This window comes from Melanotaenia boesemani, chromosome 21 (genome assembly GCF_017639745.1).
Source record: "Melanotaenia boesemani isolate fMelBoe1 chromosome 21, fMelBoe1.pri, whole genome shotgun sequence".
Classification (NCBI taxonomy): domain Eukaryota; kingdom Metazoa; phylum Chordata; class Actinopteri; order Atheriniformes; family Melanotaeniidae; genus Melanotaenia; species Melanotaenia boesemani.
The window spans coordinates 520,001-576,933 of NC_055702.1; the positions used below are offsets into that span (position 1 = coordinate 520,001).

Genomic DNA, 56,933 nt, shown 5'->3' on the forward strand with positions numbered 1-56,933 from the left:
CTCAATTTTCCTTTTTTTTATTACTGAGTACCAGATTTCCAGGGTGACTTAAGTAACTCTTTGGATTGTCTTTAAACACTTTCTTAATGACAATTATTGTCTTTATATGGCCTCGCTGTAAATTTTGCTCTATTTTCTTGCCTTCTGTGAAATAAGCAGTATTCCACCAAATAATCAAAGCTTTTAGTTGTGCAGCATAGTAGTGGTTTCTCCTTTATCTCAGGCATTTTATTCCTTGGTTTCCTCCCATTCCAGACAAATCTCGACTTTTTTTATCCCATTCTGCAAACTGCGGGTTGTGTATTGACACCGGTAAAGACTGGAAGGTGTGTGTTCATCTTCATTAAACCACTTCTTCCCATCTCTCCATATCTTTATGTTCTGATGAGGCTATAATTTATCTAACAGAGATACATTTATTTTTTTTACAATTTTTTCTACATAGAGACAATAGCTTCAACTTGTCCTCCTCTTCGTCATCCTCAGTGTGTATGTGTGTGCGTGTGTGTATTCCAGCTATGTCTCTGGGCTCCTCTTTGTCTGCTCTGATAAACTGACTCTGGATCAGTTCCAGCTCTGTCCAGCTCTATGTTCTTTGTTCTTCATCTGGACTCAGACTGATCCTGGTCCCTCGGCTCTCCGGTCTTCCAGGACTCTCCAGGATCTTTCCGGACCTGTTTGATGTCTCTTCAAGGTGAAGCTGCTGCTGCAGGAAGTGTAGCCAGGAACCGACCCTGGACCCGGACCCAGAGAATGTTTGCTGCTGATGCTGCCTTATCTTCATGTGTCACCGTGGAAACAGATTTACATGTGGAGGCTCTCATGGGACGTCTAACCAAGACATCATGTGGGCCTGACAGGCTGGAAATGTGGTGTTTCCTCTAGGATGCAGCTGTGTCTCCATGTGTCACCAAGTCAAACGACCTTCCTCCTCCTCGTCCTCCTCGTCCTGATCTGGGGCTGCATCCACGATGTTTTTTTCTTTCTCATGATTTATTTCCAGCTTCTGCTTCCCTTTGTTTTCAGGTGAGAAAACCAGTTTAGAGTTGACTGGATGATGTAGCGGACTGCAGGACGATCTGTAACTGGAGCAGCTGATGAGTTTATTAGTGGAACCACAGCTCCACCTGCAGGACGAGCAGGGAACTGCTGGTGGAGCGATGCTGACCCATGACAAGGAAGACACACACACTACTACACAATTACTGCTACACACTCACTGCTACACACTCACTGCTACACACTTACTGCTACACACTTACTACTACACACTTACTGCTACACACTCACTGCTACACATTCACTGCTACACACTTACTGCTACACACTTACTGCTACACACTCACTGCTACACACTCACTACTACACACTCACTGCTACACACTCACTGCTACACATTTACTGCTACAAACTCACTGCTACACACTCACTGCTACACACACACTGCTACACACTCACTGCTACACACTCACTGCTACACACTTACTACTACACACTTACTACTACACACACACTGCTACACACTTACTGCTACACACTTACTGCTACACACTTACTTCTACACACTTACTACTACACATTTACTGCTACACACACACTACTACACACTTACTGCTACACACTCACTGCTAAATGGATGGATGGATGGATGATGGATGGATGGATAGATGGATGGATGGATGGATGGATGGATGGATGGATGGATGGATGGATGATAGGTGGATGGATGATGGATGGATGATGGATGATGGATGATGGACGATGAATGGATGGATGATGGATGGATGACGGATGATGGATGATGGATGGATGGATGGATGATGGATGATGGATGGTTGGATGGATGATGGATGGGTGGATGGATGGATGATGGATGATGGATGATGGATGGATGATGGATGGATGGATGGATGGATGGATGGATGGATGGATGGATGGATGATGGATGGATGATGGATGATGGATGATGGACAATGAATGGATGGATGATGGATGGATGGATGGATGGATGATGGATGATGGATGGAGGGATGATGGATGATGGATTATGGATGGATGGATGGATGGATGATGGATGGATGGATGGATGGATGGATGGATGATGGATGGATGGATGGATGATGGATGATGGATGGATGGATGGATGGATGGATGGATGGATGGATGATGGATGATGGATGGATGACGGATGGATGGATGGATGGATGGATGGATGGATGATGATGATGGATGATGGATGGATGGATGATGGATGATGGATGATGGATGGACGGATGGATGATGGATGGATGGATGGATGATGGATGATGGATGGATGGATGGATGGATGGATGATGGATGGATGGATGGATGGATGGATGGATGATGGATGATGGATGGATGGATGGATGATGGATGATGGATGATGGATGGATGATGGATGGATGGATGGATGGATGGATGGATGATGGATGGATGGATGGATGATGGATGGATGGATGGATGGATGGATGATGGATGGATGATGGATGGATGACGGATGGATGGATGATGGATGATGGATGGATGATGGATGGATGGATGGATGGATGGATGGATGGATGGATGATGGATGATGGATGGATGGATGGCTGGATGATGGATGATGGATGATGGATGATGGATGGATGATGGATGATGGATGGATGGATGGATGGATGGATGGATGGATGATGGATGGATGATGGATGGATGGATGGATGGATGGATGATGGATGGATGATGGATGGATGGATGGATGGATGATGGATGGATGATGGATGATGGATGGATGACGGATGGATGGATGGATGGATGGATGATGATGATGGACGATGGATGATGGATGATGGATGATAGATGATGGATGGATGGATGGATGGATGATGGATGATGGATGATGGAAGATTGATGATGGATGGATGATGGATGGATGGATGGATGGATGGATGATGGATGGATGGATGGATGATGATGGATGGATGGATGGATGGATGGATGGATGGATGGATGGATGGATGGATGATGGATGACGGATGACGGATGACGGATGGATGGATGGCTGGATGATGGATGATGGATGATGGATGGATGATGGATGATGGATGGATGGATGGATGGATGGATGGATGGATGGATGATGATGGATGATGGATGGATGGATGGATGGATGGATGGATGATGGATGGCTGGATGGATGATGGATGATGGATGATGGATGGATGATGGATGGATGGATGGATGGATGGATGGATGGATGGATGACTGGATGATGGATGATGGATGATGGATGGATGATGGATGATGGATGGATGATGGATGGATGGATGGATGGATGGATGGATGGATGATGGATGGATGATGGATGATGGATGATGGATGGATGATGGATGATGGATGGATGGATGGATGGATGGATGGATGGATGGATGATGGATGGATGGATGGATGGATGGATGAATGATGGATGGATGATGGATGGATGGATGGATGGATAGATGGATGGATGATGGATGGATGGATGGATGGATGATGGATGATGGATGGATGATGGATAATGGATAATGGATGGATGACGGATGGATGGATGGATGGATGGATGAATGATGATGATGGACGATGGATGGATGGATGGATGATGGATGATGGATGGATGGATGGATGATGGATGATGGATGATGGATGATGGATGATGGATGGATGATGGATGGATGGATGGATGGATGGATGGATGGATGGATGATGGATGGATGGATGGATGGATGGATGGATGGATGGATGATGGATGATGGATGGATGGATGGATGGATGGATGATGGATGATGGATGGCTGGATGGATGGATGGATGGATGGATGATGGATGGATGGATGATGGATGGATGATGGATGGATGGATGATGGATGATGGATGATGGATATATGGATGGCTGGATGATGGATGATGGATGATGGATGGATGATGGATGATGGATGGATGATGGATGGATGGATGGATGGATGGATGATGGATGATGGATGGATGATGAATGATGGATGATGGATGGATGATGGATGGATGGATGGATGGATGGATGGATGATGGATGGTGGATGGATGGATGATGGATGGATGGATGGATGGATGGATGGATGGATGATGGATGATGGATGGATGGATGGATGGATGGATGGATGGATGATGGATGGATGGATGGCTGGATGGATGATGGATGATGGATGGATGGATGGATGGATGATGGATGATGGATGGATGATGGATGGATGATGGATGGATGGCGGATGGATGGATGATGGATGATGGATGGATGATGGATGGATGGATGATGGATGGATGGATGGCTGGATGGATGATGGATGGATGGATGGATGATGGATGATGGATGATGGATGATGGATGGATGATGGATGGATGGATGGATGATGGATGATGGATGGATGATGGATGGATGAATGGATGGATGATGGATGATGGATGATGGATGGATGGATGGATGGATGATGGATGGATGGATGATGGATGATGGATGATGGATGGATGATGGATGGATGGATGGATGATGGATGGATGATGGATGGATGATGGATGGATGGATGGATGATGGATGGATGGCTGGATGGATGGATGATGGATGATGGATGATGGATGATGGATGGATAATGGATGGATGATGGATGATGGATGATGGATGATGGATGGATGATGGATGGATGATGGATGGATGGATGGATGGATGATGGATGATGGATGATGGATGGATGATGGATGATGGATGATGGATGGATGATGGATGGATGATGGATGGATGGATGGATGATCGATGATGGATGGATGATGGATGGATGATGGATGGATGGATGGATGATGGATGATGGATGGATGATGGATGATGGATGGATGATGGATGGATGGATGGATGGATGGATCCATTGTTTATGTCATCAGTTACATTTCCTTGTTCCATCATTTCCATCATTGTTGCAGCTCATTCAGCATCTCAGTCAGGATGAGGTCTGGACTTTGACTGGACCACACTGAGACGTCAGAGAGGGAAGGACGTCCCTCAGTCCATAAACATGTGACGCTCCTCATTAAACAACCTGCATGTACAGTAGAAAGACAAACGTAAGAACTTGTTTCTTCTTCTCTGAACTTTCATGAACGGACTGAACATCGATTTTTGTCCTGAGCTCGGTGAGCTTCATGTTGATAATCTGTTACATTCCTGAATGTTAAAACTTTGCTGAACTTGGTTTTCTACATAACCTCTGTGTATTTGCAGCTTCCTGTTTGCTGATTGGCTGTTAATGATCTGAATTAGTTTTTGGAACAGAGTGGGCGGGACTTCAGACTGTGATAGCGAAAGGCCAGCCAATCAGAGAGCTTGAAGTTAGACACAGCTGGTTCCTGCTTGTTTTTGTTTGTGGCTGTTTGTGATTGGACGCGCATGCTCTCCTCCAGGAGGTTATTGGAACATTTTGGTCTTTTTTCTCTTTGCTACAAACTGACAGAAAATCAATCCAACCTTCATCTTTCCTCCTGTTTTTCTTTTCTTCTCCTCTTCCTCCTTTTCCTCCTCTGCAGCAATGGCAAGCAGGTTGTCTTCACAACATCATTTGTTTTGTCATGACAACCAGCCAGTGCCTTGCTCAGAGGAACTTAGACAGAATACTTTGATCCTGTGTGTGTGTGTGTGTGTGTGTGTGTGTGTGTGTGTGTGTGTGTGTGTGTGTGTGTGTGTGTGTGTGCGTGTGTGTGTGTGTGTGTGTGTGTGTTTGCCACTTTGAGTGACAGGTCTGACAGCCATATGATTAATTACCTTCTATCCAATCAGAAGCTGACATGTAAACCATCTATAGTGTGTGGGGTTGCCGGCCTGGAGGGTCAGAGGTCAGCTGATCCCCCCACTGATCACACAGCTGATAGTGAAGTCCATGTTGTTCTCACTCATTAAACTCAAACACACTCTTATTAGGTTCACTTCCTCCTTTAATCCGTTCCCATGGCAACCGATCAGATGACATACTGACTTAAATGGCCTTTACATCTTTATTGATTTCTGTGTGACTGACAGCTGATAGCCTGTGTGTGAGTGTAATTGTTTGACAAAGTTTGTGAGGACAAACATCAGTTTACAGTCTCATGATGTCACTGAAATGTTTTAAGACCTGAGATTTGGTTCTGGTCGGTGAAGGACACACACCAGGTGTGTGTTATGAGGAGGAAACTGATCCTGGTTCCTTGTCAATCTAAAGGGCCGTTTCTGCTCCTTATGTCCGTAAACAGCCACCTCCGTTTCAAACGTGGTCATATGTCCTCATGCTTCCATGTTTTGCACTGCCATGGGTGTTAGGTCAGTTCCTCCACTAGGGGGCGGTGCTGAGTTCAGAATTCAAATTACGCGCGTAACCAACGCAGCAGAAGGACGAAGCTGTCCGTCCATCTGCTGCGTTGAGCACAAACGGGTCTTTATGCTGCATTCAAACTGGGGTGGTCCGGCGGAACCGGTTTTACTGGGCAGGAATTAAGACAAAGGTTCCACCTTCCTTTGGTTTGGTTTCTTCTCACGCTAAACTTTACAGTAAATGAATGTCACGCAGTTACAACATCAACTCACTAGGGAGCAATATTCCCCGAAACAATCACTGACCAGTAAGTAAGAAGAAAATCCGGCTCATTGATTGGCCAGGACTGCAGACATCTTGTTCACTCCAGTAAACAATGGAACAACTTGAAATTTCTGCAGTCTGGTTTGTGGTTTTACTTTGTTGTTCAAACCTGATCCGGTTTCTGCCAGAATGTGTCCAGTATGAGCAGCAGGAGAGGCAGCCCGACATCCACCATGGCTGTCCACGCCCTCCATGACCATGCTGACGACAACCAGATCCATATTACGTCTCACCAGGGTCCCAGACAAAGCTTCAGTTCCTTCCTTGGTCAAATCTGGATGTTCCAGAGTTTTCTTCAGATAAATAAAGATTAGTGTCCAGCTTCAGTCAGCAATGTGAAAACCAACCATCAATCCAGAAATCTGGACTCATCCACATTAAACAGGAACCAGATCCGCCTTTCACCACGTAAAGACCAAATCTACCACAAGGAGACTGATGACTCATTTAAAATGTGAAAATATCAAATGTGTTCAATAAAAATGTTGCCTCTGATATCTCGGGTTCTGGTTTAGGAGTTCCGGACCACCTCTGATATCTCGGGTTCTGGTTTAGGAGTTCCGGACCACTTCTGATATCCCAGGTTCTGGTTTAGGAGTTCCGGACCACTTCTGATATCCCAGGTTCTGGTTTAGGAGTTCCGGACCACTTCTGATATCCCAGGTTCTGGTTTAGGAGTTCCAGACCTACTCGGTTCTGCTGTGTTTTGCTGCTTCTGGCCAGTCCTCCACCTCCTGCTCCTTCCTGACCTGCTGCTGCATCTGAGCCCTCCTCCAGTTTAGATGGTTCTGGTTCTGTTGGGTTGTTGAGCAGAAATCTTAGACATGCTGATGGAAAGAGACCCTGAGTGAGGAGGAGGAAGAGAAGGAGCAGACCGGTGTCTCTGGCCTCTGGGACGAAGATTTTCCGCTCAGAATCTTCCAACATGAAGATGATGTGAAACAAGTCAGACAGAACCGCTGAGGACCGCGGGCCGATGGAGGAGGCGGAGGTGTGGGGGGGCCTGAGGGACCAGAGCCCAACACAAAACAGCATTTAGCACTCTGCTGACCTTCATCCTCCTCCTCCTCTGTTGCTTCATCTGCTCTTGTTCTTTCGCTCCGTTTACTCAGCTTCCACTCGTTTAACGGAGCCTCAGGAGAGACCTGAATCCATCCTTCCATCCATCCACCCATCCTTCCATCCATCATCCGTCCATCCATCCATCCATCCATCCATCCACCCATCTATACATCTGTCCATCCATCCGTCCATCTATCCATCCATCCATCCATCCATCCATCCATCCATCCGTCCATCCAGCCTTCCATCCATTATCCATCCATCCATCCATCCATCCATCTTCTATCCATCTGTCCATCCATCCATCCATCCATCCATCCATCCATCCGTCCATCCATCCATGAGCAGACTGTATTAGCAGGCCAGGTAGCATGAGATCCTAGAGTCCAGTAGATGTTAGCAGACAGCAGGAAGCAGCAATGCTAACATGTAGCAACACTAACATGTAGCATAGCAACATGACTAGCAGGAAGCAGCAATGCTAACATGTAGCAATGCTAACATGTAGCATAGCAACATGACTAGCAGGAAGCAGCAATGCTAACATGTAGCAACGCTAACATGTAGCATAGCAACATGACTAGCAGGAAGTAGCAATGCTAACATGTAGCAACGCTAACATGTAGCATAGCAACATGACTAGCAAGAAGCAGCAATGCTAACATGTAGCAACACTAACATGTAGCATAGCAACATGACTAGCAGGAAGCAGCAATGCTAACATGTAGCAACGCTAACATGTAGCATAGCAACATGACTAGCAAGAAGCAGCAATGCTAACATGTAGCAACGCTAACATGTAGCATAGCAACATGACTAGCAGGAAGCAGCAATGCTAACATGTAGCAACGCTAACATGTAGCATAGCAACATGACTAGCAAGAAGCAGCAATGCTAACATGTAGCAACGCTAACATGTAGCATAGCAACATGACTAGCAGCAAGCAGCAATGCTAACATGTAGCAACGCTAACATGTAGCATAGCAACATGACTAGCAAGAAGCAGCAATGCTAACATGTAGCAACGCTAACATGTAGCATAGCAACATGACGGAGAGCATTGGCATCCAGACCGAACACAGCCCAGACCCCAGCAGTTCTATGGGAATGTAGAAACCAGGAGAACATCTCTGTCCACTTTAGAGCTTCTGATCATTTCTCCACACAAACCAGGAGTCACATGACAGCAGAGACTCTGCTGGTTCCAGAGATTCTTCATCACGCTGGGAGCTAGCAGCCAGGACCAGAAACCAGGGGTGTGTCCCTAACCGCACACTTCTATACTTCGAACACTACAATTAAGTGCTTCTTTCAGTAAAAACTCAGCGCACTGAAAGTACCCGGATTTCGCGGATGTAAATGGGCTATAAGTGTTAAAAATGATTAATGCTATAGGTTCCGTATGTTTATTCATGATGGTTGAACCTCCAGATGAAGCACTGCAGGGTCTCTGGCGTAAACGAAATGGTCCTTGATCTGAAAACTGATTAGGAAACACCTCTGGTTAGAGAACCGGCCCGTTTCCATGGTAACGCTGACGAAGCCGTAGCTGATTGTACACACTTTAATAATAATAATAATGTTTGCTTTTATATAACCTGCCATTGTGTGTTCATCGTAGGTCACTGTGGCATCGAACCACCGAGCCAGCAGTGGCACTGAGGCATTTACCACCTGCAGGCTAGGACGCTGCTGTGGAGAAGAGGTGGCAAGAGAGAAATGTTTAAATAAAAAGTTTAAATAAAATGTTTTCTGCATCCCTGTTTTAGCGTCTTCATTACTGCGTTTCATATTTTAAATGATGGTTTCTAGTAAAATCGGTTTCCTGTTGCAGACGTGAATGAAAACAGATGTATAATGTAAAATACTTTAATTCAGTTAAGATATCTTTGCTTATTTAAAAGCTGTTTTTTAGTGTTTTAAATTTTAAATTATGTCTCCCCCATAACAAGTATGGGGGAGACACGCAAAGACACATGAACGTGTGCTGATGGTTTCTATTGTTATCTACTGAGATAGATTAATACAGTGGAGGCCACGGTTCTTTGTTTCACTAATGAGGCCTTTTAAAAAGGCGTTTAATAGCATAAAAGTATGATGACATGCAAACACGTATGTTAACCAGATTTTGGAAGAAAATAAAGGTATATTAACGCGGCGCTGCTAAGCTGGTACGTCACTACCGGTAAGTTCAGAACGTTAGAGCTCAATGTGGATCAGGACTTACCCACGATAGTGTTACTACAGAAGGTAGTGCTTAGTGCGCACTACACACTACCTTCCAGTGCACTCATGTAAGTGCGCGGTTTGAGACACACTCCAGGTCTTACTTTTGCTGTTTTGTGGTGAAAAGTTTGATTCCAGCTCTAAAAATACAGAGAAGGTACAAAATGCAAGTATTATCAAAGTTTAAGGAAGGACGGTGAGGATGGTGGGACGTGTTGGAAACCAGAAATATTCTGGTGTTTGTTTGGTGCAGTGATACGTAAGGACCCGTCGGAGACAGAAGGCAGACTAACAGACAGCAAGGGTCAGTCCATGCTGGTTCAACCAAGGTCCGACCAGGAATGAGCTTGGTCGTCCGGTGAGTGAACTGGAAACAGGTGTGGCTGATCGACAGTCCAGACCGGAGGCTGTGGTGCGTGGCTGGACCTGGTGCAGGTGTTTATGCCTCTGCCTGCTGCTTTCCAGACATGAAACGTGAGGATGGAAATACTGTCAATGAAAAACATGTTTGAAATAAACTTTGAAACCTTCAGTTTCCACTGAAAGGATGTAGTTTTCTTTTAGGACTCTTCGGAGTTCCAGGTGAGTTTACGCCAGTGGCGGCTGGCCAGCAGGGGGCGCTGGGGCGCCGCCCTCACCTACAAAGAGTCCATATTCCTGGTTACTACACAATTAAAAAAAAAAAAACTGTTAGGAATAATTTCGGATGAAGATATGTGTAAAATAATGTATTTTTTTTTAGCTTTTTGTGCATGTTAAGCGCATTACACAGTGTTTCTTTTTAATGATTTTTCATTGAACAACACTTCCTGGTTGCGGGGGCGCCGGTCAAATGAATCCCTATTGTCAGCCTCAAACTTTTGACTAAAACGTCACTGGAGGCTGCGTTTTGATTGGTTCGTTAAAAATCTGCTTGGGGCGCAGCTCGGTGCGCCCCGGATACGCCCACTTTTCATCGTCAGCCAATTAGAATAGTTGAATTATGTTGCTTCAGTGTGTTTGGACAATGTCATGGTCAATTATACACTCCTGTATTTTAAGCCAGTGTGACGTACATCCGTAGTAGCAGAGTGAGTTGGAGACGAGTCTGTAGTAGCGTACGATTAGAAAGATGGCATGTGAAAGTGGAACCGGAATTCCCGAGCGAATTAATTCTGTAAAATATTTACAAGAGCACCCATTTTCAAGATGTTCTCTCGAGGAGAAAAAGAGGATAAAGGAGCTCGGGGCTGACCAGCCTGATCTGCAAGCACAGCAACAAAGCGGCGACCGCGGAAGAGCTTATACCCGGGCTTTTTCCCGCTCATACTATGAAAAACGGAGTTGGCTTGCCGGTTGCGCCGTGAGTAACGCCTTTTTCTGCTTCCCTTGTCTGCTGTTTGAAAGTGTCGGCACCACCGAAACGTTGTGGACAAGGACTGGTGTAACTGACTTGAAACACCTGTCGGAGAAATGCAAACGACACGAAATCACCCGGACACATCTAGAAAACAGCATGAAGCTAAGCTTCTTCGGCAGGCTTAGCATTGCTGAGCAACTTGATGAAGGCTACAGAATTGGAATCAGAAAGCACAACGAAGAAGTGACAAAAAATCGACATATCTTGTCGAGAATTATTGACTGTGTCAAATTTTGCGGAGCTTTTGAGTTGGCTTTGCGAGGCCATGATGAGAGCGAGAACTCCCAAAACCCCGGAATATTTCGTGGGCTAGTGGATTTTATTGCCTCCCTTGATAGCATCCTTAAAGAGCATCTCGAGAATGCCACTGTCTTCAAAGGCACTTCAAAAACGGTGCAAAATGAGCTATTGGACTGCATGTTTTGCGTTGTGAGGGAACAGATAATCAAAGAGGCCCAGAGCAGAGATTTTATTGCTATCCAAGCTGACGAGACGACCGACATTGCTACACAGCGACAACTTGTGCTTGTCCTGCGCTACATCGACAACAGAAACGACATACAGGAAAGGTTTTTTGAGTTCATTCCACTCGACTCTGCGAATGCAGATTCTATTGCCACAGCACTGAAGGAACGTCTTGCCGCCATCCTACCTGATGACCAAAAAAGCAAACTAATCTGCCAGGCATATGATGGAGCTAGTGTGATGAGGGGCGCCACAGCAGGTGTTCAAAAGAAAATCAAGGATGAGTACCCTAATGCTCACTACATCCACTGTTATGCTCATCAGCTCAACCTGATAATGAAGCAAGCCACATCTAACATCTCCAGGGTTAGAATTTTTTTTTCTGACCTTACTGGATTTAGCAGCTTTTTCTCCAAGTCACCCAAGCGTACCTCTGTCCTTGACCAAGTAGTTGCCCATCGATTACCAACGTCCAGTAGCATCAGATGGAACTTTCACAGTCGTGCCATCAACACTGTCTTTGAGCATAGAGAGGATCTCATCCAGTGCTTTCAGAGAATCAGAGACTCCGGAGACTTTGACACAAGCACAGTGAGAGAGGCAGGGGGCTTTTCCATGCTACTGGAGGATCAGGAATTCAAGTTCTTTCTGAAGCTCTTCCACTACATCATGCCACATGTGGACATCCTCTATGCAAGACTTCAGAAGAAGAACATTGATTCCGTTCACATCAGCAGGTGTATCCAGCAGTTTCAGCAGGACATACAAAAAATCAGGTAGGATGAGTGATCCTGTTATTAATTATATTTATTTTTTATTTGCTCTCAGTATCTTATAACAGCAGATTTATTGTATGCAATGGCCTTTGTCATCCACAGAAACTCTCTCCATTCCATGGTTGAGGAAAGCGATGGCCTTCAGCCTGCAAAGAAACGCCGAACCGTCAGCCCTCATGAGCTTTAGAGGATTGCAGAAGAAGTAAGTGTTCTGTAGTTTGTAGGAATCAGTCAGTTACTTTGATTGTGGCAAGATAAAGGACTTTAATTGCAGAATTGCATAGTTGCATTTTTTTTTTATTTACAAATAAATAAGAATAAATATACAGATAAATTAGAACATAAAATGATGCCCCAGTCAATTTTTCTAATACTTTTTAGAATTCTAAGTCATAAAACATAGCTGTAAAAAAGTCATGTCACATTTTAAAAAGAATTAGCTCATGTTTTGGATGCTTAAAATTAACTGCTAAAGAGCAGTTTTAGCAGCAGACTTATTCAACCCTGCTGCTCTAAGGAATGGTACAGGAGATCGTTCCTACCTGCAGCAATAAGACTCCATAACTCAGTCACCTCTGCCAGAGTCATGATTACACAACTGGAATAAATCAACCATTTGCACTGTACTAATACCGCAACATATACTTAATTATGGTCGCTTTGATATTATATATCATATAATCATTCAGTATTTGTATCATCTTGCACATCCTATTTCCATAGTCATATTTACATATTCATATTTGATAGCTATACTCATTGTATGTATATTTTGCTAGTAAATATTTAGTTATCATGCATATATTGCATATATTACACCTACAACTACACTATATGTCCCATATGTGTTCATATTATCAATATTATTACTCTCATTATACACTATTGCTGCTACCATAAGCACCACATACTGTTATTATATTCTGTTGATTATTACTATATCTCTTTATTATGTACAGTTACTATCAGTGACATTACCACTATACCATCAATATTATTCCATCATCTTGCCACTGCACTTTGCTAATCCACTCTGTATTCATATTCTATTTATTTCAATTTTTATTCCACTCTGTATTTATAATTTATTTATATTTTTATTCCACTTTATTTATATTGTATATTTTACTACTATTTTCATTCCTAGTTTATGGCACTTAAGTACTGTGTGCTATTCTCTCTACTCTATTAATACTGGACTACTGTAACAACTCAATTTCCCTTCTGGGATAAATAAAGGTAACTATCTGTCTGTCTGTCTATCTTGCTCTAATTATTGTTATCTATTTTGTTTTGGTGTCATTTCTTTCTCTTTAGGTTTGTGATACCATACTAGGTCATGCTAAGGAGCGCTTTGCCTTCACAAACCATCTCCTCAGTGCCACCTTACTGCAGGGGGATATGTTTGAGCAGTACAACAAGGCATTTCCTGCAGATGCACTGGACAGCACCTTGAAGGCCTACCCAATGCTGACTGGAAGCAAGCTGAAGACTGAGCTCAGCCTCATCTACAGCCAGGATGAGTTCAGGTGTTGCCGTGGTGCCGTGGATCTGTTCCATTTGTTTGTGGAGAACAATCTGGAGAAGGTATTTTCAGAGACTGTAACACTCCTTAAGATCCTCATCACCACACCCATGACCACAGCAGAAGCTGAACGGTGCTTCTCGACATTGAAAAGAGTCAAAACCTTCCTGAGAAACACCATGACTCAGGAGAGACTGAATGCACTGGCCATGCTGTCAATGGAGAAGAGAGTGGTTAGTGAAATGCCTGACTTTAACCAAAAAGTAATCGAGAGATTTGCAGGACAGAAGGATAGAAGGGCCAAATTTATGTTTAAGTAGTGCCGTACTGCCAAAAACTTTGTGTGTGTATGTGTAACAGGACAACAAGTGAGTGTGCTGTGTAGATACACTGGTTACCAGACAGTGAGCTCCATGCATAGCTCCAGTACTTCCTTAACTTCAGACAGCTCCTTTGTTTTCTGTCTTTCATTCCTGTATGAACTGATTAATCCAGGTGTGTCTGGCCATTTTCTGAGGTCAGACTGTCTGAGGTTCAGAACGTACTGGAGCTATGCATATAGCCCATTGGATTTCCCTAAGGGGACAAACAAATGTTCCTTTTTTTCCCCCCATGTGTATCTAGTTCTATATTCAATGTGTTTTTGTTGGAAAGACTAATATACTGAACAATGTACATGTGCATGTGGCAGACATACCATTTATTCAAAAATAAAACAGGTGACAAACTTTGATCATACACAGACTTCGTTTTTCTTTTCATCCTAACTCTGTAACTGTATTGAAATTAAAGTGGCTAAGTTTTAAGTGTCAACTTTCCAAGAAAATTTGCGCCCCCCCCCAAAAAAATTGTCATCAGCCGCCACTGGTTTACGCTGACACTCAGACAGGTACCAGGGGTCTCATTTCTTCAACACTGCATAGGATCTAAACTAAAAGTGTACGTACGTCTAAAAGCTGAACATGGCGTACGCTAAAAACCCAGACGTATAAAACCGTGCACACACACACCTGCTGCATCTCACCTTCATATGTGCGCACCTGAACCGTACACATCTTTCAGGCCTCGTTTAGTGTGAACGCCACAGTTAGAAATGAGTTCAAGCGAGATTTAAATAACTGCATCTGATTTTCTTCCATTAGAAGAGCATTCTTCATATTTATTAGGAGGAGGATTTTAAAAATGTCGTTGTTCAGTTCTTGGCTGAGAAGAGGAATTCTGGGATGTAATCTGCTGGAGAGCTTTCACCACAGCACTGGAGTCCTGATGGACTCAGATTTTATCTCCTATTCCGTCTCTGTCATCCGCGGAGCTCTGCTGCCCCCTGCTGGTCACACTGACTTCCTGCAGCAGCAAACTGACATTTTCTTCGTCGTCTGTTTTTTTGTTTTGTGTTTTTATTTTTATTTTTTTCCTTTATATTTTAATTGATCAGATGTCCTTTTCTCTGACAGGAAGTGGTGAGGTTCTTCTAAGAATAAATACATTTTATTTTAAAAAAAAAAGATTGAAGTTAAACACCTCTGAAACGCGCAGAGAGTTCTACGGCTCTGATTGGCTCGCTTCCTTTACCACGTCACGATGTTTGAAATGAAGGCCGGAGGGAAAAAGTGTAGTGCGTGAGTCAGAACACCACTTCCGATGCAGAGGAACATGCTTCAAAATAAAAGACTTTTCATTGATCTATCTATCTATCTATCTATCTATCTATCTATCTATCTATCTATCTATCTAATAGTTTAGATTTATAGAAAAAAATACGTTATTTTTACATATTTACGAGCAGCCTAATTCTAGCCATATTCTGGGACTTTTTTAGCAGGGGATTTATGACTAATTCAATTTAATACTTTATTTCAGACACCATTTACAACCCATATAAACAGCACACACACACACACACACACACACAAACACACACAGAGAGAGAGAGAGAGAGAGAAGACATTTAATATGTTAATATCAGTTACTTTCTTATTAAAATGAGTTATTGAACTTCCATTAGCCAGTCACCAGATTTAGTAAGATCAGAATATTCTGGAAATCTGGACGAAGCGGCTTCAGCTTTATCACGTCGTTTTATTGTGAAGGAGAAGCTTCGGCTCGTACCGGAAGTGCTAATCTTGTTGTCGTAAACTTGAAGTTGCCGGTCAACAGAAGGTCGGCAAAAACCAGCAGCGGGGCGGTAGTTAGCAGCTAGTTAGTAGCTGGTTAAACGGTGACCTGACCAGTTAAACGGATACTTTATTCTTTGCAGGTGGCAAAAGGGTAGCTTCCGGTCCCCGTGTGAAGCTAGCAAGCTAACAGACTGAAGAGTTGTTAGCTGCGTTAGCTGTTAGCATGCAGGGGGGTAACCTGCTGAAGAGGAGGAGCCTGGAGGCACAGGTGGAGGTGTGGAGCTGCAGACCGGTGAGTTACCTGAGGAGGAGGAGGAGGAGGGGGTGTTTATAACGGAGGATTTATGGTTGTTGACTGAGCAGTTAATCAGGAACCAACCTCAAACTGGACTTTAGACCAACCTGAGGTTTTCTTCCTCCCACGAAACCCAGTCAAGTTTTTATAAATCCAGATCCAGATGAGTTCTGAGTTAAGTCGGATTTATACTCGCGCGGCGTCTGCGTAGGTAGGGTCTGCCAGAAGCCGTGTCCTCAGCGGAAGTCCTGCAGGTGCAGAGGGACCAGGTGGACAAGGAGCTGCAGGAGATCAGATCTGGAGGGAAACTTTGTGGAGAAATAAAAACTCCTCTACGTTGCATCACTTCTAGACCGCCAGCCTCCAGTCTGGTCCTGCTCTGCTGGGTCTAGAATGAAGGACCGGAGCTGCTTTCCACCTGTTCTTTTACTGGCTGCTGCATGCTGGGACGACCCGTTCAGAGTCTGCAGACACCAGAACGTGGAGCGGGTCCGGTACTTCCATTCACCGCCTGAAACCACGTTCCCAACAACGGATACGGAGCAGATCCTGCAGCCTCAGTTACTGGACCCAGGCCGATGAGCCACATGTTGGACCACACATGATCTGGATGATTAGAGAAAGAAAATACTGTGAATGACAGCAGGTTTCATGCTCCAACTAGCAGCTCCCGTCTGGGATTATTTCCTCTCTCCTGGTTCTTCCTGCAGCTTTAGAGCATCACCAGCAGCAATTCCATCGGGGAAAGGTTGCTGCAAACTGCATCGTTGTTTCCTGTTCTCCTCCGAGAGGAAAGTTCACGTTGGGATGAATCAGTGATGCCGTCTAACACCGCTGAAGGTCGGTTGTGAGATCCCCGATCTGGCAGCCGGGTCCTCTGCCGGTGGCCAGAAAACCCAGTTTGCACATGCAGAGGGACTGGTACGGCCTGGTTCCTCCCGGCACGGTCTGGTTCCTTCCAGCACGGCTTGGTTCTTCCCGGCACGGCCTGGTTCTTCCTGGTACGGTCTGGTTATTCCTGGCACAGCCTGGTTCTTCCCAGCATTGTCTGGTTCCTTCCGGCATGGCTTGGTTCTTCCTGGCACGGCCTGGTTCTTCCTGGCACGGTCTGTATCCTCCCAGCACAGTCTGGTTCCTCCCGGCATGGCCTGGTTCCGCCTGACACGGCCTGGTTCTTCCTGGCATGGTCTGGTTCCTCCCAGCACAGTCTGGTTCTTCCCAGCATGGTCTGGTTCCTTCTCGCATGGCTTGATTCTTCCTGGCACGGCCTGGTTCTTCCTGGCACGGTCTGGTTCCTCCCAGCACAGTCTGGTTCCTCCCGGCACGGCCTGGTAACTCCTGGTGGTCTCCGGAACGCCAGTCCCGACCATTACGGTCTTGCTGGTCTCTGAAAAGCTAGTCCCTCCGGAATCCAGCAGAGCCAGATTTTGCATGAAGACGTGAACTAGCAGATGATGAAGATGGTAAAGATGATGGTGATGATGATGATGATGGTGGTGATGGTGGTGGTGATGATGATGATGGTGGTGATGATGGTGATGGTGGTGATGGTGATGATGGTGATGATGATGATGGTGGTGATGATGGTGATGATGATGATGGTGGTGATGGTGGTGATGATGATGATGGTGGTGATGATGGTGATGGTGGTGATGGTAAAGATGATGGTGATGATGATGGTGGTGATGATGATGATGGTGGTGATGGTGGTGATGATGGTGATGATGATGATGATGGTGGTGATGATGGTGATGATGATGATGGTGGTGATGATGGTGATGATGATGGTGATGGTGATGATGATGATGGTGGTGATGGTGATGATGATGATGGTGGTGATGGTGATGATGATGATGATGATGGTGGTGATGATGGTGATGATGGTGGTGATGATGGCGGTGATGATGGTGGTGATGATGATGATGATGGTGGTGAAGATGATGATGGTGGTGATGGTAATGATGATGATGATGGTGGTGATGATGGTGATGATTATGATGGTGATGATGATGATGATGATGATGGTGGTGATGGTGATGATGGTGGTGATGGTAGTGATGATGGTGGTGATGATGGCGGTGATGATGGTGGTGATGATGATGATGATGGTGGTGAAGATGATGATGGTGGTGATGGTGATGATAATGATGATGGTGATGGTGGTGATGATGGTGATGATGATGATGATGGTGGTGATGATGGTGATGGTGATGATGATGATGGTGGTGATGGTGATGATGATGATGGTGGTGATGGTGATGATGATGATGATGATGGTGGTGATGATGGTGATGATGGTGATGATGATGATGGTGATGATGGCGGTGATGATGGTGGTGATGATGATGATGGTGGTGATGGTGATGATAATGATGATGATGATGGTGGTGATGATGGTGATGATTATGATGGTGATGATGATGATGATGATGATGGTGGTGATGGTAGTGATGATGGTGGTGATGATGGCGGTGATGATGGTGGTGATGATGATGATGATGGTGGTGAAGATGATGATGGTGGTGATGGTGATGATAATGATGGTGATGATGGTGGTGATGGTGATGATGATGATGGTGGTGATGGTGATGATAATGATGATGATGATGGTGATGATGATGATGATGGTGGTGATGGTGATGATAATGATGATGATGGTGGTGATGGTGATGATGGCGGTGATCATGATGATGATGGTGGTGATGATGATGATGATAATGATGGTGGTGATGATGATGATAATGATGATGGTGATGATCATGATGATGGTGGTGATGGTGATGTGATGATGAGTATGATGATGATGGTGATGATGAGGATGATGATGATGATGATGTTTGATTTCAGAAGCGGCTGTGTTTGGAGGCGGAGCTCCATGTGTCTGAGTGTCCAATGGAAACCTCTTATGGTGTCACTGTGACCAATCATCAGCAGAAGCAGCAGGTCAGTGCAGGTTGCTATGGCAACAGGCTGTAACTTTGGGGTCAGAGAGCCAGAACTCTGAGATCGCAGAGGAATCTCAGAGTTCTGGCTCTGTCCCATCAGAACCTTCCAGTCCAGTTCATATGGAAGCTGCCCACACCATAGTTACTAATGCAGCCCCATCCCATCAGAGATGCAGCTTTTCACCTGTCCACTGATAACAAGCTGGATGCTCCCTCTCCTCTTTAGTCTGCAGGACACGCCGTCCATGCTTTCCACAAACTCGTTCACATCTTCATCCAGGTTTCCACTTTGATGGAATGCCACACGAGTATAAATCCTGCTTTGAACCGGTCCAAACAGCTGGTGTTGGGACAAAAAGGGTACGTCCATGCAGTGGTTTCCAGTAGAGAATCACGTCTGCTGTTAATGCAGAAGATCACCAGCATCCAGCCTTGTCCCAGCACACAGAGATTCCTCCTGATTCTCTGAATCTGATGATATTCTACACTGTAGATGGAGGATCTTCAGAGTCTGAGGAACATTTTTCTGAAATTGTTCCAGTTTTAGATCCAGTTTGTCTCAGATTGGTGAAGCTCTGTCCATCTGAGAGACTCTGCCTCTCTGAAATGCTCCTTTTATACCAGTCATGTGACTGAGTTAACCTGGTTAGCTATTAAATGCTCCTCCAGGTGTTTCTGGGTTGTTGTATCTGATGTGTTGTTTACGTTGCTATGGAAACAGCTGTTCTCTGTGCAGGTGGGTTCGGTTCAGCCCAGACCTCCTCTGCTGTGCTGCCCCCGGTGTCTTGGAGGAGAACCGGTAATTCTGCTCTCTGATGTTTTATTGGTGAAATGCACTCTGGGAGTTCTTGTTGGTTTTAATCATTTATTCGGTTTCATGATTTCAGGGTCACATCAGCCACATCATGGGACACTGAGACTCCGCCCCCAGATATGACTCCACCTCCAGGCACTGATGCCTTTTTGGCTCCTCCCCCAAACCCTGACTCCACCTCTTGTCCCAACCCCCCCCCACCCCCCCCCAGATTTTGGCCAGATTTTTGTCTTTCCAGCTACAGCTGATCGTTCCACCTTCCTCTCAACCAAACATCATGGTCTTCCTCAGTCTGTTGTCATGGTGATGACTTAAACAAGACCTCTGATAGAACAGCTTCCTTCAGTTGACGTTGTTCACCTGTTTTGATGCGTTCAGGGACACTCAGTTCTGTCACTTGAAATGATCTCATACAGAATTGAACATCTGGGTTAGTGTACCTGAACGCACCGTCAGCTGATGGTCAGAGAGAATGTCCCTCTGATGATGCACTGTTAGCCACGCCCCCATTCTCCTCATCACTTAACTGGTTCACCTGTTCTGAACAGATGTTTTACATCAGCTGATTAGTAGTCAGTAACTCAGCTGTGGTCTGACCTCTGAACTCCTCGAGAGGTGTTCACTGTCTCTGTCAGCAGACATTAAAGGGCTAAAACAGAGTTGAAGATCTGGGCATTTTAAACCCTGACTCTGTTCTCTCAGGATCATTCAACCTTCCAGCAAAAAGTTTAGGCTAAAGTTCTTCTTCTGTGGTATTAAACAGATGCTTGAAGGTTTTAAAGGGACGTCTGTCAACGGATTAATGAGGCATTAAAATAATTTAGATTTAATCCAGAATAGATTAAAATGTTTCTAAAATGTCTTCCTGTTTGTATATTTCTATTTTTTTTAAACAGAATTTATATTTTTACTTTGAATCTGACTGAATGTAAAACAGCTGTTTTTTTTATGACATCCTTTTCAGCTCCAGGGCTGACCAATCAGAGGTCAGTACTTGTACTGTACACCACTTAAAAAATAAACTGAAAACTGATCCGAGATTTAATTTTGATTCTTCTGCCGCTGGAGTAACAATGTGCTGCATTCACTTGCACCAGGACATCTGAGTGTTTGACATGAAGCAAACAGGAAGTGACTCTTTACACCGTTTATTAAACCAGAAATAATGACTGCAAAAACAAAAGATATAAAACAAAATCTGCTGTCAAGCACTTGGTCAGGTGGGTTTGGCTTTCTTGGCTGCAGGAGCTGCACCTGCAAGATGAACACAGAGGGTGGAGTTTAGTCTCAGCTGCTCTCTGATTGGCTGGTTGATGTCTGAGTGGAAGTAGGAAGAAACTCACCGTCATCCTGCTGGTTCTTCACGGTGTGCACAACGCCACAGGCTGTCTTCCTGGTTTCTGCAAACACACACAGCAGTAAACACTCTGCACACAGCCGGATCTGCAGCAGAACTGGGTCCGGACTCGTCTGCATGCGGCAGAACCGGGTCTGGACTCACCTGCGTGCAGCAGAACCGGGTCAGGACTCACCTGCGTGCAGCAGAACCGCTCTGCAGGTGGAGGAAACGGCTTCTTTGGAGTCAGAGTCGGCCAAACCGAACAGCAAGCCTCTGAGGACCGACGTCAGGAACACAACACACATTCTGAGTACTACAGGGTCCCCTTCGCCAGAGCCCAGGGGCCCCCCAGACAGAGACGTATTGATCAGTGATTAAAGGATACAGGTTGGTGACATCATACGGTCCTCGGAGCTCCAGAGCCTGAAACATAAACATGGTGTCAGAGATCTACGGTGGCCCCACAGGACCCGCACTCATTTAGCCTCAAACGAAGGCTGCTGGTGCTTCCTTCACGGCCTCTTTTCTCCCAGAATTCATTGCGCACAAGATAGTGGCGAATCAGCAACCACGTTCAGAAGAGTCGTATTAAGTTTAAATAAAGTTTTATTTAAAAAAGTATGCTTTTTTTTTATCTACTACGTATAAACGTTACAAAAGCAAGTACATTTAAAGCATGTTTGTTAAATGGTGACATTAAAATTCGGTGATATTTTAGGGGTTAATGAAGCGTGCACCGGAAAACAACAGCTATGGGAAATTCTTGTTGGCTAGGTAGGCCGTCCCACTTCACCAACGTTAAGCACACTTCGAAGTGTGTAGCCTACGTAGCCTGCACACTTCGAGGTGTGCACACCCTGAATTGGGACACACAACCTGGCCGAGTCGTTATTGATCAGGAAAAGAAGAGGAAAGAGCTGGAATGTCGAGGAAAACATGAACAAAGTTCCTGATCAGCAGGAATATGGATGAGTGATGGATCACTGACCTTCTCCGCTGCGCTGCTCAGGATGACGTTCTGGAAGAGACAGACATGTTTCAGTGAAGTGACATCATCACTGTGGGCCAATCACGGGTGAGGATGCATGCAGACCTTCCCTTTGCAGCTCTCCATCAGACTCACGGCGTTGGTGATGGTGTAGCGTCTCATGGTGGCGTCTCTGATGGCGGCCGAGTACGACACCTCGAAGACCACGCCTCTGTCCACGGCCTGGACACACACACACACACAGGTCTGCTTGGAATGCCTTGTCTCTATCGTCATGGAAACTATAGATCTATAATCTATAGATCAGGACTCTAGATCAGGACTCTGGATCAGGACTATGGATCAGGACTGGATCATGACCCTAGATCAGGACTGGATCAGGACTCTAGATCAGGACTCTGGATCAGGACTGGATCAGGACTTTGGATCAGGACTATGGATCAGGACTGGATCATGACCCTAGATCAGGACTGGATCAGGACTCTAGATCAGGACTCTGGATCAGGACTCTAGATCAGGACTCTGGATCAGGACTATGGATCAGGACTGGATCAGGCCTGTGGATCAGGGCTGTGGATCAGGACTGTGGATCAGGACTCTAGATCAGGACTCTGGATCAGGACTGGATCAGAACTGGATCAGGCCTGTGGATCAGGACTGTGGATCAGAAATATGGATCAGGACTGGATCAGGACTATGGATCAGGACTCTAGATCAGGACTATGGATCAGGACTATGGATAAGGACTATGGATAAGGACTGGATCAGGACTATGGATCAGGACTGGATCAGGACTCTGGATCAAGACTGGATCAGGACTATGGATCAGGACTGTATCAGGACTGGGTCAGGACAATGGATCAGGACAATGGATCAGGACTAGATAAGGACTATGGATCAGGACTGTATCAGGACTGGGTCAGGACTATGGATCAGGACTAGATAAGGACTATGGATCAGGACTGGGTCAGGACTATGGATCAGGACTGTGGATCAGGACTGTATCAGGACTGGGTCAGGACTATGGATCAGGACTGGATCAGGACTGGATCAGGACTATGGATCAAGACTATGGATCAGGACTATGGATAAGGACTGGATCAAGACTATGGATAAGGACTGGATCAGGACTGGATCAGGACTATGGATCAAGACTGGATCAGGACCATGGATCAGGACTGGATCAGGACTATGGATCAGGACTGGATCAGGACTATGGATAAGGACTGGATCAGGACTATGGATCAAGACTGGATCAGGACCATGGATCAGGACTGTATCAGGACTGGATCAGGACTATGGATCAGGACTGGATCAGGACTATGGATCAGGACTATGGATCAGGACTGGATCAGGAATATGGATCAAGACTATGGATCAGGACTTTGGATCAGGACTGGATCGGGACTGCAACAGGACTATGGATCAGGACTGTATCAGGACTGGATCAGGACTATGGATCAGGAATATGGATCAGGACTGCATCACGACACTGGATCAGGACTATGGATAAGGACTGGATCAGGACTATGGATCAGGACTGGATCAGGACTATGGATAAGGACTGGATCAGGACTATGGATCAAGACTATGGATCAGGACTATGGATCAGGACTGGATCAAGACTATGGATCAGGACTATGGATCAAGACTATGGATCAGGACTGGATCAGGAATATGGATCAAGACTATGGATCAGGACTTTGGATCAGGACTGGATCGGGACTGCAACAGGACTATGGATCAGGACTGGATCAGGACTATGGATCAGGAATATGGATCAGGACTGCATCACGACACTGGATCAAGACTATGGATAAGGACTGGATCAGGACTATGGATCAGGACTGGATCAGGACTATGGATAAGGACTGGATCAGGACTATGGATCAAGACTATGGATCAGGACTGGATCAGGACTATGGATCAAGACTATGGATCAGGACTATGGATCAGGACTGGATCAGGACTATGGATCAGGACTGGATCAGGACTGTGGATCAGGACCTCGGATCAGGACTGGATCAGGACTATGGATCAGGACTATGGATCAGGACTAGATCAGGACTGGATCAGGACTGGATCAGGACCTTGGATCAGGACTATGGATCAGGACTGGATCAGGACTGGATCAGGACTATGGATCAGGACCTTGGATCAGGACTGGATCAGGACTATGGATCAGGACTGGATCAGGACTATGGAGCAGGACTATGGATCAGGACTGGATCAGGAACTTGGATCAGGACTGGATCAAGACTGGATCAGGACTATGGAGCAGGACTGGATCAGGAATATGGATCAAGACTATGGATCAGGACTTTGGATCAGGACTGGATCGGGACTGCAACAGGACTATGGATCAGGACTGTATCAGGACTGGATCAGGACTATGGATCAGGAATATGGATCAGGACTGCATCACGACACTGGATCAGGACTATGGATAAGGACTGGATCAGGACTATGGATCAGGACTGGATCAGGACTATGGATCAGGACTGGATCAGGACTGGATCAGGACTATGGATCAAGACTGGATCAGGACCATGGATCAGGACTGTATCAGGACTGGATCAGGACTGGAGCAGGACTATGGAGCAGGACTATGGATCAGGACTGGATCAGGACCTTGGATCAGGACTGGATCAAGACTGGATCAGGACTATGGAGCAGGACTGGATCAGGACTCTGGATCAGGACTATGGAGCAGGACTGGATCAGGACTATGGAGCAGGACTGGATCAGGACTATGGAGCAGGACTGGATCAGGACTGGATCAGGACTATGGATCAGGACTGGATCAGGACTATGGATCAGGACTATGGGTCAGGACTGGATCAGGACTGGATCAGGACTATGGAGCAGGACTGGATCAGGACTATGGATCAGGACTGGATCAGGACTATGGATCAGGACTATGGGTCAGGACTGGATCAGGACTGGATCAGGACTATGGATCAGGACTGGATCAGGACTGGATCAGGACTTTGGAGCAGGACTGGATCAGGACTGGATCAGGACTTACCCCGTTGACCGGCGCTCTTTTGAAGAAGAAAGGAAGTTTCTCCGTCACCGAGATGCAGATGATGTCGATGTCGTACAGCAAGCAGGCCGCCTGAACACACCACACACACACACACACACACAGGGTGGGATCAACGATGCATTCAGGTGCACAGGTACAGTGCCCTGTGGGACAAAGAACTGAACCACAGAGTTCATGAATCCATCGTTTCTCTTCAGAAACTCCAGCAGTCAGTGAAGGCATCACCCTGCTGTACAGCTGGAATGAACAGAGTGTCAGTGAAGCTCACGTGGAAGAGTTTCTCTGTGGTCGGCTGCACGGCGAGGAGGTCGAAGCGACGATACTCCGGAGCATTCGGCCTCTGACAGAGCGCACACACGCGCGCGCGCACACACACACACACACACAGGGGGTTTAGAGCCGATGACGTCTGATGATGCGACTTCCTGTCCTGCAGCTGATCAATACTCACAAAGTGACTGGAATCTGACATCACCACCGTCAGCCTGTTCAGCACTCTGATTGGTCGAGAGCGACCCTGCACCACCGGCAGCTGATCAATCAGCTCACTGATCGGTGTCGGAGTGGGAACTTCCTGCAGAGAGATTGATCACTGATAAGCCAACAATCCGATCAATGATCAGAAATCATCAATAATCTGCTGTTTCCTGCTGTTCCTGAACGCATCGCAGCAGGTGACCTCACCTGTTTCTTCCTGGTCGTCGGTTCAAACATGTAGTTGATGGCGATGGCGGAGAAACCCACTGCAGGAAACACACACACGTTACACACAGAACAACCTGCTGTGAAGCCCCGCCTACTCTCTGACATCAGCTGGTCACATGACCATTTGATCTTCAGGGCCGCTTGTTCAAACGTCATCAATCGGATTCCGGTTATCGGACTGGATCTTTTAAATGGGTGGTTCAAAAGGATCACGTAGTCCAGTCCTGGTTGGTACCCGGATAAAAGTTTGGGTTCAGAACTTCTGAGTTGGATCCGGATGACTTTGATCCGGTTCAACCTAACAGCTGATCAGATAAAAGACCTTTTTATTGGCTCACGTTGCTCCGGTTCAGCCTGCCAGCGTCGTACAGCAGGAATAAAACGTTCCCACGAAGTAAACCCCAAACAATCCAGGAACACAAAAGAATCCGTCTCTGTCTTCGCTGCATGGGTTCATCCCTCTACACGGCCCGTCCCTCATTCTGACACAAAGCCAGAGGTTGGGCCTCCACACGGTCGTCACCAACATGGCCGCCATGTTATGCAGAACAATAAGTGCACGTGTGATGGTACACGTTCCCGGCTCTTCCACCTGCCGTCCTTCACGTGGCCGGAAGCCCGCGTTGGTCTACGAGCTGGAAATCCGAATCTGGTGAATCTGAAAACCAGGAATCTGGATCAGGGTGATCCGGTCCTATTTTGCTTTGAATAACCGGGTAAAAATGAGCGGGATTACGTGATCCACCATCCCAAAACATGGGATTCCCAAATCCGGATAGCTTTTATCTGGATTAATTTTTTTGAGCAACTGGCCCAGGTTCCCAGAAGCAGGTCGCCATGGTAACGGAAGCTGAGCTCACACATCTGCTCCAGATAAAATGTCAGAGTTAAAACCCGACCAAAGATACGCAATCTGACATCCCGAATGTTCCCAAACATTCCCAGTGCTCCTAAATGTTCCCACCCCCAGCACAGAGCGCCCTGCCCACCCCTCTCCTTTACAGCCCAGGTGAGGAAGGAGCTGAGGAGGACCAAGGAGGACCAGACTCATCAGCTCCAGTCCTGGAGTCCTGCACAGATGATGTGTGTGGAGTTATGGAGCAGGTCTTCAACCTGAGCCTCAAGGTGAAGGTGGTACCAGAACTCTGGAAGACCTCCTGACCTGCAGCGTAGGTGTCCCCCAGGGGACGGTGTTGGTCCCGTTTCTCTTCAGCCTCTATGCTGCAGATTTCAGACACACAGCGGCGTTCTGCAGAAGTTCTCAGAGGACTCTGCGATTGTCGGACTGAACACTGAGGACCACGACGTGGACTGGGCCATGAGTCCCCCCCCCCCCCCCACCCACCCCACCCCTGTCTGGTCTGGAGAGCAGCTTCTGGAACAGACTGGTCCATCCTTGCAGTGGGACTGCAGGTCTTCCCTCTGGTCTGGTTCCTCAGATCATCTGAGCATCTTTCTGATTCTGCTGTCACGTGTTCTTGTTACAGCGAAACAAACAACAACCTAAAAACCGTAACTGGTCTGTATTATATCACACACACACACATCTACACACACTGATGGTGGAAGCGCGTGCAAGGCGCTAACCACGGCCCATCAGGAGCAACCTGGGATCGGGCGTCTTGACTCCTCCCACTGAGCCACGCCGCTCCAGTAATATTGATTAACACGTCACTGACTGACGTAACGTTTGATCAGAGTTGGACTCGGAGTAAAAACTGATCGATCACCCAGCTGATTGATCAGCTGTGTGAATTCACATCCGGTCCCGCAGACCCACCGCTTCGCCCCTTCCCGGCTCTACCGGGCCGGTGGACGTGCTGGTTGAAGGCGCGCGGACTCACAGTGAGCGGCGGTCTCCACGAGCTCCTGCAGTCCGGTTCTGTCCGGTGAGAACATCACGTTCAGGTCCATGAACACCGACATGTTGCTGATATCCTCCGGGACCACGAGGGGACAGCCGAAAGGCCTGATGGGAGATGGAGTGTTGGAGCCAGAGTGTTGCATTGACTGTACCTCGGAAAGAAGAGCCGCGGCTTGCAGTGCTGTCAGTTTAATCTCCAACCTCCGGTTAATTTTTCTCCTCAAAGGGCGGAACTTGATTCTGCTGCTGGTTCTGTTGGACTCATACCGAACTGGCGAGAGTTTACCAATAAAAACAATCATTCCTGTTGGTTCCGACAGGGGGCGGAGTCACGCACACTGCGGAGGAAAGAAGAAGAAGAAGAAGAAAAAGAAGAAGAAGAAGACGTACGCAGAGCCCCACGTGAAGCCTGGCAGTAGCTGCTGGTATGTGACACGCGCGCACCCACACACCGGGTCTCTTCTGTATCAGAACCGGTTCTGGTCCAGCTGGGTCCTGCCGTTTGCCGGTGGGGGGTCGATGAGGCCTCGTGATTACCCAGACTCTGCTGGGGTCACAGAGCTGCTCCACCGCGACCCCTGCTGGATCCTGAACGACATTACAACCTGAAACACAGATTCAGTGACTTCGTACATGTAAAGTTATAAAAGTCATCGTGTTTATGTTGTATTATTTGTTTCTTAATCGAAGTTTAACATATCTCTGCTTTTATGCTTATTAAATAATGTGATTTCTCATAACATAAAAACCAAAGTGAAAGTTCTGTGAATGTGACGGCGCTGATGTTGTATTTGAGGCAGGGACGTTTTTAATATAAAGATTTATTGAGGTGATGACGTTTGATGGAAGTTCCTCCACCCGTCACGTGGTGCTGGAGAGGCAGGTGAGCATCAAGCCTGCAGGGACGCTGGTGGAGGTCTGGGCTGGTGGTCTGCCTGCTGCAGGTCATCCGAGAACAAAGTGGGATTTTAGTTCCAGTCGTGGTCAAAAATGAGTCGATGCAACATTTAAAATGAAGAACGTTCTGCAGCGGGTGGACGTGCAGAAGAAGAGCTACTTCGACGTGTTCTACCGAGGTTTGTGCTTTTCATTCATGCCGTCATGGACACAGTTCTTTATGGAAAACGTTTGGTTTGGTCTTCATGTATTTACTTTTGTGTCGTGTCGGCCATCGAGGCGCGAGATTAGAAGAGAAGAAGAACCAGCAGCAGTTCTCTCCAAACCCGTCCCGCGACCTGGAGGCCACGGATCCTTCCCAAGCAAGTTCCTGTACTTTTGGAGCAACAGGGAATGTTTTATATTTATAACCTCGTTTCGTTCGCCCAGGTTTTCTTTGGAAAAGTGTAGAAGTCCCGTTTCTTCGAGCTGATAAGGAGGTGCCGTGAGGAGGTGCTGGACGCTCGAGGAGGCGCTCGAACTGCTGTTTCCTGTCATTTAACCCAAACCTGGAACTCAGGAACCCAGTTAAGTCTTTCCAGTGTCATCAAGGACCTGCATACCAGACCGTACCCGGATCCAGCCGGCCCCTGGAAAACAAAGACTTCTTTAACACATGAGGAGTTCCAGGTTAGTTGTGCTTCGTTTTCAGGGTAGTAAGACCTGACGATGAGAAGCTGAACGTTGGTCAGAATCTAATTCCATAAAAACCTGGGAAGGGATCCGACCCAGAAGCTGTTTTCATTCTTCTGGAAAGATCTGGGCTCATTTTCATCCCAGCTCTGGAACGGTTGCTTCCACTCCTCCGTCCTCACACGCTTCCTTTCCGGGCGTCTGGTTTTCCACATACAGTGAAAATGATCCTGGTTTGTAGCTTTAACGGCGAGTCTCGGGAAGAGCAGGGAATACGGTGGGAAGATGATCGGAAGAGAAATTCCATTTTTGTGAGAAAAACAGAAAAATCTTGCTGTGACCTCATAGTTCAACTTCTTCGTCCTCCTCCTCCAGTAACTTTGTGTCGTTGGTGATGTAAAGCCGACATGTTTCCCTTCGGATTTAACTGGAATGTTGGGAATAACGGAGATGAAGCATGTTGCTAATAATTCCCATTTTTAAGCTTCAGCTTCAGACCCGAGGCCTTGGAATAAAAGCCTGAAGGATTCCTGGTCAGGAACACGGCCGCATCGTCGGCTGTTTGCCTGAAATATTCCTTTTCCCAAAATCTACATTTATCCTACGGACTGAAAATCCGGCTGCAGCGATGAAAGGGAAAGAGACGGGATGTGCTAGCGAAATTCCACCGCTCGCATCTTTGTGAAGAGTTCAGATTAAATTTAGAAATTTGGGCCCAAACCAAATAATTTAAACATGAACTCAAAGGATGAAGTTCGTCTTCAGTTACCGTCTAGCAGGTCCAGGACGGAGATGCCCTGAGCCGGGATTCATCACCAGGGATGCCGGCCTTAAGGCCTCAACCGCTCCGGAGTCCTTCCGGGCATCGGGATGAGCCTGGCTTCGTGGTGGTCGGGAGAGTATCACGTTCCTGTAACACAGGAACTTAGATCGTTCCGGTGTTTTTGGAATTGTTTGTAAAGTGAAGTCAGACCGTCTGAACCTGGAGATTTATCCAAGGATCAACGTCTCTCTGCTTCTTCCCTTCTTCTGCTTCCCAGAGGTCCCTGAACGCATCGTCCACTTTGGGAAGCAGATGTTGAACGTGGTTGGAGGACAGCGGAACGTTTCTACAGAAAGATGCTGAACTTCTTTCTCTCCAGAACTGAGGAGGACCGTCGGTGATTCCGACGGGTCGGGCTGGTTCACCTCGGAGGTTGTTCTAGCAGCGCTGACCACGTGTTCCTCGCTGTGAAGGATCCGATTCTTCTTCCGGAGCGTTCTGCTGCAGGACTAACGACTTATCGCCCGTTTCCATGGGAACGGCTTTCTGGAAGAAGAAAACGTCGAGGAAGGAAGATTTCCTCTTACAGACGAAAACTTCAAGTACGAAGCTGAAGAAGCAGGTTTCAAAAAGCCCTCAAAGGTTCAGTCATGAGAGGGTTCAGCTGACGGTCAAACATTAAAACAGTCAGTCAAACAGTCAAACATTAAAACAGTCAGTCAAACAGTAAAACATTAAAACAGTCAAACATTAAAACAGTCAGTCAAACAGTTAAACATTAAATATTAAAACAGTCAAACACTAAAACAGTCAAACATTAAAACAGTCAAACAGCCTCTTTCCGTCTTTTCTTTGTAAGCAGTGTAAACGGTAGAAATTGGATTTTTACCGACACAGCTGACGTTCAGGTGTGAAACGTGGATTTAAGGCAGTTCCTCACATTTGAGTTGAAGACGTGAATCTGGTTTAAACTCTGAAGTAAATAAATTAACTTTTTCTGTAGAAGAAGAACATTTTAAAATGAAGGTAACAGCAGATTAAAGGAGAATTTTCCTTCATTTCCTGCTTTTATTCCCACTGATCCAAAGCAACGCTGTTACCACGCATGAGGCCACAGACGCTCCGTCAACCGCTCCGACCGCTCCATCAGCCGCTCCAACCGCTCCGTCAGCCGCTCCAACCGCTCCGTCAGCCGCTCCGTCAACCGCTCCGTCAGCCGCTTCGTCAACCGCTCCGACCGCTCTGTCAACCGCTCCGTCAGCCGCTCCAACCGCTCCGTCAACCGCTCCGACCACTGCATTAGCCGCTCCAACAGCCACTCCATTAGCCGCTCCAACTGCTCCGTCAGCTGCTCCGTCAACCGCTCCAACCGCTCCGTCAACCGCTCCGACCACTGCATTAGCCGCTCCATCCGCTCCAACAGCCACTCCATTAGCCGCTCCAACAGCCACTCCATTAGCCGCTCCAACTGCTCCGTCAGCCGCTCCGTCAACCGCTCCGTCAGCCGCTCCAACCGCTCCGTCAGCCGCTCCGACCGCTCCATCAGCCGCTCCAACCGCTCCGTCAGCCGCTCCAACCGCTCCGTCAACCGCTCCGTCAGCCGCTCCGACCGCTCTGTCAACCGCTCCGTCAGCCGCTCCGTCAGCCGCTCCAACCGCTCCGTCAGGCACTCCAACCGCTCCGTCAACCGCTCCGTCAACCGCTCCGTCAACCTCTCCGACCACTGCATTAGCCGCTCCAACCGCTCCAACAGCCACTCCATTAGCCGCTCCAACTGCTCCGTCAGCTGCTCCGTCAACCGCTCCGACCGCTCCATCAGCCGCGTCAGCTGCTCCGTCAGCCGCTCCAACCGTCCATCAGCCGCTCCATCAACCGCTCCGAACACTCTGACCGCTCCGTCAACCGCTCCGTCAACCGCTCCGACCACTGCATTAGCCGCTCCAACCGCTCCAACAGCCACTCCATTAGCCGCTCCAACTGCTCCGTCAGCTGCTCCGTCAACCGCTCCGACCGCTCCATCAGCCGCGTCAGCTGCTCCGTCAGCCGCTCCAACCGTCCATCAGCCGCTCCATCAACCGCTCCATCAGCTCCGTCAGCCGCTCCGACAGCCGTTCCATCAGCTGCTCCGTCAACCGCTCCGACCCCTGCATCAGCCGCTCCAACAGCCGCTCCGTCAACCGCTCCGTCAGCCACTCCATTAGCTGCTCCAACTGCTCCATCAGCTGCTCCATCAACCGCTCCGACCGCTCCATCAGCCGCGTCAGCCGCTCCGACCGCTCCGTCAGCTGCTCCGTCAACCGCTCCGACCGCTCCATCAGCCACTCCGACCGCTCCGTCAACCGCTCCGACCGCTTCATTTCCTGCTTTTATTCCCACTGATCCAAAGCAACGCTGTTACCGCGCATGAGGCCAGACGCTCCGTCAGCCGCTCCAACCGCTCCGTCAGCCGCTTCGTCAACCGCTCCGACCGCTCTGTCAACCGCTCCGTCAGCCGCTCCAACCGCTCCGTCAACCGCTCCGACCACTGCATTAGCCGCTCCAACCGCTCCAACAGCCACTCCATTAGCCGCTCCAACTGCTCCGTCAGCTGCTCCGTCAACCGCTCCGACCGCTCCATCAGCCGCGTCAGCTGCTCCGTCAGCCGCTCCAACCGTCCATCAGCCGCTCCATCAACCGCTCCGAACACTCTGACCGCTCCGTCAACCACTCCGTCAGCCGCTCCGAAAGACGTTCCATCAGCCGCTCCGTCAACCGCTCCGACCACTGCATCAGCCGCTCCAACCGCTCCAACCGCTCCAACAGCCGCTCCGTCAACCGCTCCGTCAGCCGCTCCAACTGCTCCGTCAGCTGCTCCGTCAACCGCTCCATCAGCTCCGTCAGCCGCTCCGACAGCCGTTCCATCAGCTGCTCCGTCAACCGCTCCGACCCCTGCATCAGCCGCTCCAACAGCCGCTCCGTCAACCGCTCCGTCAGCCACTCCATTAGCTGCTCCAACTGCTCCGTCAGCTGCTCCATCAACCGCTCCGACCGCTCCATCAGCCGCGTCAGCCGCTCCGACCGCTCCGTCAGCTGCTCCGTCAACCGCTCCGACCGCTCCATCAGCCGCTCCATCAGCCACTCCGACCGCTCCGTCAACCGCTCCGACCGCTCCATGAGCCGCGTCAGCCGCTCCGACCGCTCCGTCAACCGCTCCGACCGCTCCATCAGCCGCGTCAGCCGCTCCGTCAGCCGCTCCAACTTCTCCATCAGCTGCGTCAGCCGTCCTGTCAGCCGCTCCGACCGCTCCATCAGCTCCGTCAGCTCCGACAGCCGTTCCATCAGCTGCTCCGTCGACCGCTCCGACCCCTGCATCAACCGCTCCATCAGCCGCTGCGTCAGCCGCTCCATTAGCCGCTCCAACTGCTCCGTCAGCTGCTCCGTCAACCGCTCCGACCGCTCCATCAGCTGCTCCGACTGCTTCGTCAGCTGCTCCAACCGCTCCATCAGTCGCTCCGTCAACCGCTCCGTCAGCCACTCAGAACGCTCCGACCGCTCCGTCAGGTGCTCCATCAGCCGCTCCGACTGCTCCGTCAACCGCTCCCTCAGCCGCTCCGTCAGCTGCTCCGTCAGCTGCTCCGACCGCTCCGTCAGCCGTTCCATTGGCTGCTCCGTCAACCGCTCCGACCCCTGCATCAGCCGTTCCGTCAGCCGCTCCATTAGCCGCTCCAACTGCTCCGTCAGCTGCTCCGTCAACCGCTCCGACCGCTCCGTCAGCCACTCCGTCAACCGCTCCGACCGCTCTGTCAACCGCTCCTTCAGCCGCTCCAACCACTCCGTCAGCCGCTCCGTCAACCGCTCCGTCAGCCGCTCCGTCAACCGCTCCGTCAACCGCTCCGTCAGCTGCTCCGACCGCTCCATCAGCCGCTCCGTCAGGCGCTCCTGCCGCTCCTGCCGCTCCATCAGCTGTTCCGTCAGCTGCGCCGTCAGGCGCTCCGTCAGGCGTTCCTGCCACTCCATCAGCTGTGTCGGCCGCTCCGACAGCCGTTCCATCAGCCGCTCCGTCAGCTGCTCCGTCAAGTGCGTTGGTGTCAGGATGATATTTCTTGTTATAAGATAAAACGGTTTTTTATGATGATGGATGAGCGCCGTTTATAAACACCGTTTGGCGCCTCATTCTCACGCAAAGCAGCAGCTGAATCATCATATGACTTTTTCTTAAAGTGATACGTGCACAGACTCATCGGTGTTGCCGGACTCATCGCTAGTCCTCGCTGCTGAACATCCGGGTCCTGGAGTCCTGAGCTGGACGAGCTTCCTGCTGAGGAAAGCTCTGCTTGTCCAGTGAAAGGCAGTGGCGTCATTTCTTCCGTTTTCCTGCATTAAAATCTGTGTCCAGGTCTTCCTAAACCTGGTCAGGACCACCACCAGCGATGTGCAAGTTCCTGCTTGTCATGACCGAATTCAAAGTTCACTTCAGTTGTTTTAAGTTAGAAAAGAAAATGAAAAACTGAACAAGAAAGAAATGTAACTGGCCACCTAACCTGCTGCTGGGAAGTCATGCAGGCAGGGGGACCTGGTGGTTTAGGTCTGCAGGCAGGGGGACCTGGTGGTTTGGGTCTGCAGGCAGGGGGACCTGGTGGTTTTCCCTATAGAGTCGACTCTTTTCATTTACTTCGAGGATGCATAACTGATCCTGATCAATACTGATTAATGTAATCAATACTAGATTTTGTTCTATTTACTGCAGCAGCTCCCGTCCCGGATTCTCCTGACCCAGCAGTCCGGTTCAGACCGGTTCAAGATGGCGGCCCTGTTGAGACCCCTGAGGATCTTTCTCTCCACCAATCACTGCGCAGCGACCTGCCGCTGCTCAAGCTTTGTGTCCAGAATGAGGTTCACAAGATCACAGACGATTGATTCATTGATTGATTGGTTGGTTGGTTGGTTGATTGATTGATTGATTGTCTCAGGCTGGTGAACAGGCTAAAGGAGGACGATGAGTTGTGCGTTGCTGCCCTGCAGGACGGCGTCTTCTTCCTGTTCCACCGTCTGAGTCCTCTGCTGCATCGCGGCAACAACGGAACCTTCAGGCCCATCCCGCTCACTTGCTCAGGTCCAGAACCTCAGAACCAAGACCAGAACCCCTGATGCTGAAACAAAGCAGAAGACCAGAACCTGAGGTAGAAGTTCAGGATCAGGCTGGGTTCTATGTTCTAACTGGCGTGTTGGGTTCTTATTCCAGATCTGCAGTCAGTCTTGCAGAGATTTGGTTCTGATGGGTCCCTGCTGAAGGCGTCGGTTCTGATTGGCTGTTCTGAACAGAACCAGGCTCAGTTCTGCCTGGATGTCGGTAAGAACAAGTTAAACCGAGAGAAATGTTGTGTGATCAGCACCTGGATGCAAAGGGACTGAATGGACTCTGAGTTCTGATGGTTCTGGTCTCTGTTCAGGAGAACTGGATCAGGCATGTGTAGCCGAGGCGTGTCGGGGAACCTTTATGGATCTGAGGAAAGCCTTCTTCCTTCTACCAGCAGCTGAGTCGCCTCTAGTAGCCAAGGTGGGTTTCTACAGTCCATGTATGTGGTTCTGGTTCTTCATGGTTGTCCGGGACCTTGAACACTGGGCGATCTGATCTGTGTTCTGGTTTTGGTACCTGTGCATCCTGCAGGGCCAGGCACTGCTGCGCTGGCATCAGACAAATAGGTTCTGCAGCGCTACCGGCCAGCCAACTGTCCGGAACCAGGCTGGCAGCCAGAGGGTCTGCAGCAGCAACGGGTCCATCATCTACTACCCGAAGGTAAGAACCAGAAATGAACCAGGGCAGCACCTGGCTAAACTATACCTGTACCAAATCAAGCTAAAGGTGCATTCACACCAGGATAGTCCACTAGACTCAGTTCGGACCTAGTTGTTTCCTGGTTTTTTCCTACATATTTCCTGGTTGTTTCCTACATGTTTCCTACATGTTTCCTGCATGTTTCCTAGTTGTTTCCTGACTGTTTCCTGGTTGTTTCCTACATGTTTCCTGACTCTTTCCTGTTTGTTTCCTAGTTTTTCCTGCCCGTTTCCTAGTTTTTTCCTGACTGTTTCCTGGTTGTTTCCTACATGATTCCTGCCTGTTTCCTAGTTGTTTCCTGACTGTTTCCTGTTTGTTTCCTACCTGTTTCCTGGTTTTTCCTACATGTTTCCTGGTTGTTTCCTACATGTTTCCTGACTGTTTCCTATTTGTTTCCTGACTGTTTCCTGGTTGTTTCCTGCCTGTTTCCTGGTTGTTTCCTGCCTGTTTCCTGACTGTTTCCTGATTGTTTCCTGACTATTTCCTGGTTGTTTCCTACGTGTTTCCTGCCTGTTTCCTGGTTGTTTCCTACGTGTTTCCTGCCTGTTTCCTGGTTGTTTCCTACATGTTTCCTGTTTGTTTCCCACATGTTTTCTGCCAGTTTCCTAGTTGTTTCCTACATGTTTCCTGACTGTTTCCTAGTTGTTTCCTGACTGTTTCCTGGTTGTTTCCTACATGTTTCCTGTTTGTTTCCTACCTGTTTCCTGGTTTTTCCTACATGTTTCCTGACTGTTTCCTATTTGTTTCCTGTTTCCTGTTTGTTTCCTACATGTTTCCTGGCTGTTTCATGGTTGTTTCCTACATGTTTCCTGTTTGTTTCCTACATGTTTCCTGCCTGTTTCCTGCCTGTTTCCTGGTTTTTCTACATGTTTCCTGACTCTTTCCTTTTTGTTTCCTGACTGTTTCCTGGTTGTTTCCTACATGTTTCCTGACTGTTTCCTAGTTATTTCCTGGGTTTTTTTCCTACATGTTTCCTGGTTGTTTCCTACATGTTTCCTGGTTGTTTCCTGACTGTTTCCTATTTGTTTCATGTTTCCTGGTTGTTTCCTACATGTTTCCTGCCTGTTTCCTAGTTGTTTCCTACATGTTTCCTGACTGTTTCCTAGTTGTTTCCTGTTTTTTTTCCTACATGTTTCCTGGTTGTTTCCTACATATTTCCTGGTTGTTTCCTGACTGTTTCCTTTTTGTTTCCTAGTTTTTTCCTACATGTTTTCTGCCTGTTTTCTACATGTTTCCTGCCTGTTTCCTAGTTGTTTCCTGTTTTTTTTTCCTACATGTTTCCTGTTTGTTTCCTACATGTTTCCTGGTTGTTTCCTGACTGTTTCCTACATGTTTCCTGACTGTTTCCTATTTGTTTCCTGTTTCCTGTTTGTTTCCTACATGTTTCCTGGCTGTTTCATGGTTGTTTCCTACATGTTTCCTGTTTGTTTCCTACATGTTTCCTGCCTGTTTCCTGCCTGTTTCTTGGTTTTTCTACATGTTTCCTGACTCTTTCCTTTTTGTTTCCTGACTGTTTCCTATTTGTTTCATGTTTCCTGGTTGTTTCCTACATGTTTCCTGTTTGTTTCCTACATGTTTCCTGACTGTTTCCTAGTTTTTTCCTGACTGTTTCATGTTTCCTAGTTTCCTACATGTTTCTTGACTGTTTCCTAGTTGTTTCCTGTTTTTTTCCTACATGTTTCCTGGTTGTTTCCTACATATTTCCTGGTTGTTTCCTGACTGTTTCCTTTTTGTTTCCTAGTTTTTTCCTACATGTTTTCTGCCTGTTTCCTACATGTTTCCTGCCTGTTTCCTAGTTGTTTCCTGCCTGTTTCCTGGTTGTTTCCTGACTGTTTCCTGTTTGTTTCCTAGTTTTTTCCTGCCCGTTTCCTAGTTTTTTCCTGACTGTTTCCTGGTTGTTTCCTACATGTTTCCTGGTTTTTTTCCTACATATTTCCTGACTGTTTTATGTTTGTTTTTTTACCGTTTTCTAACTGTTTCCATTCTGCTTCAGATGTCTCCGGTGGTTATCGTCCTGGTGTCTGATGGGACGCGCTGCCTGTTGGGCCGTCAGGCCTCTTTTCCACCAGGCCTCTACAGCGCTCTGGCAGGTTTCTGTGACATGGGTTGGTCTCACCTTCTGCCACACCTGAGTCTCCTTTCATATTGTGAGATGTGTGTTACATCATTGCTGACTGTTTCTGTTCTAACTTCTTCTGGTCCCAGGTGAGACTCTGGAGGAGGCTCTGTGCAGGGAGGTGGCAGAGGAGGTTAGTCTGGAGGTCCAGAGCATCTCGTACAGTTCCTCGCAGCACTGGCCGTTCCCTCACAGCTCCTTCATGTTGGGCTGCCATGCCACCGTTAGCCCCGCCCACATTCAGGTGACCCACTCTGCACTGAAAACCTGAGTCTTCTAAACGCAACCAGAACGCTGTCTGTGTGGAAGCACTACCTGTACAACTCATGTGACTTTGTGTTTTCCAGCTGGACGTGGACCGCTCTGAGCTAGAGGACGCTCGCTGGTTCACTCTAGAGGAAATCACCTGCGCTCTCCAGGTGAAGACTCCACCCAGAAGAGGTGACCCCCCCACCGTCTGGCTGCCCCCCCAACAGGCCGTGGCCAATTACCTGATCACGGAGTGGTGGGACCGCCAGCGACGCAGCGAGAACTCAGCCTGACGTCTGAACACATTGGAGAGCAGATGACAGCCCCGACCCCTCTTCTGGCTCCGCTCCTCGTGCAGATATAAGATGGCCATTTCTGTTGCAGCTGTCCAGCCTAAGGGTCACATGACCTCCACACCTGATCCTCAGAAGAAAAGGCTCACTTATACCTTCATAGAAGAGGGGGTGGGGCTGAGGGCGGGGCCAGGTCCACATGTACCTTACAGGTGTTTATCAGATGTTTTCCAGGTTTTACTTTTTAATTTTTTTTACTTTTAGTTTTAATAATGCACCAGCTCCACCTGGACTCCATTGCCTTTTCTGATTGGTCCCACAGCAAAATGAGCTGAGACTCGGACAAAGTTTGCGGTGGTTCTGATTTGTTCTGACAGAGGAGCCATTCGCCTGAAGATTCTGGTCCCCGGTGGACCTCCAGAGTCCTGCGTAGATGGGGCGGACCTCACCTGAGCCACTGTTGCACTGGGATGGACCAGAGGCCTTGTGATGGACCGAGCAGTGAAGGACAGACAGGCACAGAATTTCAAAACAGGGCTTTTATTTTCACCGACAAGTATCTAAAACAGTTTAGTAATAAATGAGTAATCGGCTGTAAAAGAGGTCAGCGTAACCAAACTCCAACAGCTGGAGGCAAAAATAACGCTAACAAATGAAGCGACCCCCCCGAACATTGTGCCGGCTCCGCCCCGTGGCCACCTGCTGGTTCCCACGGCGACAACTCTGGAAAACAAAATAAAACACCACAATATACACACGGCAATTTCACAGTAAATGTGACGTTAATGATTAAATTCAAATAAATCATACATTGGTCCATAAATTAAACCATAAATCTGATTCGTTGTCGTCATGGAAACTAGCTTTGATTTATAAAAATGTTTGTTCAAACATTTTCAGTCTAAAATCTGTAACTCCAGGAAGTTTAAATAAAAACTGAATTTAAAGCTTCTTTAATGTGTTCACATCAGACTAAAAAAAACTTTATTGATCATCTGAGTCTGCTGGTGTTTCTGATCAGCTGATGGTGGGTTTGTTTTATTTAAACAGTCATTGTTGACAAAAACAATCTGACTACATCCTGATAGAAATATGACTTTGAAAAGAAAATGAACTAAAAATCTGATGTTATATTAAACAGCCTGTTGGAACGAATAATTTTAACAATGTTAATAAATAGAATAAAAGATTATGATTAATAAAACATTTTAAAGCATCTCTGACGGAAGCGGAACCTTCTTCCACCGGAAGTTGTGAATCCGGCCGGAGCTGTACTTGCAGACGCTTCCTGTGCTCGTGTTCTGCGGTGCGTCCGTGTCACTGAGCTCCTCTCTGGGGGAGTTTTTGTCTTTAACGGGGCCTCCGGCCGCAGCTGCAGCTCCCGGAGATCCGCTGATGCTCCGCGGGGCAGCGGGAGCTTTAGCCGGTTACCGACAGCCGGGAGTCCGGAGGCCGCTCTGCCCGAAGGATGAGTTCCTCCGCGGCTCTGCACACGCAGCTGGCCGCGGTCATGGAGTCTCTGGTCCACGCTGCGGTGGCGGAGCTGCAGAAGCTGGTGGAGGACAGCTGGGCCTTCAGGACCGGAGACTCCGGAAATCAGACGCCTCAACCGGCCACGAGGCAGGCGGAGAGCCGGAAGAAGATGGTGAGCAGCGGGGATCCCGGAGGTGACCCGGTGTTTCCGGATGTAGATTTTTCATCTGTTTGAGTTTCCGGTTCTGTCATAGTCAGGTGTTTACAACACATCAAACATGAAGGTGTGACACAGGTAACTGCTGGTCACGTGGTGCAGGTGTGACGTCAGCATGTTGACCCAGCTCTGCAGGATGTAAACGGACTGGACACCTACACTGGCTTGTTATTTGGAACACCTGTGAGACCTCTACCTTTCCCCTCACAGGTGCAGTTTGCTGTCGTCATGGAGACACTGGGGAACGAGGCTCTGGGGAAGATCCTGAACATTGTGGATGAGACCCGGCTGCAGGTGGAGAGGAGCAGCAGGAAGTCACAGACCAGAGTCCTGAACATCCTCAACAACAGGCATGTAGGTACGTAGCAGGCCCCGCCCCCAACGGCCGCTCACACCAATCAGGAGGACTGAGATGATGATGTCACTAACTGATGTGTTCCTGGCAGAGCTGGAACATTCCTACGGAGTCCCACATCAGAGCTCCCACCCGGACCAAGCGTGTCAGGTGAGACCTCTGTGCATATATGTGCGTGTGTGTGTGTGTCCGTGGTGCGTTCACTGACTCCTGCTCTGTCGCTGCAGACCAAAGCGGAGGCGGAGGAGACGGCGGAGGTCCCGTTTGTCCAGGCAGTCACCATTAAAGATGAATATGGAAACGTGGACCTGGGCGCCATCGCGGAGCGTGAGATGTTCTGTTTCATGTCAGAAAGGGGCGGGGTCGCGGTTAGGGAGCTTTGGCCAGTACTAGCATCGGAAGTACCTGCCGATCCCGCCAAAAGCAAGGGGATCGGTATGGGCGAGTATTTGTTTCTAAACCGTTACTATGGAAACGGAATCATAATTCTGTGTTTGCTGCCCATCACCAGCACACACACAGGACGGTGGGCAGTTCTGCGTGACGCTGTGAGCTGGCGGGCGGAGAAGTAGCCGCACGAGTCACTGCTGTGCTAATGTTTAGCATTAGCGGCGTGAACGCTGGCCAGGGTTCCTGCAGGTCTAAAAAGTCTTAAAAGTCTGCCCTTAAAGCAGGGGTCTCCAGCTCCGGTCCTCGTGAGCTGCCGTCCTGCAGGTTTTGGATTGATGCAGCACACCTGACTCAGATCACTGGGTCATTAACCGGCTTGTGTAGAGGTGTGTTGTAGTAGGAGACATCTAAAACCTGCAGGACAGTAGCTCACGAGGACCGGAGTCTTAAATGTCCTTAAATTAGACCGTTTTGTCCTTAAATTTTATACGGTAGGTCTGAAATGACGTGGACCTGAAGTTGTACGCTGTGTTGTGTTAAAATGTGTCGGGAAACGTCCGAACTGCACAGTGATGTAAGTGAGGTCATTTCCTCCCGTTCCAACCCGACCGTTATATTGAAGTAGGAACCAAGTATCGCTGACTTTCAGGAAGAACATTTAGCCCAGCACACGGCTCCAGGCTGCGACCAAACGGTGGCATTTTGAGACTAAAGTGTGAGACAGAGCGAATGAATTTTTTATCTAAAACGGCGACGATACATTCAGTCTTTTTCTTGTAGGAGTTCTAACTGAATTTATTTAGTTCTAACAAACTTCTGCTCCCTCTTCAGCCCAGTAGCTCACAGTAAAAACAAGTTAGCTGCTGGTTTGTCGACTCAAACTAACTTCATTACGAGAAAAGGAGACAAACACCAACAAAGAAGACGACAGCCAATGTGTGTGTGAGCAGGGACGAACGAGCACTGTTATTGGCTGATGTGTGGAAAGAGGCGGGTCTTGGGGGAATTTATTACCAGCGTAGCGACTTTGTGGTTGTATTTAGCGAGTTTTCAGACCCTCTAGCGAGTTTTTCTGGTTATTGGAGACTTTTGGAGACGGAGGTGAATGAAGGGAGTTTATCTTCCCAACGAGGAGCGGTGCTGTGCAGACCCTCTCATACGAGGCTTGGTCTTCTAGCAGCAGCAGCTGCATTCAGACGACGTTCAGCTCTGTTTCATGACCAGGCTGGAAATGAAACGTAGAAGCTGCTGCTGGAGGATCCTGCTGGTTTACCGTCACAGTAACGTCTGTTAATGAAGAGTGTGGAGGAAATGTTTAAACATGCTCCAGACTCTTAATTAAAAAACAAATACAATAAAAAAAAAGAAAATATTGACAGAATTATTATTTCATTGATTTATTTTTGCTGTTCTAAACATTTTAGGTTGTCTTTTTATCAATGTTTGCCTTTCATCCCTCTTTATAACAGCATCCATAACTACATGTACCAGGCTGATGATGCTAATTAGCGACTTGTAGGACAGCCAATAGCTGCTGTTCTTACTGAGGAGTGGGAACAGCAGCTGGAGGAGCATCAGTCCCTGAAGCTGTATGAAGTATTTATCACTAATACAGAGAAAATGAGAGGAAATGTGAATATTTGCTTTGTAAGGTGATTTCAGCGTCGCCCCTAAATTAGCTGCTTGCGTTCCGGATAGAAGAAGTTATTCTGGAGCCCTGCAGCACACACAGAGCTTCGTTTTCGTGTGGAAGAAATCTAGCTGACAGTAACCTGAGAATTTAGTGAATTCGGTGAGTAAACGGGGAAAGTGTAAATGTAAAATTACACGGCTGGACAAAGGCTCGTTCTCGGCCTGGTTGACACTGGTGGAGAACCCTTTTGAAACTCGGTGTAGAACATCAAACTGAGAACGATGAGGAACGAGGTTTTGGAGGCACATGAGCAACCAGCGAACATGTCGACCTCCCCCAGTGTTTGTCTGAGCCGTCGAGTTTATGTACCTCACAGACACACTGAGACAAGCTCAGCAGCAACATGGACGGAAGTCGACCTCCAAACGGCGTTTGGCTGCTGCCCGATCCTGAGAGCCGCAGGGCTACGGACGCGTTACCAAACACTAGCCGCGGGGCTACGGACGCGTTACAAAACACGAGACGGACACGTTACCAAACACGAGCCGCGGGGCTACGGACGCGTTACCAAACACGAGACGGACACGTTACCAAACACGAGCCGCAGGGCTACGGACGCGTTACAAAACACGAGACGGACACGTTACCAAACACGAGCCGCAGGGCTACGGACGCGTTACAAAACACGAGACGGACACGTTACCAAACACGAGCCGCGGGGCTACGGACGCGTTACCAAACACGAGACGGACACGTTACCAAACACGAGCCGCAGGGCTACGGACGCGTTACAAAACACGAGACGGACACGTTACCAAACACGAGCCGCAGGGCTACGGACACGTTACAAAACACGAGACGGACGCGTTACCAAACACGAGCCGCGGGGCTACGGACGCGTTACAAAACAGGAGACGGACGCGTTACCAAACATGAGCCGCGGGGCTACGGACGCGTTACCAAACACGAGCCGCGGGGCTACGGACGCGTTACAAAACACGAGCCGCGGGGCTACGGACGCGTTACAAAACAGGAGACGGACGCGTTACCAAACATGAGCCGCGGGGCTACGGACGCGTTACCAAACACGAGCCGCGGGGCTACGGACGCGTTACCAAACACGAGCCGCGGGGCTACGGACGCGTTACAAAACAGGAGACGGACGCGTTACCAAACATGAGCCGCGGGGCTACGGACGCGTTACCAAACACGAGCCGCGGGGCTACGGACGCGTTACAAAACACGAGCCGCGGGGCTACGGACGCGTTACAAAACAGGAGACGGACGCGTTACCAAACATGAGCCGCGGGGCTACGGACGCGTTACCAAACACGAGCCGCGGGGCTACGGACGCGTTACCAAACACGAGCCGCGGGGCTACGGACGCGTTACAAAACAGGAGACGGACGCGTTACCAAACACGAGCCGCGGGGCTACGGACGCGTTACCAAACACGAGCCGCGGGGCTACGGACGCATTACCAAACACGAGCCGCGGGGCTACGGACACGTTACAAAACACCAGAGATTCTGGCCCAGATATGTGTTCTGACCCATTGATTCTCCTTTGGTTTTCTCATCAGAACTTTCCCGTTTTTCCAGGAGCTCGTGTTGAAGCCGCTCCGCCGCCATCGGACCTGCAGCAGATCCCGTCTGGAGCATCTGGACCACCTGGTTCCGACCTGCAGAACGCCTCCTGGAAGTTCTTCTCCTGCTCGGTCTGCGGGAAGTTTTTCTCGTCTCAGAGCAACCTGAACTCCCACCACCTCGTCCACACCGGCGAGAAGCCGTTCTCCTGCAGCGTGTGCGGCCGAGCCTTCCGCCAGCGGCAGAGCGTGCACAGCCACATGCGCACACACACCGGCGAGCGTCCGTTTGAGTGTGCGCAGTGTGGGAAGCGCTTCTCCACGCAGGCGCAGCTGAAGACGCACTCGGTGGTCCACACCGGGGAGAAGCCGTTCGGCTGCGACGTGTGCGGCCGCCGCTTCAACCTGCTGCAGAACCTGCACCGCCACGCCGTCACGCACACCGGCGACAAGATGTTCGTCTGCTCTGTCTGCGGGAAGGGCTTCACCCGGGCTGTCACGCTCCGGACACACCAGCTCATCCACACCGGACAGAAGCCCTTCAAGTGTACGGAGTGCCCCAAAACCTTCCGCCAGGCGGTGAACCTGAAGATCCACCGCCGCATCCACACCGGTGAGCGGCCCTTCAGCTGCGGCGAGTGCGGGAAGACGTTCAGCCAGCAGAGCAGCCTGATCTCGCACGGCCGCACGCACTCCGCCGACAAGCCATTCCAATGCGCCTCCTGCGACAAGAAGTTCAACAACGCCAACAGCCTCAAGCTGCACATGCGTGTGCACACGGGGGAGAAGCCGTACGCCTGCGACGTCTGCGGGAAGACCTTCAGCCAGGGCAGCCAGCTGAGGACGCACAAGCGGCATGTGCACGCGGGCGGGAAGCAGTTCATCTGCGACCGGTGCGGGAAGCGCTACGCCGACCAGCGCAACCTCAAGCTGCACAAGTGTGGCTACGCGTGACAGTAGGAAGCCCCTCCCACCTAATGATGGAGGAGAGACAGGAAGTGCATCTGCTGACTAATCAGAGCTCATATCCAGGAAGGGCGGGGCCTCTGCTTCAGGTGTTTAATCTTTGACTCTGTTTACACACTACAGTTCTTCTGAGTCCAGCGTCCATTGCCATGGAGACGGCTCCAGTGACAGTTGTGACATCAGACTTTCTGATTGGTTGAAGCCACAAATTTAAGTTATTAAGAAGCTTCCTGTAAATGTTTCTAATTTTCTACATGATGATAATTTTCATGTTTGGGAATAAAATGTCTCATCAGCAGTAACGTACATGTACTTTTTACTCAGATCGAAGTACATGTACTAAGGTTTTACTCCGAAGTACGGGTACTAAGGTTTTACTCCGAAGTACGGGTACTAAGATTTTACTCAGAAGTACGGGTACTATGGTTTTACTCAGAAGTACGGGTACTAAAGTTTTACTCAGAAGTACGGGTACTAAAGTTTTACTCAGAAGTACGGGTACTAAGGTTTTACTCAGAAGTACGGGTACTAAAGTTTTACTCAGAAGTACGGGTACTAAGGTTTTACTCAGAAGTACGGGTACTAAGGTTTTACTCAGAAGTACGGGTACTAAGGTTTTACTCAGAAGTACGGGTACTAAGGTTTTACTCAGAATTACGGGTACTAAAGTTTTACTCAGAAGTACGAGTACTAAGGTTTTACTCAGAAGTACGGGTACTAAGGTTTTACTCAGAAGTACGGGTACTAAAGTTTTACTCCGAAGTACGGGTACTAAGGTTTTACTCAGAAGTACGGGTACTATGGTTTTACTCAGAAGTACGGGTACTAAAGTTTTACTCAGAAGTACGGATACTAAAGTTTTACTCAGAAGTTCGGGTACTAAGGTTTTACTCAGAAGTACGGGTACTAAAGTTTTACTCAGAAGTACGGGTACTAAGGTTTTACTCAGAAGTACGGGTACTAAAGTTTTACTCAGAAGTACGGGTACTAAAGTTTTACTCAGAAGTACGGGTACTAAAGTTTTACTCAGAAGTACGGGTACTAAGGTTTTACTCAGAAGTACGGGTACTAAAGTTTTACTCAAAAGTACGGGTACTAAAGTTTTACTCAGAAGTACGGGTACTAAGGTTTTACTCAGAAGTACGGGTACTAAAGTTTTACTCAGAAGTACGGGTACTATGGTTTTACTCAGAAGTACGGGTACTAAAGTTTTACTCAGAAGTACGGGTACTAAAGTTTTACTCAGAAGTACGGGTACTATGGTTTTACTCAGAAGTACGGGTACTATGGTTTTACTCAGAAGTACGGGTACTAACACCAGATGGAATGACGACTCCGATCATCAGTTTTTATCATTTAAAGTATAAAACACATTTACAGTCCAAATAAAATCTGACCTGAAACCAGAACAAGACCAGAACTGAGGGTCCTAAAATTAAAGTCCTACTCCAGAGTCCCGATCCAGAGTCCCGATCCAGAGTCCCGGTCCAGAGTCTCGGTCCAGAGTCCTGATCCAGAGTCCTGGTCCAGAGTCCATCTGATTGATTTGTTTCTGTTTTGGTCAATAATCGATTTAATTTTGACTCTTCGTGTTTCTGGTTCAGTTTTTTTTCTGACTTCCTGCCTTCTGGGATGTTTTCTGGGATGTTTGTATGTATTATTGTAAAAACTGCAGTATTTAGATTTTTTTATCTGGTTTTCTCCCCATCAGGTACAGTTTTTCCTTCCAGGGACTCCTTTTCCTCCACGAGGAAGTTAAACCTGTTAAAGCGGCGCTGCTGTCCTCCCGCCGCACGGGGGCGCTCTTGTCTCTACACACATCCGGATTTATGAGTAGTTTTTCCGGTCTCGCAGTGAACCCGGCTCCGTGGACACCACGCGTGTTTCTCTCCACCAAAACACACGGTCACGCACTTCTCCACGCGCGCCTTGGAGGAGACTTAAAGCTCGGCTCCGACCCGCAGATTCTTCCGGACACTCCCGCCGCCATGGCTCCGGTAAGCTCCGGTTCTCTGCTAGGATGCGACGGTTTCCGGTCCGGAGACCTGGTCTGATCCGAGCTAAACCGAAGTTTTTTCCTGGTCCTGTCCCACATGGTCCCATCAGACCAGATCCAGTCTCCATCCGAAGAAAACCGCCAGGTTTCTGTAAATCCTGGGTCAGGTTCAGACCTGGTTTCTGGTCTAAAGCCTGAGTTTAACGTAGCCTCGCTAAAGCTGGACATCAGGTCTAAAGGGGTCTAGTTCCTCTGGTTTTTACAGCTGCTTCATTAGAAAGTTTCACCTGAAAACAGCCGTTCAGATGTTTCCTGAAACACTTTAATATTTGTGTTTTTAACTTTTTCAGGATTTCTTCGTTAAAGAAAGAAGTCAGACGGATGAATTTAAAGCTTTGAAGCTCAGGTTGGAAATCAGCCGTCAGGTGTGTTTACCTGCTGGAAGGGACGGAAAGCTGGATTTTAATCTCAGACCTGGATCTCTAGAGACCCAAGCTGTCCCTCAAGGATCCGTCTTGGCTCCCGATTAGTTTTCTTTATAAAAGACATTGAAGTAAAACTACGTATATGCTGATGATACAGTGGTTTCCACCCGAGCTTCCACCGCTGCAGCAGCAAATACGTTGAGTCTGAAACTAGTTTTAAACACACAGAAAAGAAAGTTTCTGGTCTTCTTAAAAACTCGACCACAGCGACTTTTCTGGGACAGATTCTGGTGACATATCGTCATGTTGATTCAGGTTTATAAAGCTGTAGCTCCGTAAGCTCCTCTGTTTGCTCTAAAACCAAATAAATCTAAAACTAATCAGTTCCGCTCCTGAAGGTGGTCTCTTCTTAATGTTCCTTGGGAAGAAGTGGGATCTCTTTTCCAGCAGCTTGTGGATGGAATAATCTCCAACTAGAACCACATGTCCATGAGTCTAAACGTCCATAAAGACGGTGGTGATGAGACGTGTGCTTGTTTATTTGTTTTTCTGACTGTTTGTTGTCTTATAATGAAAATGTAAATGGTTTTAATATGTTTGTACTCGGTGGTTTGGCTGCTACCTGGGCCGTCTCACCGGGACCTCCTGGTTAAATAAGGTTAAATAAAAAATAAAAACCTAGGATGGAGGACCTGATCAATGATCCGATCACCAGGATCAAAGTTATTTCACTAATTATTACTTATAATTAAGCATTTAAACGCAGTAATAATGAGTCGTTTCCGTGACACCTGTTCAGGGGACCCCCCCGTCATGAATCATGTTGCCATGGCGACAGTTCTTTCACCAGTGTTCTCAGGTTCTCCCTCCAGCCTCGCTCCAAGAAGCGGCGCCCGACGTTCCGCCGCCTGCTGAAGACCAGCGGCGTGAAGCTGGAGAACAAGACGAGGAACCGTCAGATGAAGCAGCAGAACGTCGCCAAGAAGCAGCGCAAGGAGCAGAAGAGGCTGCGGCAGGCCATGAAGGGCGCCGCCCTGCAGACGCCCCGCCCCCTGGAGACGTACAGGAAGAGACCAGGTGAGAGCTGTCCGTCAATCGGTTTTATCTACAGAGCGTCGTCATGCAGCACAGACGGCTTCACAGAACCAAAGCTCAAACACCACGTTCAACACACCTGAGAATATAAAGCACATTAAACACACCTCAGAGTAGTTCCCATCACCACAGGAACCACCCAGGTCAGGACAGGCCGGGGTCCACGCCACAGCCACAGGGCTGCAGCGCAGGACCCCCAGACCAGGGCCGTCACCGTGGCAACAACCTGCAGAAAGAGCAGGCAGAGCTACCGTGTGGAAGACCGCCAGCAGGAAACAGTAAAAACAAGAATAAAAACAAGAATAAACACACGAATAAACAATAAGAATAAACACACGAATAAACACGAATAAACACACGAATAAAAACAAGAATAAACACACGAATAAACAATAAGAATAAACACACGAATAAAAACAAGAATAAACACACGAATAAACACACGAATAAACACAAGAATAAACACACGAATAAACACAAGAATAAACACACGAATAAACACAAGAATAAACACACAAATAAACACAAGAATAAACACACGAATAAACACAAGAATAAACACATGAATAAACACAAGAATAAACACACGAATAAACACAAGAATAAACACACAAATAAACACAAGAATAAACACACGAATAAACACAAGAATAAACACACGAATAAACACAAGAATAAACACACAAATAAACACACGAATAAACACAAGAATAAACACATGAATAAACACAAGAATAAAAACAAGAATAAACACACGAATAAACAGTAAGAAGAGCCACAAAGATAAAGAGAGAGATGAAGGAGTTCAGGACAAATATGAAAAATAATAAAACAGAGATACAAACAGGCCGAATTTAAAAATGAGATCATTTATTTTTACATAATAAGCAGAAAATCTAAACTAAATAAAACTAACACCATCAGTCACATGACCGATGACGTCACCGGTGACATCATCAGTCACGTGATCAGTTACGTCATCGGTCACGTGATCTGAAACCCGCTCCTTGTTGGACAGAGGACGAGGAGGAGGAGGAGTTCCTGGAGAATCTGCCCACCGACATGATGGAGGAAGACCCCATGCAACAGATGACGGCCATGGCCCGACAGTCCTTCATCACCAGAGACCTGTCGTCATGGTAACGCAGACACAGAACATGCGTGTGAGGTGACACCAGCTGTGTTTCAGTTAGTTTTTTACAGAATAAAAGCCATGTTTGTATTTTTTGACGTGTAGTTGTGATTCAGACTCGGCGCCGTTGTTCTCATTAGATCTCGTCCTGCTTGTCAAACCAGCGTTTGGCTGTTTCTATCGATTTTTCTTTATTTGTGAAAAGCTTTTTGTCTCCTGCGTCGGCTCATACCGCGCCATCTTTACGTGAAATGAACTGGTCACGTGACCCCTACGTCACGTTTTATAACTTTTATTTCAGCGTAAAACCTTGTAGCCATATTTTTCTAGGTTTGCTAAACATAGTCGTTTCCATCAGCAGCGTTTTACTGTGATGTTTAGGTGTTGGTTCTAGAGGTTCTACAGGTTCTACAGGTTCTAGAGGTTCTACAGGTTCTACAGGTTCTAGAGGTTCTACAGGTTCTAGAGGTTCTAGAGGTTCTACAGCTTCTAGAGGTTCTACAGGTTCTAGAGGTTCTAGAGGTTCTACAGGTTCTAGACGTGATGGAAGCGCAGCTTCTGACTGAGGTGTGTTTGTTTGGTGTGGCGGCGCATCCCAGCGGGCCGGTGCTCGGCGGGAGGAAGAGGATCAACGACGTGGTTCGCAGCTACGAAAAGGTTCCAAGAAAGATGGCGAGGACGGAGGAGACGGAGGTCGTCCACCTGCTGCCCATCAAAGACAAGAGAGGGGTGATCCCACAGAGCATCCAGAGAGGTACCAGCCGACCCGTCAGCCGACCCGTCACCTGACCCGTCGGCCGACCCGTCACCTGACCCCTTCGGCCGACCCGTCACCTGACCCGTCACCTGACCCGTCGGCCGACCCGTCACCTGACCCGTCACCTGACCCGTCGGCCGACCCGTCACCTGACCCGTCGGCCGACCCGTCAGCCGACCCGTCACCTGACCCGTCGGCCGACCCGTCACCTGACCCGTCACCTGACCCGTCACCTGACCCGTCAGCCGACTCGTCACCTGACCCGTCACCTGACCCGTCAGCCGACTCGTCACCTGACCCGTCAGCTGATCCACAGTAAAGACATCATGTCCATTTGTTTCCAGCTGTTCCGAGCCAGGAGGAAGAGGAGGAGGAGGAGGAAGACCCTGCAGACGAGACAGACCAGGAGGAAGACGGTACGAACCAGAACTTCTGCTTCTTCCCGGCTTGTTTGTTGTGATGTTTTTTTTTTCCTACAGCTCATCCTCTTCCTCACGTTTACATCTGTGAAGCTTTTCCAGGACCTGGTCCGGGTGTCGGGTGAAAACTTTACATTCCGGCCAGAGTGGCAGTTTTTGAGGACCAGTTTTAAACTCACTGCAGGGAAAGAAGAGTCATGTTTTCATCTTCCTAAGTCAGAGTGGATGATGAGAATGGTTGCCGTGGCGATGGGTTGCAGCTGAATGTGTAGTGTCTCCTCTTGGCCAGACGGGGCGGCCTGGTCCTGGATCAGACTCCGTTTGACGCTGCAGTGCATGTGACCTGATGTGTGTGTGGCAGATGAAGCGTGTGAAGGAGCTGCGTGGGATGCTGATGGAGGCTGACCCCAGCGTGGCGGTGTCGGTCCGGAAGCTGGTGATGGTTTCTCTCATGGAGATCTTCAAAGATATCGCCCCCACCTACAGAATCCGACCTCTGACCCCTGCGGAGAAGACCGCCAAGGTACCTGCAGCCCACGCCGTCCTGGCCGAGTGTGTCAGCTCAGAAACTGACGGTGTGTTTGGGTCGCTCATGTTTTTCAGGTGAAGAAGGAGACTCAGCAGCTCAGAGAGTTCGAGGAAGGTTTGGTGAGTCAGTACAAGTTCTACCTGGAGGATCTGGAGCAGACCATCAACGGTAGGCCGCCACACCACACGGCACCTGCGCTGCAGCACACACACGCTCACGTTCCGCCTCCGTCCTCAGACTGGAAGCAGAAGAAGAGGAAGCGAAGTCAGGCGGTGGGTTTCCAGTCATACCGCGGCCTGGCCGAGGTCGCCGTGCGCTGCCTCTGTGAGCTGATGGTCGCTCTGCCTCACTTCAACTTCCACAACAACGTCATCGTCACGCTCGTACCGCTGATGAACAGCACCTGCAAAAAGGTGAGACATCCTGGGTCAGGCCAGGTAGAACAGGACAGGACAGGTAGGACAGGTCAGGTAGGACCGGTCAGGTAGGACAGGTCAGGTAGGACAGGACAGGTCAGGAAGGACAGCTCAGGTCAGGAAGGACAGCTCAGGTAGGACAGGTCAGGAAGGACAGCTCAGGTAGGACAGGACAGGTCAGATAGGACCGGTCAGGTAGGACAGGTCAGATAGGACCGGTCAGGTAGGACAGGTCAGGTAGGACCGGTCAGGTAGGACAGGTCAGGTCAGGAAGGACAGCTCAGGCCAGGTAGGACAGCTCAGGTCAGGTAGGACAGCTCAGGTAGCACAGGTCAGGCCAGGAAGTACAGCTCAGGCCAGGTAGGACAGCTCAGGTCAGGTAGGACAGCTCAGGAAGGACAGCTCAGGTAGGACAGGTCAAGAAGGACAGGACAGGTCAGGAAGGACAGCTCAGGTAGGACAGGTCAGGAAGGACAGCTCAGGTAGGACAGGACCGGTCAGGTAGGACAGCTCAGGTAGGACAGGTCAGGTCAGGAAGGACAGCTCAGGCCAGGTAGGACAGCTCAGGTCAGGTAGGACAGCTCAGGTAGCACAGGTCAGGTCAGGAATGACAGCTCAGGCCAGGTAGGACAGCTCAGGTCAGGTAGGACAGCTCAGGAAGGACAGCTCAGGTAGGACAGGTCAAGAAGGACAGGACAGGTCTGGAAGGACAGCTCAGGTAGGACAGGTCAGGAAGGACAGGTCAGGAAGAACAGCTCAGGTAGGACAGGACAGGTCAGGAAGGACAGCTCAGGTAGGACCGGTCAGGTAGGACAGGTCAGGAAGGACAGCTCAGGTAGGACAGGACAGGCCAGGTAGGACCGGTCAGGTAGGACAGGTCAGGCCAGGTAGGACAGGTCAGGTAGGTCAGCTCAGGAAGGACAGGTCAGGTAGGACAGGACAGGTCAGGTAGGACAGCTCAGGCCAGGTAGGACAGCTCAGGTAGCACAGGTCAGGTCAGGAAAGACAGCTCAGGTCAGGAAAGACAGCTCAGGCCAGGTAGGACAGCTCAGGTCAGGTAGGACAACTCAGGAAGGACAGCTCAGGTAGGACAGGTCAAGAAGGACAGGACAGGTCAGGAAGGACAGCTCAGGTAGGACAGGTCAGGAAGGACAGCTCAGGTCAGGTAGGACCGGCCAGGTAGGACAGGTCAGGTAGGACAGCTCAGATCAGGAAGAACAGCTCAGGCCAGGTAGGACAGCTCAGGTCAGGTAGGACAGCTCAGGTAGCACAGGTCAGGTCAGGAAGGACAGCTCAGGCCAGGTAGGACAGCTCAGGTCAGGTAGGACAGGTCAGGAAGGACAGGTCAAGAAGGACAGGACAGGTCAGGAACGACAGCTCAGGTAGGACAGGTCAGGAAGGACAGCTCAGGTAGGACAGGACAGGTCAGGAAGGACAGCTCAGGTAGGACAGGTCAGGAAGGACAGCTCAGGTAGGACAGGACAGCTCAGGTAGGACAGGTCAGGTCAGGTAGGTCAGCTCAGGAAGGACAGGTCAGGTAGGTCAGGTCAGGTCAGGAGGGACAGCTCAGGTCAGGTAGGACAGGTCAGGAGGGACAGGACAGGTAAGTGTTGAGAGCCTGGTTTGTGCTGTGATGCGTTCGGGTGTCTGTTGCAGGTGTCCAGTTTGTGCTGTGATGCGTTCGGGTGTCTGTTGCAGGTGTCCAGTTTGTGCTGTGATGCGTTTAGGACGCTCTTCCAGCAGGACAAAGTGGGAGGGGCCTCACTGGCCACAGTGCGTGTCATCTCTGGACTTGTGAAGAGTCTGAACTACAACGTTAGACCTGAGGTAACTTATAAAACTCATCTGGACCTGGACCTGGACCTGGTTCTAGTCCTGTGTGTTTTACTCTCTTGGACACCTTCCTCTACCCTCCTCTTCCTCAGCTGCTGAAAACGCTGCTCAGCCTGAGGATCAAGGAGGTGGAGATGAAGAAGGACCTGGAGGCCACAGCACCAAAGAAGAAGTTCATGACCAACAAAGAGAAGAAGAAGAATCTGTCCAGGATGCAGAGAAAGGTAAACGAGCAGGTCCCAGTCAGACCAGGTGGAGGGAAACACCTCCACCCATAACCTGTGTAAGCCCACGATCTGAGGGGGGGTCTGCAGTGGTGGGGGCGGAGCGTGGTGGAGGGGTGGAGGCGGAGCGGGGTGGAGGTGGAGCCGGAGGGGTGGAGGCGGAGCGTGGTGGAGGCGAAGCATGGTGGAGGGATGGAGGCGTAGTGGAGGGGAGGAGGCGGAGCGTGGTGGAGGGGAGGAGGCGGAGCGTAGAGGAGGGGAGGAGGCGGAGCGTGGTGGAGGGATGGAGGCGTAGTGGAGGGGTGGAGGCGTAGTGGAGGGGTGGAGGCGGAGCGTATTGGAGGGGTGGAGGCGGAGCGTGGAGGAGGGGAGGAGGCGGAGCGTGGTGGAGGGGTGGAGGCGTAGTGGAGGGGTGGAGGCGTAGTGGAGGGGAGGAGGCGGAGCGTGGTGGAGGGGAGGAGGCGGAGCGTAGAGGAGGGGAGGAGGCGGAGCGTGGTGGAGGGATGGAGGCGTAGTGGAGGGGTGGAGGCGGAGCGTATTGGAGGGGTGGAGGCGGAGCGTGGAGGAGGGGAGGAGGCGGAGCGTGGTGGAGGGGTGGAGGCGTAGTGGAGGGGTGGAGGCGGAGGGTATTGGAGGGGTGGAGGCGGAGCGTGGTGGAGGGGAGGAGGCGGAGCGTGGAGGAGGGGAGGAGGCGGAGCGTGGAGGCGGAGCGTGGTGGAGGGGTGGAGGCGGAGCGTGGTGGAGGGGAGGAGGCGGAGCATGGTGGTGGGATGGAGGCGGAGCGTAGTGGAGGGATGGAGACGTAGTGGAGGGGTGGGGTGGAGGGATGGAGGCGGAGCGTATTGGAGGGGTGGAGGCGGAGCGTGGTGGAGGTCTACCCTGGCGGACCTGATCTACCGTGGCGGACCTGATCTATCCTGGCGGACCTGGTCTACCCTGATGGACCTGGTCTACCGTGGTGGACCTGGTCTACCCTGGTGGACCTGGCCTACCCTGGCGGACCTGGCCTGCCCTGGCGGACCTGGTCTACCCTGGCGGACCTGGTTCATGGCAGCGTGTGTGTGCAGTGGAAGAAGGCCCAGGAGAAGCTGGAGAAGGAGCTGCTGGAGGCCGAAGCTTCGGAGAGCAAAGAGACGAAGACCAAGCTGGTCCATCCATCATCCATTCATTCGTCCATCTATCCATCCATCCATCCATCCATCCATCATCCATTCATTCGTCCATCTATCCATCCATCCATCCATCCATCCATCATCCATTCATTCGTCCATCTATCCATCCATCCATCCATCCATCTGTCTGTCATCCATCGGTCCATCATCCATCCATCCATCCATCCATCTATCCATCCATCCATCATCCATTCATTCGTCCATCCATCCATCCATCCATCCATCCATCCATCATCCATCCATCCATCCATCATCCATTCATTCGTCCATCTATCCATCCATCCATCCATCCATCCATCCGTCTGTCATCCATCGGTCCATCATCCATCCATCCATCCATCCATCCATCCATCATCCATTCATTCGTCCATCTATCCATCCATCCATCCATCCTTCCATCCATCCATCTGTCTGTCATCCATCTGTCCATCCATCCATCCTTCCATCCTTCTATCCATCCATCCATCCATGAGCAGACTGTATTAGCAGGCCAGGATGAGATCCTAGAGTCCAGCAGATGTTACGACTAGCAGGAAGCAGCAATGCTAACATGTAGCATAGCAACATGAATAGCAGGAAGCAGCAATGCTAACATGTAGCATAGCAACATGACTAGCACGAAGCACTAATGCTAACATGTAGCATAGCAACATGAATAGCAGGAAGCAGCAATGCTAACATGTAGCATAGCAACATGACTAGCACGAAGCAGTAATGCTAACATGTAGCATAGCAACATGAATACCAGGAAGCAGCAATGCTAACATGTAGCATAGCAACACGACTAGCAGGAAGCAGCAATGCTAACATGTAGCATAGCAACATCACTAGCACGAAGCAGTAATGCTAACATGTAGCATAGCAACATGAAAAGCAGGAAGCAGCAATGCTAACATGTAGCATAGCAACATCACTAGCAGGAAGCAGCAATGCTAACATGTAGCATAGCAACATCACTAGCAGGAAGCAGCAATGCTAACATGTAGCATAGCAACATCACTAGCAGGAAGCAGCAATGCTAACATGTAGCATAGCAACATGACTAGCACGAAGCAGTAATGCTAACATGTAGCATAGCAACATGACTAGCAGGAAGCAGCAATGCTAACATGTAGCATAGCAACATGACTAGCACGAAGCAGTAATGCTAACATGTAGCATAGCAACATGAATAGCAGGAAGCAGCAATGCTAACATGTAGCATAGCAACATCACTAGCAGGAAGCAGCAATGCTAACATGTAGCATAGCAACATCACTAGCAGGAAGCAGCAATGCT

The 56,933-nt window shown here is 48.9% G+C and overlaps 4 protein-coding genes and 1 long non-coding RNA gene across 9 annotated transcripts; 3 read left to right on the plus strand and 2 right to left on the minus strand.

Moving 5' to 3' along the window:
- Positions 1-21,420: 21,420 nt before the first annotated feature.
- Positions 21,421-28,335, minus strand: rpp30 (ribonuclease P/MRP 30 subunit). Its single transcript, XM_041974007.1, has 11 exons — positions 28,214-28,335; positions 26,349-26,407; positions 26,116-26,238; positions 25,933-26,004; positions 25,644-25,733; positions 22,721-22,837; positions 22,616-22,645; positions 22,013-22,050; positions 21,821-21,900; positions 21,632-21,688; positions 21,421-21,542 (listed from the first exon to the last, which is right to left on the minus strand). Exons 1-11 carry the CDS (start codon positions 28,293-28,295, stop codon positions 21,505-21,507), a joined length of 786 nt encoding a protein of 261 aa, XP_041829941.1. The 5' UTR covers positions 28,296-28,335; the 3' UTR covers positions 21,421-21,504.
- LOC121632460 (NAD(P)H pyrophosphatase NUDT13, mitochondrial-like) lies at positions 28,315-39,989 on the plus strand. 5 transcript variants are annotated; one of them, XM_041974001.1, is made up of 9 exons: positions 28,315-28,658; positions 35,292-35,437; positions 35,515-35,657; positions 35,787-35,894; positions 35,995-36,101; positions 36,213-36,341; positions 38,374-38,485; positions 38,586-38,740; positions 38,844-39,989. In XM_041974001.1, the coding sequence occupies exons 2-9, from the start codon at positions 35,346-35,348 to the stop codon at positions 39,036-39,038; spliced, it is 1,041 nt and encodes a 346-aa protein (XP_041829935.1). In that variant the 5' UTR covers positions 28,315-28,658; positions 35,292-35,345; the 3' UTR covers positions 39,039-39,989. The 5 variants fall into 5 exon arrangements, with proteins under 5 accessions (XP_041829935.1, XP_041829938.1, XP_041829936.1 ...); XM_041974004.1 differs by having other exon boundaries at positions 35,295-35,437; XM_041974002.1 differs by lacking the exon at positions 28,315-28,658 and adding an exon at positions 28,685-29,309.
- LOC121632465 lies at positions 39,651-40,404 on the minus strand. The gene is made up of 2 exons (XR_006008910.1): positions 40,274-40,404; positions 39,651-39,761 (listed from the first exon to the last, which is right to left on the minus strand). It is a non-coding gene; the product is annotated as an uncharacterized LOC121632465 (long non-coding RNA).
- LOC121632459 (zinc finger protein OZF-like) lies at positions 40,323-45,948 on the plus strand. Its single transcript, XM_041974000.1, has 5 exons — positions 40,323-40,683; positions 40,939-41,086; positions 41,175-41,233; positions 41,311-41,410; positions 44,708-45,948. The coding sequence occupies exons 1-5, from the start codon at positions 40,507-40,509 to the stop codon at positions 45,643-45,645; spliced, it is 1,422 nt and encodes a 473-aa protein (XP_041829934.1). The 5' UTR covers positions 40,323-40,506; the 3' UTR covers positions 45,646-45,948.
- LOC121632463 lies at positions 42,837-44,628 on the plus strand. Its single transcript, XM_041974008.1, has 2 exons — positions 42,837-43,842; positions 43,978-44,628. Exons 1-2 carry the CDS (start codon positions 43,510-43,512, stop codon positions 44,284-44,286), a joined length of 642 nt encoding a protein of 213 aa, XP_041829942.1. The 5' UTR covers positions 42,837-43,509; the 3' UTR covers positions 44,287-44,628.
- Positions 45,949-56,933: the final 10,985 nt, after the last annotated feature.

Bases quoted from the DNA above. Each gene is read 5' to 3' on its own strand.
- rpp30 (XM_041974007.1), bottom strand. From the start codon at position 28,295: ATGTCGGTGTTCATGGACCTGAACGTGATGTTCTCACCGGACAGAACC. The intron at 25,734-25,932 runs GTGAGCTTCACT...TGGTGTGTTCAG, and splicing joins CCACAGAGAAACTCTTCCAC to GCGGCCTGCTTGCTGTACGA. The intron at 22,838-25,643 runs GTAAGTCCTGAT...GTGTGTGTCCAG, and splicing joins AAAGAGCGCCGGTCAACGGG to GCCGTGGACAGAGGCGTGGT.
- LOC121632460 (XM_041974001.1), top strand. From the start codon at position 35,346: ATGGCGGCCCTGTTGAGACCCCTGAGGATCTTTCTCTCCACCAATCAC. The intron at 36,342-38,373 runs GTAAGAACCAGA...ATTCTGCTTCAG, and splicing joins CCATCATCTACTACCCGAAG to ATGTCTCCGGTGGTTATCGT. The intron at 38,486-38,585 runs GTTGGTCTCACC...TTCTGGTCCCAG, and splicing joins GGCAGGTTTCTGTGACATGG to GTGAGACTCTGGAGGAGGCT.
- LOC121632459 (XM_041974000.1), top strand. From the start codon at position 40,507: ATGAGTTCCTCCGCGGCTCTGCACACGCAGCTGGCCGCGGTCATGGAG. The intron at 40,684-40,938 runs GTGAGCAGCGGG...TTCCCCTCACAG, and splicing joins CGGAGAGCCGGAAGAAGATG to GTGCAGTTTGCTGTCGTCAT. The intron at 41,234-41,310 runs GTGAGACCTCTG...CTGTCGCTGCAG, and splicing joins ACCCGGACCAAGCGTGTCAG to ACCAAAGCGGAGGCGGAGGA.
- LOC121632463 (XM_041974008.1), top strand. From the start codon at position 43,510: ATGGACGGAAGTCGACCTCCAAACGGCGTTTGGCTGCTGCCCGATCCT. The intron at 43,843-43,977 runs CAAACACGAGAC...CGGACGCGTTAC, and splicing joins CGGGGCTACGGACGCGTTAC to CAAACACGAGCCGCGGGGCT.